Genomic DNA, 72089 nt, shown 5'->3' with positions numbered 1-72089 from the left:
GGGGGAGCTACTGGGGTCGGAGTACAAAGCCCTTTTCTTCTGAGCGCGCTGTCATTCTTGGCTTGCTAGCGCCTTGTTCCTGCCGGGTCGGTCTACAGATGCTCAGGCTTTGTGCGCGAGAGGCATCCCCAGAGGGGGCGAAAAAAAAAGAGAGGGAAACCTGCGAGCAGCAGTTCGGAATATGCGCATGTTGGGAAGGGCACGTTTTCAAGCGAATCCTACAGTTGGGTGTAAACTTGTTGGGCGAGGGTCGGTTTTTTCGTTATTTTACTTTTGTTCTTTTTTGTAGAGTCTTGCTCTTCAGTAAGCGCACAGTAGGCGTTCAGTTGGCTGCTACTTTCAATATCTAGAGTACTGTTCGAATTTTGTTTGTGATGGCTGGCGCCGGTCTCACCTTGCCCCAGGGCTTGCGCACGTGCTACTTGCATGATGTGCAGTGCGTGCTGGACGAGGTTGGTGCAATGGCTGTACTGCGTGGCTGAGAACGATTCCATCATATATATAACGTAGCCCCGACGGACTTTTCTTGAAGTTTGACGCTGGTCACCTTTCATGAGCTTCTGGTCTTGCGCGAGTCCGACACTGTCAGAGCTTGACTTCGGCTTTGCATATACAATTAGATTGTTTAGTTCTCGTTTTCGATCCACGCGGTTCTATTTTGAATAATCCTCTCATGTTATCAACATGTTGGCAGTGCTTTAAGGCCTGAGGTGCTGGTTACGTAGTGTTTTGTAAATGCTAGCACTAAGTCGAAATAAGTGCCAAGAGGGTGTGATTGAGAACGGGTAACAGGCTAGGCGGCAAGACTCATTGCTGCATCCATGTGCAGCGAGTGCAGCGACTGTCGTGCTATCTTTAATGACCGTCGCTGTGATTGCTAACTCGCAGATAAATTAAAACATGGAGCGTGCGGACATTGTCCGCTTGATTGAGAGCGTAAGTGCGTGGAGAATTCTTACTGTGTGTCTTGGGCAAGCTCCACCCCGAACCTGCGCTGCGTGAGTAAAAAGCACTTACACCTGCGAGGCGCTCATCATCAACATCAAGACGGTGTATTCTCAATATAATAGTATCTTGTTCTTGACCAGTGGGGTTCATGCAGTAAGGAAGTGTCCGATGGCCGTGCTACTTTTCTAGCAAGAAACGGCAAAAATAATGGCGAAAAAAGAAAGAAGCAAACTTTTCTAGTGCATTGTGGTTGGCAGTCGAGCCGCACAGAAGAGGCGAACTGAGGACTGCATGCCGACCTATCTTTGGTATCCAAGTGGATGTTGGCTGTCCACATGGATTTGTTGGCGCGGCGCCCAGAGATATCTTCAGCGGGAAGCTTTGTTTCATTTTTTTCGTCATTATTACTCACAGCCTACCCTGCGTGACTCGCTTAAACGGTGGTCCCAGCGCGTCATTTCTACAGTTGTCTTTCCTGACAATTACCACAATGAAAAACCACGCCATTTTCAAGCGTAAGCAACGTAAGCTGAAAACAAATGCCTTCATAATACAACTAATCAGAGTGCTATTGTTATTTACTGAGCTCTACCGATCTATACAATCTAGAAAGCATCACCAATGACGCATCACGGAGAAATGGACGCTTAATTGAAATGAATGCAAATATGTTCCACTGACTAAAAAACGTAATCCAAGAAGCTCGGCATACTGTTTAAATTCCAATGTTTTGGAAAAATTTTCCGAATTTAAATGCCCTAGAGTGTATATTAGAGAGTACATTTCATGGAGAACTCATATAGAATATGCAACTAGCAAAGCACACATGGTATTGAATACCTTAATGAAAATTTCACACCGCCTTACATGTAAAATATTGGCTGCACCTCACACATATATTACATCGATTGTTGAATATGTCAGCGCCGTGTGGGATTCATGTATGGCTACATTATCAGATATCTTAGAATGCGTAAACCGCGTAACCGGCTTTGTTCTACAATTTTCAGCAAAGCATTTCAGAAGTTTGGCTGGGAGTTTAATTCTTGGTAGATCTAGTAGCAGCCTACACAGCTTTATCAATCCCAGTTTTATCAAAACACAACAAATCCGCCTACTAATAGCAGTGCTATAAAATTCCCAGCCAAAAGATTTCATCACTGCTGAAACGTTGTGTTGAAAATTGTAGCCATTAAGAAAAAAAAAACGGCTACACGGTTCTGTGTGCGTTCTGAGAGTCTGATAATGTTACCGTACGCGGATGTTACACTGTGCTGACACTATTAAGAATTGGTGTAATAAGTGGGAGGTACAGCAGCTCTTTTACAGCTCAGGCTGTGTGAAATTTTTTGCCGAGAAATTCAATATCCTGTATGCTTTGCTAGTTAAATATTCGACATTAGTTCTTCATGAAATGTCATAATTCAGTATGCACGCCCATTATTTAGATTCGGAAGCTTTTTCCAAAGGATTGGAATTTAAACCGTATGTTGAGCTTCTTGATATACGTTTTCTAGTCAATTGAGTATATTTGCATTTATTTCAATTGGATGTCCATTTCCCCATAACGCGTCAATTGGTGGAAGCTGTCTAGATCGTTTACTGTATGCCGCAAATGTTTTATTCGTTGAGTGTCGGGCTGCACATGGTGCAGTCTTGTGCGTACAAGCGAATTTTCCGTGAAACTTTATGAACAATAGTGTTGCTATGTATTAATAAAAATAAAGATGCCAGAAAAGACCCCTGAGGTGGACTGTATGTAGCATCTTTTAAGGCGTAATGAGATCTACTAGACCGGTAGAGCTCACTAAGTAATAACAGCACTCTGACGAGCTGTATTATGGAGGTATTTGCGTTCAGATTACGGTGCTTACGCTTGAAAATGGCTGGTTTTTCGCCATGGTAATTGTCAGGAAAGACAGCCCTGAAAAATTACGCGTGATAACCATCGTATAAGGGAGTCTGTCAGGGCAGGCTGTAACGAATAATGAACAGAATGGAAGCTTCCCGCTGAAGCGGTCCCTGAGCGCCACACCGAAAAATCTACGTAGACGGCCAACATCCACTTGGCGGCCAAAAATAGGCCGGCAGTCCTCAGTTTGCCTTTCCTGTGCCTGCCGAGCTCACAGCACCGCACTAGAAAGCTTTACTTTTTCCTTTTTCACTATTATTTTTTCCGTTTGATTCTCGGAAAGCAGCATGGGCATCCGTCACTTTGCGACTACATGAATCTCGTTGGTCAGGAATAAGACCCCTTTAGATTGGGAATGCACCGGCCTGATGGCAATGAGCGCGCACGCAGGTGTAAGTGCTTTTTACCCACACCGCGAGAGTTGAGGGCGGGGAGCAAGCTCAAGGCACACGTTCAGAATTCACCACGCATTTACGCTCTCAATCAAGCAGAATATGATCTCATGCTCCACTTCGTAAATTCTTCGTGTGTTAATAAGCACAGCAACGGCCGTTAAAGACCAGCACATCACTCACTGCACTACATGCAGCAATGAGCCTTGCCGCCTTGCCTCCGTTCTCAATGACACTCGCATGACAGCTACTTCGACTAACATTCACAAAACTTTATGCAACCATCACTTCAAGCTGTACAACATTGTCAACATAACGATAACATGACAGGAATGACTCAAAATAGGACCATGTGCAACTAAACATTCCAACTCGTGCATGCAAAGCCGAATTCAAGCTTGTATACTGTTAGACTCGCGCAAAACCAGAAGCTCATGTAAGGTGACCAACGTCAAAGCTCAAGAAATGTTCGTCAGGGATACGTTATCTATCTGACGGAATCGTTCTCGGCCACGCAGTACAGCCATTGCACCAACCTCGCCCAGAACGCAATACATACCCCGGAGACCGTGCGCAAAGCCTGAGGCAAACAGGCACTGAGACCAGCGACAGCCATAACAAACAATATTCGAACAAGATTCTAAATATTGAAATTAGAAGTCAATTCGCCGCCCACTGTGAACCCGCTGAAAGGTGAGACTCCACTTTACAAAAAAAGGACAAAAATAAAACTACGAAAACACTAACCCTCCTCCCACCAGGCTTACGCCCAACAGTTAGGATCCGCGAGAAAACAAACTAGCATTTGCCAGCGAGCGTACATTCCGAAACACTGCACGCAGGTTTCCGTCTATGTGTGTTTTTTTTTTTTTTTCTGTTCGCCCCCTTTGTTGGATGCTTCTCGCGCTCAAGGACGGAACATCTGCAGACCGACTCGACAGGGATGAGGCGCTCATAAACACAGAGAAGGGGAAGAAAGACGGCGCGCGCGGAAGGAAAGACATTTGTACCCCGACGCCAGAAGTTTCCCCTCCTTTTCCCTCAACCGAGGGATCCGCGGACGGCACATGGCGACACAGTGCCAAAATTACTTCTAGCACCACGCAGCATTGCGGTTAACTTCAGGAAAACATTGTATTGTAAATTTAAGACTACACAGCACTGGAGTTATGAAAAGTGCAGCTTTTATTTTAAACAGACGACATGTTTTGTTTCAGCGGAACAGAGTAATGACGTAATGTCTGTCGTACGGGAATAGTGAATTAAGTTTACATGCTTATGTTGTCGTTGGAGCAATTAAATTAAAATTGATCAATCGAACTCAAGCAATGGTACATGTGTCTGCTTGACAACTAGTAAAAGAACCAAGAAATAATCCTACTCGTGCTGTGTGTAGCTTTTTGCGAGAGCAGTGGTGGTGGTGTCTATGGGGGGATTATCCTTACTCTGGTCTGTCGGCAATTCCGCAACCTGAGTTCTTAAACTTGAAGGTCGTGTTTCTACCACAGTCCGCTAAAGCCAATGTTCACGAAAAACTTCGAGAGTGTTTTTTGTCACTGCTGGCCGCTCATTTCACGAACGCTCAGCGTGCACAAAGCGAGAGACATCGTCTAACAAAAAGTTGTTTCTTCAGCTTGTACCGGAGTGTCTCACCCCCGTCACAAAATTCGTGAAGAGCGCAGCTATCCGTCATGGTTGGTTCATATCAGGTAAGTTCCAGACACGAAACCCGTGCTAGCATTACGTCGATAAAACAGCTAGTTCACTCAGCCACAGCAAAGGCAGGTGAAAGCAATTATAGAATATTGGCGGCAACCTGCAGCTCCCCTGAATGATTTTTGATTTTGGTCCGTTAGACGCCCTCATTTCCTTCACCCAAAGATGCTTCCCCAAACACTCGGTATCCCTGCTTTCAGCATCATTGACTGCATAATTCTTTTCATAAACTTTAATTTGGCTTCTGATCACGGGTGTTAATCTGAGTTTACTAAAGTGGAGCTTTTGGGCTAGTTGGTATTACGCAACGAAAATATACGGCCCTATACGTGGAGAGACATGGCACACTGTTTGTCACTGTGCCCTTCTTTCCCGGGGTGCATCACTTCTCAACCTCTTGGAGACTCATTTTGCAAATCTTACAACTACAGTTGAACCCTTTTATAAGATACGTGCACTGGGGAGCAGTATTTTTATCTCCAATATCAGAGGTCCCTTATAAGCTGGGTATACAATCCCATTTTCTAACCAGACCTTATTTCGACCTAGGCATCCTACGGGTAAAATGGCAAAAAGGAAATATATATCCTTTAGCATAAGCGTTATTATCGCTTTCATTTACATACTGCATTTCCCTGATGGACCACCACACACTGAATACACCTCGCAACTTTCTTGTATTATTTGCGAACGGCGTTTGCAGCGATTGCAAAGTGCCATCACGATGTGACGTGGCACCGCAGCTAGCGATTCCCAACTCTGGAAAAAGTTCTGTGTCTCGTAACACTACACGAACTCGAGTGAAAAAAAAAAAAAAAACGCGCCACGTTATTGTGAATGCAGCCAGCTTACCACCAAGGTGCTAGAAGTAGCCAGAACTATAAAACATCACCAGCAGAAATATCACTCGGAAAGTTTTGCTTGTTTGTCAACGGGTAACATCGGCTGTGAGTAACAAACTTATGAATGTCGCTACTGAGATGAAAAATAAATAAAAAGCTAACAGGACATTTCTGAGTGAAGTTGAAACCATGGTGGAATAGTAACCAGAGCAGTTTATTTTTCTTGTTTATTTATTTATTGTTTATTTGGCTTGGCTATGTCTTGCTTTCTAGTCACAATGGTGTGTCTACGTCAGCAGCACCAGCTGATCGCTTTCTTCGCATTTACCGGATAGATTGTTCATATTGGAAAGGTACATCGCAAAAAGACACAAGACGAACTGTCGCAGCTGTGTAAAAGATGAAAAGAGCAAGAAAACAAAAAACTGCCGCCCTTTAGTTGCGAACACTAAAATTTTATTTCGACACCGAGATAAAACAACAAGAGAGCTGATGGAAGCCTACTTGATCCGAAAAAGACAGTCGCAATGTTTAAGCCAGCCTTCGGTTATATTAGTAGATAAGGAGGAGTCGTTTCTGGATAATTCATAATCTTGGCTTCAGTTTTCACGGGAGATGGAAGGAAAACATCCCCCAGAAATCTATCATCCGGTGTTTATGACGTATGATATGTTTTGACCCCTTGCAATGGGCTTCGCGCAAGTGCTATAGGCTTCTTGTAATCGCTTGAAAGACGTATAAAATGTGTTTCTTTCCAATAAATTTAGTTGCGAGTCAGCGTACGTCTATCCGTCTTCTTTTCGCCTTGTGTCTTTTTGCGCTGCACATTTCCAATGTGAACCAATACCCAATTCGGATAGATTGTTGTTTATACTGAAAGTCAACGTAATTGACAATTCCCGCTGTATTCTTCTAACTAGCGGACACAACATCTACGGTATATCCCTGATAGGAAGCTCCAATAATTGGAGAACCCAACGGAACTCCCGGTAAGCTCGCGCAGAAGCTCGCATGTGCAATCGCGCTTGTGCTCCTCGCGGCAAGCTTGAGGAGCTCATCTACGTTGCATTCCCACTGCAGGTGCTCCTTTTAGTCATTTGATAGACGACTGACTTGCTTTTTTTTTTTTTTTTTTTTTACTGAAGTTGTAATTATTCGTCATGACGCAAGCGTGTCTCTCTTTTTTTGTTTTCACTATAGCTGTAACTGAACCTGGCGATCGATGGTGCCGCACCTAATGTAAAAATGTCTGTTACAAGCGAGACTGAGTATACCAAAATTCAAGGCTAACTTGTCCTTTATAGCCGACTGTCTTCTACATCGAATGTCTAATAAAGCAAAGATCAAATTAATAAATTTCATATGGGTGCCATTCATTTGGGTGAACGGTGTTTCTTATATCCGACTACCTGTTATATCCATGCCTTTTATGACGGGGTTCGACTTTGTAAAATCAACATTATGTGAACGATGACGTCAACAATTATCTGCCTCTCCCATAATCGACAGTAAATGTAGGCATGAAATGGTTAGGGGCTCCGGGATGGGCTCAGTGCCTTCTTGAGACTATCAGTTTGGGCTTGCTTTTAATATATGACATGGAATCATAAGCGCACATCCAGGTGATGACCAGGAAGGACAGGATACACACGAGCGCTAACTCGCAACAATTTGTTTCAGGTCACAGAGGCATATAGCATACCTATATATTGTGGAAAAAGTGTGTACAGCAAATTGAAAGGTGTCCTAATGATCGCCTCGATGAACACAGCAGGAATGTGTGTGCACACACATCCGCCGTGCGCCCTTCGTGTGTTGATGGCCGCCCAAACAGTTTCGTTTCTTCTGTACTTTTTCTCTTTTTTTTTTCCCACGCGCACTCCGCGTGCGAGGCGTCCGCTTCTCTTCCTTGCTTAATTGTTCGTTTTTCGTTTGTTTGCCTACGTTCTCTACCCCCCTCCCACCCCTTTTCGCCCTGCGGTTATCTTCGCGGGGCGTACTGACAAGGAGTTCTGCGTACGCGACTCAACTTGTTTCGTTTGTTTGCTGGTTCGCTAGGTTGTGCTCCAAACAGGCACGCTATGTGCTCGGCCTGGTCCGCAGCACTCTAGGCCTATGGCTCAAAGTTGGAAAAAAAAAAAAAAGTAGTGCGCAGCGCTCAGATACCAGCGGTTCACGATAAAGGGCAGCAAAATTAAACGAGAACCCACAGCTCATATAGTATCCCAACAAAAAGTGTCATGGCAGTTCGGTTCCAGGTGGAGTTCCAGACTGAGCCGGTTGGTTTGTATGCAATGATGCGCCGATGAAAATTAAAGCACAATGAGGGGCTCGCAATGAGATACATAAAAGAGGAGACAACAGCCACTACCCACACAAATGAAAACAAGTGGTGTGTGTGTGTGTGTGTGTGTGTGTGTGTGTGTGTGTGTGTGTGTGTGTGTGTGTGTGTGTGTCTGTGTCTCTGTGTGTGTGTGTGTGTGTGTGTGTGTGTGTGTGTGTGTGTGTGTGTGTGTGTGTGTGTGTGTGTGTGTGTGTGTGTGTGTGTGTGTGTGTGTGTGTGTGTGTGTGTGTGTGTGTGTGTGTGTGTGTGTGTGTGTGTGTGTGTGTGTGTGTGTGTGTGTGTGTGTGTGTGTGTGTGTGTGTGTGTGTGTGTGTGTTGGTGGGGGGTGAGTTCATCAAGGCGAAATAAATAATGCAGCGTCATTGGAAAACTTATTATAAATAAGACGAGAAAAAAAACGTATGGAAGGTGTGGAATTCGAAACAGTGAGCTCTAAATTTCAAGCTAGAAGTAGAAATTAGACGAATTCTTGGGACATCGAGCGGCATTATTGAATTGGCATTACATTTTTAATATTGCGGCGCAGTATGGATTCGGCGGCTCGTTGCCGTTACGGAAAATATCTTGCTGCAGTTTACACACCTCACGCACGTTTTAAAAGCCTCTACTGTGCTTTTCTTAAATAAAGTGGTAATAAATGCGATTTGGAGAGTGGTTGTAGTTTCGTTCACTTAGTTTTCGTTTTGGTTTTTTATGTATAACTGGAACGTAATCTTAGACTAAGTGAATTACATATCGGAAGTAATTGTAATTTAATGTGAATAATTTCGGAGTCGTAAGTGGTATTTTTTTTTATTCCTTTTTAAACGCAATTTTTCCGTGTATGCATCGGCGGCATGTACTAACATATGCAATTGTATACCTCCTAATACTCGCTAGGTTACGCGTGGCGAGAGTTTTTATCACCGAGGCATGCTCCATATTATTATGGCTGGGACTGTACATACAACGCGCCAGTGCAGCGCTGACGTGATTGTCGTTGTGCCAGCCTTCTTGCCGACTCGACTTCCTCGCGGCTCCGCTCGGACAGTGGAGACTGCTGCGACGAGCAAGCGCGCGACGATGCCAGTGGCGAGAAAGCGAGGGACTGGTGCCCGCGCGTGAGCTTCGTCTCCCCGTGCCACCACCCCCTGTGGTGTTGGTGGTCGGTGGTCGAGCGTCCAAAGAAAAAAAAAGGGGGGGGGGGCGAAAAAAAAATAAGTACGTGGTGCAGTCTCTTTTTATTCTCCACACCCTCCCGTCTGCGAAGCGACGTAAAAAAGCTCACCGCTGAGCCCGGCAGCTCTGGCCGCTACTCGTGTCCTTCCTTAGGCGAGAGAGGGAAGGGCAGAAGAAAATGGAAAGGAGGAGTTCACGGTGGTACACCGCGTGGTGCCAGTTTTCCGAACTAAAGACCCGTGTCCCGGAAAGCTGGGCATGATTGCTATGGTGAAATTTCCGAAGGGTCCAGATAAAATCAACGGCATATGGCACGCCCTATATGCCGACGATAGAGCAATTTGGATTCGAGGCGGCTGCCCAGGAAAGAAGCAAGGCGCACTCCAGGAAGCCACTGACTGAACAAACAGCCTAAAAGCCGTGTACTCATTTCCGCAATAAAGAAATCTATATTCCTGGTTCTTGAAGCCTAAACTCGAGGAACATCCTCAAAAAGTTAAAGTCCTGATCCAGAATTTTTCGTGAGGGAACCCCTATCCCTGAATTTTGATTTACCGCACTCTTGGTCTAAATATCCCGAAAAATATCTCCTAGATAAAACGTAAAATAATATAATACCCTAGAAACTGTACCTAAACTAAGTTGCGGCGTAATTGAAACATTCGGCAAGAGCCGTACGTTTTCATTTCTTTCTCAACGGAGGCGTCGTTATCGTTGTTGTGGTACTCCCCTTTGAGAATCTCTTTTTTCCCCGACTTTTTATCTTCTTTCCTATTTTCTCCCACCTTCTTCTTGAGAGAGAGAGAGAAAACTTTTAATGAGCATATAATCAGTAAATATTCGCAGGAGCTGGGCGGTCGGTGCCCCTAGTCCAGGCCTCCGCTGGCAGCAGCTGACTTGCGGGCTAGCTGGATAATCCAGGCTTGCTGGTCCAGGTTGTCGCTGGTCAGGGCCGCCTCCCACTGCTCGTGTGTCGGGCATGGCACTATTAACGTTGGGTCAGGTTTGTCCTGGCATTCCCAAGAGATGTGAAAGAGTGTGGGGCTTGCACCGCACCAAGGACAGTAACTCGTGTATTTTGTTGGGCTTATCTTATTTAAAATTTGAAGATTAGGGAATGTGTTTGTTTGTATTTTTCTCCAGTCTATAGCGTCCGAGGAAGGAAGGTGTTTGTGTGGTGGTGAGAAAGTTCTTCTTTCTAACCGTAGGTGTTCCAGCCTGTCGCCGTAGGGTCCTAGGAGAGGGGTGAGGTAGGGATGGGGATCCGCTCGGTTTGTGAGAGCTCGGGCTAGATCATTCGCTACCTCATTTCCTTCTAGGCCTTCGTGTCCAGGTGTCCATGTAATTGTGTGCGTCTGGGAGATGGAACGTAATATTGCACACGCTCTTTTGTGAGGTTTTCCGGCCAGGTAGTCCCTGCAGGCTGGTTGGGAGTCCGTCACTACGTGTGATGACTTATTTTGGTTGTCTTGTGTTTTTATGGTGATGGCTATTGCCAGTGATTCCGCTTCCGCAGGATCCTTGGCATAGATCGAAGCCTGAATAATTGGCCTCTTCTTGTGGTCAACTGCAGCTATTGTGAACTTGCCGGGTTCGCCGTAAGCCCCTATGTCCACGTAGACAACTTCCGCGTCTTTAGACAATTGTTTTTCCAATGATTTGACTCTGGCTTTCCTTCGACCCTTTTGTAACTCATGGTGCATGTGCTTGGGTATAGGGTTCACATAGATGTTGTTTCTTGTGGATGTCGGAATTTGTGATTTGATCTCAGAAGTTCTTAGTGCTTGCCATAGCCCTAGTTTTGACAGGATTTCCCTACCTGCCTGCGTTGTTGTTAGGCGTTGTTTCTGACTCTCTAGAACCGCCTCCTTGAGCTCCTCAAAGTTGTTGTGCACTCCGAGTGCCCAAAGACGTTCCGTTGATGTTGTTGGCGGGAGGTTTAGGGCCGTTTTATAGGCTCCTCTTATGATAGTGTCAATGGCCCTTTTATCAGTGAATGTAATTTCGTGATATGGGAGCCCGTAGGTAATCCTGCTAACGACTAGGGCCTGTACAAGGCGTAGGGTGTCCTCCTCCCTCATCCCTTTCCGGTGCCAGGTCACCCTTCTAATCATTCTGGAAATTTGGTTGACTGTGGTTTTGAGTGTTTTGATTGTATAATCCACTCTCAAATTGCTTTGCAACCAGAGCCCCAAAACTCTGATCTTGTCCTTCTCTTGAATTATCTGGTCTCCTAGAGAGAGCTGAATTTCTCCTCGGGACTTGTAATTTCTTCTGTGTAGCCTGATAAGTTCGGATTTTTCTGGGGAGCATTGAAGACCACTCTCCCCGGCAAATTCCTCGACTAGGTCTATAGCGGCTTGCAGAGCTTCTTCTTTTTGCGCCAAGGATCCCTGAGTAGCCCAGATGGTGATGTCGTCCGCGTATAAAGTGAAGCCAATATCAGTGCGGGTCAACAGTTTTTTTGCTAAATTTATCATTGCTATGTTAAATAGCATTGGAGAGATTATAGAACCCTGCGGTGTACCTTTGTTCGGCATGGGTACTTTTGGTGATCGGATCTCTCCAATTCCTATGGTGGCTGTGCGATCTGAGAGGAAAGCCTTCACATTCTTCTTGAATTATTCTACTTTTAGATAACCTTTCCTTACGGTTCTCTCTCTTCTGGCTTGACGTTCTGTTTGGCTTGCCATGGCTTGGCCTCAGAGCAGGTCATTGGGCCAATCCTTTACAAGGACACACTCAAGATAAGCTCCAAGTACACGACAACCATTCACGGTTGTCATCGTAAAATGGACAGGGTTTACCCGAGTAGTATTGTGAAGGTTCACCGCTAGCTTCTTAGCTAAAATAATGAGAATATGACGCAGTTCACATCGAGTTTGGTGATGATCTATGTGATGCTGATAGTTGTCTCATGGTTGGGGATTAAACAGTGACACTATATTCGATAGTGTTTTTCGCACCATTTTTGTTTCTGTGGCATATTCGTTCCTTATTGCATCTAAATTGCGCCTTTGTGATAATCGAAATGCATTATTATGGGCGTAATTCTTCCCCCCCCCCCCCGCTGAATTAGCCATTAGGGCTAATGTTCCGTAAATTACAAACTAAGTTAATGAGCAAATAGCAAGAAATAAATGTCCCCGTTCACGATAACAATGTCGCTAGCGCTTGAACTCAAGATCGCCTGGCAAAGTGCGATCGAAGACGGCGAGGGAGGACAGCAGGAGGTGGAGGAGGAGAAATAACTTTATTTGGTTCTGGCAGGGTTTAAGAACTGGCCTAGGTCTTCCACGTGGGAACGTTGAGATCTTGTCTCTTTGCCGCCACGAAGGCCTGCTGGACGGCCCAAAGTTGGTCATTGAAGCGGGAGCTGCGCATAGCGGCGGACCACATCGGCGAGAGGGTTTCGGGATTAACGCCCGTCAATAGTGCCGTGCACTCCCAGAGTATACACGTAAGTGTGGCTATGTTCGTCTTGTAGGCCTTGCATGCGTTGGGGTCATATTTCGAGGTAAATCCTGTTGTACTGCAGCGGGTTCGGGCATGCATTTGTTTGTAATTGCCTCCAGGCGGCTGCCTGAGTTAGCATAGTTTGCCGCTAAGAGGAGGGAAGGTCCGGTGGGCCAGGTAGAAGGCTTTGATTAAATCATTAAAGTCTCGTCAGACGGGCTATCTCCAGGCACGGTATACGAGACGTCGTGCTACGGAATGAGCGACTTAGTTGAGGTTGGTGAGATGCGGAGAGGCGAAAACGTTCCATAATGGCCATTTTGTAGGCTCTTGCAACATCTGGTAACTGCTTGCCCTACACGATGACGACGAAGATTGCGCGAGTTATGAGTAGTTACAATCTACAATGTACCCTGGCCAATCCCCCGCCGTGGGTATGTGCCATTTTGTTTGAGGTCATCATCGTCACAGGCTGAGTGCGCCGTGTGGTCACATTATCGCGGCGAGCCATGCCTGTGCTTGAGGCGCCAGCGAACACCTGAAACCGAGAGACCTCGTATGAGACACGTAGCCCTAACAAAGAACCAATATGTAGCGAATAGTTAACAAAATCAGGACAACCTTAGACTTCAATCAAGCAAAGGATCAAGCAGGGTTTCGGAAACGGTACTCTACTATCGATCATATCCATACCATCAATCAGGTGATAGAAAAAATGCTCGGAATATAACCAGCCCTTATACATAGCATTCATTGATTACGAAAAAGCATTTGACTCAGTTGAAACCTCGGCGGTGATGCAGGCATTGCGAAATCAGGGGGTAGACGAGCCGTACGTGAAAGTGCTGGAAGATATATATAGTGGCTGCACAGCAACCATAGTTCTGCATAAAGAAAGTAACAAAATTCCCATAAAGAAAGGTGTTAGGCAAGGAGACACAATCTCCCCAGTACTATTCACAGCTTGCTTAGAGGAAGTATTCAGAGACTTGGAATGGGAGCAGTTAGGGATAAGGGTAGGTGGAGAATACCTCAGTAATCTGCGATTTGCTGATGACATTGCCTTGCTAAGCAACTCGGGAGATGAACTACAAATAATGATTGATGACCTAGACAGAAAAAGTAGAAAGGTAGGCTTGAAAATCAATATGCAGAAGACTAAGGTAATGTTCAACAGCCTCGGGAAGGAACAGCAATTTACATTAGGTAGCGAAGTACTGGAAGTAGTAGGCGAATATGTCTACTTAGGACAGGTAGTAACCGCAGATCCGGACCATGAAAAGGAAATAACAAGAAGAATAAGATTGGGATGGAGCGCATTTGGCAAGCACTCGCAGATTATGTCTAGCAGCTTACCGGTATCGCTAAAGAGGAAAGTATATAACAATTGCATCTTACCTGTACTCACCTATGGCGATGAAACGTGGAGGCTAACCAAGAGAGTTCTACTTAAGTTGAGGACAACCCAGAGGGCTATGGAACGAAAAATGGCAGGGGTAACATTAAGAGATAGGAAGCGTGCAGAGTGGGTCAGAGAAATAACTCAAGTTACCGACATTCTGGTGGACATTAAGAAGAGGAAATGGACATGGGCAGGACATGTAGTGCGAAGAGAGGATAACCGATGGTCGCTGAGGGTAACAAACTGGATTCCAAGGGAAGGAAAGCGTAGCAGGGGGCGGCCGAAAGTTAGGTGGGCGGATGAGATTAAGAAGTTCGCAGGGGTCGAGTGGATGCAGCTAGCACAGAACCGGGTTAAGTGGAGAAATATGGGAGAGGCCTTCGCCCTACAGTGAGTATAGTCAGGCTGATGATGATGATGATGATGAGTTAACAAAACACGGCATCAATGTAGACCGCAGTCTGGGTCAAAGCATGCCGCGGGGGGTAATAAAAGCCGACACTTGCTACCATTAGAAAGCTGGAATTGTGCTCCCGTTTATTTGTTTCATTTGAGCCGAACTGAGTTGCAGCTATCAGACCAGGTTATGCTGCATGAATGTGCCAGATGCAAAGGGACTCCAGTCGATCTCCTGGACTTGCGCCCCGCCGTCAAGCGAACTGTCGTCGTCCGGCATTGGTTTTGCCGTCTACTGAGCGGCCAGCATCCACTCAGTAGATGTCGGGGCTGCGAGCTGGCAGCCATCATCCATTCTGCCTCCGGGGTCGTTGGCTGCTTCGAATGCCCCGATGTCTGCCGTGACCTCGGCGAAGCAAACGAGCGTTGCAGAGTCGCCGCGGAGGCCTCCTGCTCCAGCGCCGCTTGGGCATCGTGGAGTCCCGACAGTGGATAGCGGCGTCTACGGAGAGACCCAGGCACCTGCGGCTGGTCATCGGCGAACGATCGATGCTGCGATCTTGCTTTCTCAAGAGAATAAAAAAGCTTGAAACGCAAAGATGGTTTCGCAGGGTACTGCCACGGGAAAGGCATTCGTCATGTTGTTGTTGTTGTGCCCTCAGATAATGGCGCATACCCACGAGGGGGATAGGCCACACATGAATCAGGTGGAAAGATAGTTGTGCTGTTAGATGTGAGGTTAAAAAAAATCTAATACATATACATATGAAATACGACAGAAAAACGCCTTACAAATAAAAGTATAATTTCAGCTCAATAAGAACCTGAAGAGGAGAAACCGCGGAATCATGTCAGGAGGCAAGGCTTCTTGTTCGGCGGCGCCTGTACGTGGCGGCGCGTGCGGAGGGGTTCGTGATCGAACGCACCAGCGACACCGTAGTTGAGACAGAAGTGATGAAGTATTTCGGGTTAAAAAACTTATTGCTGAATGAAGATCTTAAATGCATGTTGTAAACTATCATAATGGTCTGTTTAAAAGGGAAGTTGGTAGTTGCGTCGGAGATGCGGTGTTCCTAGTGAAAACCATTTTGACTAAAGTGTGTGTAGACTTGGTAAGTGAATGAAGAAGAACAAGTGGGGACTGTAAATAAAGAAGAACCAAATCTACAGAGGCCAACGTTTTTAGATTTGAGATATGATAGAACGCTGGCAGAGGCGAGAACAGAAAAGCAGGGCAGAGGGCGCTCGGCCCCACACACGAAGGGCGGGAAATTTATACTACGTGGCGCCTGTTTTTCAACATTCCTACACAGGCTAATGTTCCTGTTTAGCGTCTTGAGCTGGTATTCAGACAAATTTAAGGAACCCCTGAACATTAGCATCACTGCTTACTGTTTCGCAACTTCGTTTCTTCTATTATAGGCCCAGAAGTCCAGCGTTTCATAACAATATATAATATTTAACCTTTTAAAATTTAATGATTACTCTACAACAAGGATATATAGCGAAGAACATGTCCATAGTAACCAAACTATTGTACAATAAAAAAAACTAAATTAACTCAAAGCTAATAAACGCAGAAACAGAAAAAATTAAAGTGGTGTGTGTCATTCATGGAGGTCCTAAGCCCTGGAGACAAAAAATACTAAAATTCTGAAAAACAAAATTCTCGTTTTTCTCTTCCACCGGTGTAAAAAAACTAAATTAACTCAAAGCTAATAAACGCAGAAACAGAAAAAATTAAAGTGGTGTGTGTCACTCATGGAGGTCCTAAGCCCTGGAGACAAAAAATACTAAAATTTTGAAAAACAAATTTCTCGTTTTTCTTTTCCATCGGTGGAAAAAGTGAAAATAAATGAACATTTCCAAATGGAATTTGAAGCCTTATGACAACTTGCTAACAGTTTAGGATACTTTTTGCTTTGCAGAACTCTACAGAATGTCCGGACGTAAGGGTAGATATAAATTGTAATCTCTTGTATTCAAGTTCTTATGAGCTGTATCGTCCCCGAGCTACATCAGCTGTGAGAGATGCCGCATAGGAAGACTTGGATAATTCCGATTACAGGATATCTTTTAACATGCACAATATCTGACGGCGCACCGGCGTCTTGCGCCTCCTCTGCATTTAAATTCTGCCGGCATGGAATCCGGATCAAGTTGAGCGCTATGTCATCTTCTGTTAAGACGCCTTCTTTCAGACCATTGTGGTGCGAGAAAGGGAGCAAAAGACTAGACCCACGGATGTGCCAGGCTGAACACAATTCAGGTATAATGCGCTAACTAACGCTTCTCGTCGAACGAATTGGCTGAACGTGGTACCGCGGAATGGGCGCGGCACAAAACCAAAAAGAATTTTGTTCACCTAAGCTACTTCAACCGGATGCAAGTCTTCTTGCGCGAGACATTTGTTGTCGCATTTTTTTTTTCCAGAAGGCTATACAGTAATTATACGCGAGATATAATCGCGCTGCGATGCGATGAATTTAAGGAAAACAGGCAAAATCTTGACTTACTCCAGTGCACAGTCTTTACATGTGTACTTTCACAAACAAAAAAGAGAGTATAAGTACACGAGTGTCGATTACAGTTATATATTGTTGTGACCATTGCGAAAGGTTCGCCTATGGCATAATGTCTGAAAGCACTTTATATGCGTTGAACGGGCACTGGTGAAAACAATCTGTAGTGGTTCTACGCTGTCGAGCCTTACTATCAAGCGTTATCTCTAAGACAACGCTAAGTTGAAAGGAACGACGTTTGCCATTCGTGAGGATTTTTCACTTGCAACACGGAAGGTCAGATCAAAGCGATTGAATTCGCAAAAATGCATGACAAGAAAAAATTCAAGATATCGGTAGACAAGCTGCGCATGGATTCACAAACGTACATCTACGACATCACTTCTAACGCTGTCATCCCTTTGGAACAATAGCCACTATCCAGATTTGATTTTCCCAACTATCACAAGCCTAAACCAGCTGTCGTCTCCTCATTTTTGTCTATTTCATTTGCAAACATGCGAAGTATTCTATCGAAGCGCACTCTTGTCACATCGTTTCTTGAAGATAGCGATTCTGACATTATCGTATTCACCGAAACATGGCTCCACCCCGATATCAGTTATCATGAAGCGCTATCGGGCTCCACTTCATTCAATATATGTAGGCGTGATCGACCTCAAAGGCGCGGGGGAGGCGTCCTCCTGGGAATAAGAAAAAATTTTACATCATTCGTCATTGACACTGGATCTGATTTAGAAATAATCTGGACAGCTTGCATGATTTCATCTTCCAAAATTTTGATAGGTAACTGCTACCGTGCACCAGATTCCAGCAGTTGCTTTCCAAATAAACTTCGTGAAAGCATGACGAGGGCGCTTGAACTCTTCCAGGCCGATATCACTTATCTGTTCGGGGATTTTAACTTTCCGCAGATTGACTGGATAAAGCTATCATCTCCTTGTAATGTCTCAACAAATTTCATAAACGTGACTTTAGATTTTAACCTATTTCAATAGTTACCAAGCCCACCCGTGGTTTCAGTATATTGGACCTCATCTTTACAACAGCACCTGAAACAATTAGTAACATAAATTTTTTGGATAGATTCAGTGACCACAATTTGCTTCAGGTGACTATTAACATTCCGCTACCATTCTGTGGCACTGCCAGAAAGCAAATTCGTGATTACAATAGAGCTGATTACATTGCTATCAACACAGAACTTCAGGAATTTTCTGACAAGTTACTGCTCCTTGGTTTCTCTGACCGGTCTGTCAATGACAACTGGGTGCTATTTAGAGAGAAGCTGGCAAGTTTGGTGCAAAATCATGTTCCCCTAGTCACTATAACAAATGATAAATCAAACCCTTGGTTTACAAAAAATCATAATCGAATGAGGAATAAGGAAGAACGGCTGTGCCAAGATGCAAAACGCGTGAATTCTTCGATTGCTTGGAGTAAGTATAAAAACTACTTGAAAACATACTTCTCCGTTCTTTGTGACGCTAAAGCTAAATATTTTTCACAAGACCTTCCTTCTCTGCTAAAGAATATTCCGAGAAAATTCTGGAAGAGAATAGGTCAGCGTAGCATGAATGATGTCATTTCCATACACGACATCAATAACATTCCTTACTCTGATGTTGACTGTCCAAAAGTATTTAACTCTTTTTTTTATATCAGTATTCACTACAGAAGACAGTTCTAATGTTCCCCACGTATCTGATTTTGGACTACCCGTATATGGCTCCGATTGAAATTACATTAGATGGCATAGTCTATTTGATCACTAGCCTAAAGGTATCCTCTTCAAGTGGCATTGATGAGCTCAATTCCAAAATATTAAAAAACACTAAACACTATTTCTGTGTCTAGTACTCTCTTACTTCATATATTTCGGCAATCATTATTAACGGGCATGCTCCCTGACGATTGGAAGATAGCAAAAGTGGTACCAGTTTACAAAAGTGGCAATAAACACTCCCGCGAAAACTACCGCCCTATTTCATTAACATGCATCTGCTGCAAGATGCTTGAGCACGTTATTGCGTCTAATATTTATGGTCACCTGGAATCTAATAATTTCTTCTTTCCCAATCAACATGGCTTTAGAAAAGGCTTTTCTTGCGAGTCACAGCTTTTCGAATTCACTACTGACCTTCATTCCAATATGAACAACAACTTACAAATTGACTGCGCCTTTCTTGACTTCTCAAAAGCGTTTGATCGCGTAGCAAGCACACTGTCGTCTAATATTGAAGATTTCTGCTCTTAGCTTAGACTCTCTAACTTTGTCATGGATTCGCAACTTCCTTTCTAATCGCCAGCAATTCACAGTTGTTAATCATTATTCCTCTCCTCTCTCAGATGTTACGTCGGGTGTACCGCAAGGAAGTGTCCTTGGTCCGTTACTCTTCTTAATTTATATCAACGACTTACCGAACAACATTTCATCCAAAATGCGAATATTTGCTGATTACTGCATAATATATAGCGTAATAGAAAGTACTGGTGACCATAGCGCACTTCAATGCGACTTGGATATCATTAACAATTGGTGTAACACATGGCTAATGACCTTGAATGTCTCCAAGTGTAACATAATCTCTTTTACTCGAAAGCCAGCAACTTCTCACTTTCCTTATACCATTAGTAACAACATATTGGCGCGGAAAAATGAATATAAATACTTAGGTGTTCACCTAACACCGAATCTCTCGTGGGTGAATCACATAATTACCATTTCAGCTAAAGCTTCCCAGTCTTTAGGCTTCCTGCGCCGTAACTTACATAGCGCTCCTTCCAATGTGCGTAAACAAGCCTATTTTACATTTGTTAGATCTCAACTAGAATACGCCTCTGTCATTTGGTCTCCCCATCAAAAATACTTAGTCGATATAATAGAATCAATTCAAAACAGGGCCAGTCGTTTCATTACACGGAATTATAGTTATCATTCAAGCGTAACACAAATAAAGCTGGAACTTTCGCTCCCTCCGTTAAGACTGCGTCGAGATATTGCCCTTCTATCTCTATTTCACAGATTAATCCATGCTACTCATTCACCGTTATCGCACCTGCAACGACCCTCTTATTCGTCAACCAGATCCCACTCTAACTACAGTTTTACACGCATTTATGACAGTACTCATGACTAACTTTTCGGCCATGCCACGTGTTATACGCCTGTGGAATGACCTTCCAAACCACATCGCCTCTCAGCGCAATCGTGAAATTTTCCAAGATCATCTAGTCAAACATTTCATCGACAACTGTACTTAGGACGTTCTCATCTGTATCAGGGAGCCATAACTTTGTTTTCACTTTATTTCTCTGTCTTATCACATGTGGTTGCTACGTTGTTACTATTTTTTATTTTCCCATCTGAAAGATATGCATCTGTTTTTCTGCCAGGTTACTTTATATGTATCCTTTCTTGTTTAATTATTTTGTTCATGTTGGGCTTTTTCTTTTGCGTGGTTGTTATATTTGCAATGATTGCTTAATATATTTTCGTATTTAACACTGTTCATTCCTGCTGATTTTGCTGCTTTTTTTTAGGCACTATTATATGTATCCATACTTCTTCTTGTACCCCCCTCGCACAATGCCTCCCTGGAGGCCTGTAAGGTATTGTAAATAAATAAATAAATAAATAAATAAATAAATAAATAAATAAATAAATAAATAAATAAATAAATAAATAGAGTTACCTAGCAATGCAGGAATACGCGTGGGTTGAATCCGTGCGTGATTGAAGGCGATTTTTAAACACCAAGCAGTACAATTTTATTTAATATCTACCGAGGTCAAATTTGGGTGTCGTCCGGGCCAAATTTGGAGGTCGCCATCGTGTTCACCATAGTGGAATCAGGCTGGATAATTATATTGGTCCAAATTGGCCGTGATCATTTATTAGAATTGGCCCGGTCTACACTTAGGAGTCATCATTGTGTTCGCCATAACCGTATTAGGCTGGTCATTGATATTTCGCTCACATGCCAACGAGCCCGAGGAGGCACCCTTGTTATGGCGGTGGCGTACGTGACTAGGGACTGCGTTCTGTCGTACGGTCAAATCAAGGGTGTCATTTCACCTTCAGGAATATAGCAGTCGAGCTAACGCTCTGATAAGCTGGCACTATGCTGGTATTGTAACTTTGAGCGTGAATTTCTCAATGCAATGCGTCTGACAAGGCATGTGTGGTCGTGTAGAAGACTTAGTCTGAATATCAACGAAAAGAAACAACTGCCAAGCATCAGGATTGTTTCAGCGTAGTCATGAACTCAAACAAGTGAGTCGGTTCTTTGCAGAGACGAAGAACAGCATGCGCATGCACCCAGTTGCGAAAACAATCAAGGGGGCTGTGTCATTTCGACTATGCTGGGCTACAAATCCAAATTGACGCTATCTCATCTCAAGTTTTGAAGCATCCTGTTGTACAGACCTTTAAAACTGGGTCTTGGAAACTTGAAAAGCAGATGGACTAGGTAATATCCACGAGGAGGTACTCACGAACTGGTTATGGCTTCGCCATAATCATTATTCTACTGATCAGTTGAACCAGGCAAGAATCGTAACACTGCGGTGCATGCTTCTGGCGCGATGCGCAAAGTGACCGAAACGCACGGCAGCCAGCGGTGAGGAATGGCGTTAGCTCCGGACTACACCAGCAACATACAAGCAGCCGGTGGTACTGTTGCTAATAATTTATGCATACCACATCCATTAGATAAAGACTCACGACCTTAGCTTTCTTATGAATGATCTCATAGATCCGGCCATTATTTGATGTCACTTCTTTTTAATTAACCATTCTACTGTATTCTGCATGAAGATGTCATATCTATTGAGGGTTAAAATTTCTTGCTTTCTTTCTTTTCTGCTTGCACTTGTATATATGCATAACTGTATCAAGATGTGCGTATATTTTACTCTTTTTCTTCTTTTCTGCTTAGCTTGGTACCGTTTTGTTGGTGTTCTTTCGATTAACTTAGTTTTCGATGCCCTTTTATTTTATCCAAATGAAATAGATGATAGTGTCGACTCCACAGTTACACTCTAAGAGTTTATTCTTTCGAAATGGTGCAAAAATGTAATCAATATGTAAGGCTGTATTACTTTCGATTCTCGCGTCGTCAATTTGCAGTAAGATTATACTACGTATATTATGTATTTTTTGTCGGGAGGTCCCCCTGACAGGCGACCTTCGGGACATCCTTTTGTGTATATTTAATAATGTTACTCGAAGCGCACTTCGATAAACGTTCAACCTTCAACTAGGTTCAAGGCATCCTAAAAGCCAAATCATGACCACGATGTCACTCTACATACTTCAATAAAGCTAGGAGCATGCCGTGGGTTGCATTTGATGTCTTCGTACCATAAGTTCATTCCTTATGACATCGCTATTGGCCGGGGAGAACCAATGTTTCTCGGAAACTGGAACATGCTGCATAGCGGCCCAGCGCACATGTTTCGAAAAATTATAGATTGCGTTGCAATGCAGTGATTGCGAAAAAGAAATTCTCCGATGTGACGGCTACAACGGATTGTTTCTTCTTGAAGTCGATGTGTAGTCGGCATAAAAGACGAAAGGCGAAGTGCGAACAAACTATGCCAAATAGGACAACTAAGTTCAGAATGTTTTCTTCAGTGCCATTTCGCGGGATCTGACTGCACCGTGCGGCCTTCTTATACTATGAAGCCAAAGGTAGCACGAGACGCAAGACACAAGCAGGGCACGCGGTATGGCCATGAGAAAGCGGGCGATCAGCTACCGTTCCTGTACACAGGACGCCTGCGAGCAAACGAAACCAAGAGACCTAGTGTCACACAAGCAGCCCGAAAAAAGAACCAATGTGTAGCGAATTAAAACCAAATCACGTCATCAATGCAGACCATAGTCTCGGACGAAGCATGTTGCGTGTAAAAGTAGACACCTTCCTTCTTCTAAGGGCTAGCACTGCGCTCCCGTTTATTTGTTACATTTTATCTCAAAGGAGTTGCAGCTATTAGGCTGGTTAGCCAGCTTGGATATTCCAGATGCAATGAAAGTTCTGTTGATCTCCTGACTTGCGCCTCGCCGTCAAGCAAACTGTCGTCGCCCGGTGTGATGGTTTTGCCGCGAGCAGGAGCGGTCGGTGGTGCAGGAGCAGCGGTGGCCATCGTCCGCTCGGTAGACATAAGGGCGCCGAGCTGATAGCCGTCGGCCATCTCGCCTCCGGGGCAGTTGGCTGCGTCGAAACTCCCAATGGCCGCAATGGCTTCAGCGAAGCGGACGAGCGCGGCAGATTCGCCGCAAATGTAGCCTGTTGAAGGACCACCATGGCATCGTGGCGCCGCGACAAGGGCCAGCAGCGACGACGGAAAGATCCAGGTGGCTCCGTGTAGTCCTCGACGAGCCATGGACGCACTGACCTTGCGTTCACAAGCGAAGGGGATTGAAACGCAAGGGTGGCTTCAGAGTAGAGTGCCACGGGAAAGACGTCCGTCCTGTTCCGTGGCAACGCTTCTTCTTTGGCGGAGCAAGTGTGCGGCATGGCGCTTGAAGACACTCGAGAGCGAACACAACGGCGCCACCTATAAAGTCGAGAAAGAAGTGAGGTGGCCTGCTTTTACGAAAAATATTTTATTCACCGACAAAGGCACCCCGTAAGTTTGAGTTTGTCGTCCCTCTTGGTTAATATCGCTATGCTGAAACTTCCGAAGAGTCTACGATAAAATCAACGGCATATGGCACACCTTATATGCCGATGATAGAGCAATTTGGATTCGAGGCGGATGCCTAGTACAGCAGCAAGGCACCCTCCATGGAAGTCATCGACTACACAAACAGCCTAAATTTGCGTAATCATCTGCGCACCAGAGAAATCTACATTCCTAGTTCTTGAAGCCCAAACTAGAAGAATATCCTCATAAGGTGAATCTCCTAATCCAGAATTTTTCTAGAGGGAACGCTTATCCCTCAAGTCCACTCTCGTCATTCTTGGCCTAAATATCCTAAAACATTTCCCCTGCCCACACTACTCTCGAAACTTCAGGCTACTGTTACTCAAGTGGCGCACCTGGCAAGCCGTGTTGCTAGCAGAAGCCACAGTACTAAAGATGATACCAACCGCATCATCCAGGCTCTCAACATACGGGGCAACATATATTTGAATCAAAGCAAAGCTAATGTCGAAAACCTCAAGATTCTCATCTGCAAAGCCACCAGAATCGCGTTGCGATGGAGTGACTGCGAAAATAAGCTACCCCGATCTGATGGCGACAACAGATTATTTGTCCTTGAGGTCGATGTGTTGTCGTCGCCATAGACGATTGGCGAAGTGAGAAAAAAAAAGGCGAAAGAGGGAGACGAAGGGCAGACTGTTTTCGTGGGTGTCATTTCATGAGAGCTGGCTGTACCTTATGACTACGCGTGCCCCATACGATGACGACAAATGTAGGACGAGAGGCTAGACAAAGCCAGGACACGCGGTATGGTCACCGAACATGCCTCTACGCCACTCCTCTTACACCTCGGCATTCAGTTGCGAAGCTGATGAAATCAACCATTTGGAATGCTTGAAGCTAACAGAAACGGGACATATGTGTAATCATCAATAACCCGGGGCACAGAAAAGGCGTAGATCCAAAATGAATGAACGAAATCCGCTCATAGATCATTCTGGCCCCCATCCCGTAGATTATGCATGCTATAGACAAGAACGGCGTCAAGCAAGATTTCTGGCCCTTAATGAAGTGCACGTATGAAGCAAGATACCCCTCAAGACCAGTCTGTACCTTTGACGGTGTCGAGTAACAGTCGTGACGCCCCGGCGCTACTAGCGCTCGTTTTATACCCGTTACTAGGAAGGACACACAAGTGGCGCTCGTGCGCAGAAGATGCGGCACTCAGGCATGCATAGAATTCTGCTTATCTACATAACACAAAGCCTACTCTATTAGTTTCATGAAATCCGCAGTAAAGGGGAACGTTTGCAACTGTGCCAACAAGTGACACTGAAGCTGCAGACGAAACTGCAATTGCTTTGGCCACCTCAACGTGCAAAGAACATGCCAATCATCCTCTCTGGTTCACAACCTGCATGCAGACATTTCCCAAATGAAAGAATCTCCAGCATAGCACTAGAAATATTTCGACGTACTACAGCAGGTCACCTCCCAGACGCCTATATGAATGAAATAGGGGAAACACCCAGTTGGGAGAAAACGAGGGTGCCTACGCCTCAAAGCACGACTGCCAAAGGGATTTCGGAGAATCTAGGACTTACCGGAGAAGTATATTGATATCCTTCTGCATTACGGACTTAACCGCAGAAAATATTTGCCACCCCACCCGAAACTAACCAGTGAAAAAGGAGGTGAAGGATTTCGTGTTTTTCTTCATATGCATAATGCATAATGTAAGTATCCAGGAGGGGTGCCCGTAATCAGTGACTGAATAGGGATCTCTCGTACACAAACGACATAAACGCGTTGCACAAGAGTTTTTTAAAAAAGATGCCGCTCAAGAGTTAAAAACAAACGCTGTAGCTTTAGAAGAAGTAAAATGAAATAATCCGTACAATTTCACAAATATGCCTCGAGGAAAGAAAAGAGCATAAAACCGCACTACAGACGAAGGACAATATCGCAGTCAAAATCACGTCATGTTATACCTTGATATTAAAAACAACTATTCAGGTCTGAATTAAGCCTGTACTGGTTCCAAAGCTTTAACGCAGGTGGTAGTAAATTCCAAAATGAAAACGATGAGAACTGTCTGCTTTCAGTAATTAGTAAGCGCTTTGGGCAAAATTATGTTACGTTTGAGGGCAAATCTTGTTTTGTTCGTATTCATGAAGAATTCCGTGAAAATAAGAGCCACAGAAATTAGATTGTTTATCAATTTTGACAGCAGGAAGGCCGATATATTTATTGTACAAACTCAGTTTTCATTTTTACTTTTTAGGGCAGCTGAACAAACACAGTTTATTTTCATTTCCTTTTACTTTTCAGTGCAGATGGATGAACACAGTGTTGAAATCTGTGCCGCGGCGTCCGCAACTGTGACACGCCTCCGCTCTCCCGTTGGGTGCATCTTTGGCCGCCCTCCTCAGCTGAAACGCGGGAGCGCGCTTAAAATCAAAGATTAGAAATTGGTTTATAGAAAAGGAAAGGCGAAGTATTTCTCACATTTATCTGTGGACACCTGAAACACAACGCAAGGGAAGGGAGGCAGGTAGGAGTAAAAGCGGAAATAGAGAAATAGGTGCCGTGGTGGAGGATTAAGGAGTAATTTTGACTACCTGAGGATCTTAACGTGCGCTCACATATCCCAAAGCACACGGACGCCTCTCTGTGTCACCTCGATCGAAACGCAGCCGCCGGTGGTCGGGCTCGACTGCAGCCCTCCACTACAGAACCTCATTATCTCTTTCCGCTTTCACTTCCACCTTCCTCCTTTCCTTTACGGCAAGATACAGGTGACGGCGGAGAAGTGTGACAGATATTTCATGTTTTTTTTCTATAAACCACTTCGCAATTTAAAATCTTACGCTCGCCTCACGTGTTTTAGCTAAGGCGGAGTCGGAGCGGCCACCTATGTAGCCAGTGAGTGAGCAGGCCGTGTGACGCGTGTCACAGTTGCCGACGCTCTGGCCGTCACTGGACAGTGTTGTACAAGCGCGTGCCTCGATCTGATAAGCCGCCTGTCATCACTTTCTCTTTCTTCATTTCAAGTTCACGCAGAGAGAGAGAGGCTAGAGATAGTAAGCGGCTTCGGACAGACATCGACGAAATCCGTGGTCGCCATAAAATATTTATTTTCGATCTAAAAAAGGACGGCTTGCGCAAGGATTAACTTCATTACACCTTCAAAACAACATAATGTGCACTGTAAACAAATGCGGCGCTTTACCAAACGTATTTATATTTATGGACAAAGCATACGCTACACTACCAAAAGCCTTGAACGCCCCCAGCACATCGACAACTACGGAAATGCAGTGCATCATAAAAAAATTAATAAAAGAAGCTATGGTACTTAGCAGTGATGCTCCAGAGGAGGTTTCCATCATTCGATTCAGGCGAGAAGTTCCTGCGCAGCAGCACCTTTACTGTTGTCTTGGGGTGCCTAGACAGATAAAAATCCAAACCCAAATATTACTGCAGTCGGATACAGGTCAAGAAAAAAGTGGTATCCACCTATCAAATGACCCAGTTTCGAAGATAGGAAAGGGACATTATCTGTCAAGGTAACTTGAAGGTCAAATTATCCGACACGCGAAGCGCGGCTCTCCCCATAGCGCTTTCGCTTCAATATTCCCCATAACCAAAATTTCACTGCCACTCTCTCCTATGTTATAAAGGAGACGCATTCATCACACTTGTCGGTTCCACCGCCATGTTTCGACGACCTCACTTCAAGTAGCATATGGTTGATGTGGGTGCGTATATATCAACTGCGCAACATATTGCACCATTTTTTTGTGCCCATCGCTTTTAAGGGCATAATGCGACCGCGTTAATGGCTCCCGTCTACTTTTCCCCCTTTCCGAGTAGGTGCACGTTCATGTACTTGGTTGCTTGCTATATCACTATAGTCTCTTAATTTGGAAGCCTGTTATATCACACACCTCAAACATGCATAACCTACAGTCTTCAGCTGTCATATTATGAAAAAAAAAAAACAAACAAACAAAAAAAAAAAACACGGCACATATATATATATATATAGAACCCCGCTTTAACCAAGCAGTAAGAGCGCCGCTGAGCTGCTTAGGGGTCTCAAGTCTGAGTCGGGATCCAAAGGTAACAGGTTTGATTACGATGTCCTCTTGCCACCTAGCAGCTGGATATTTGGGTAGCAATATATACCATCTCCATGTCTGGAATCCATTTTACCATTTTATTTGTCCTCTCATGTCAATAAAAAAACGTAAAGTAAACAAACAGGGAGCCCAGATCAGCTTAAACGAATCTAAGATAAATTAAAAGGAGCTAAACACTAAAAATAAAAGAATGTAATTTTGTCTGCAATAAATGTGCCCTGAAACTCCCACATGTCAGAGGCATGCTCCCAGTTTCACGCTTGAGCGTATGCAGCTCTGTGTCGAAAAGCAGTCGCCGCACCTCAGTTTCAACTCGGCTATTGTCGGAAGTGTTGGTAACGTCGTATAAAAATTGTCAGGAGGTGTCGGCATCAAGGCCTGTAGTTGAGAAGGCGTCCCTTCTATTATGGCGCGTCACAGGTGTCTACCGAGAAGTGCGAGTGATATCTGCACATTTTCTTCCATATGAACCGATCTACAAATTAAGTGAAGATGTCCACCGAGAAGAGACCGATACCGGGCTTTCCTCACCCAACAACCCAACTTAAGCAAACAAACCAAAACAAAAACAGCGCCAACGGGTTTCGCGCAGATTTATCCCGCATGTAAACAGGTATACACAGTGCTGTATAAATTTCAGGCAAGATTTTTCAATAGGGAAGCACTTGACGAGGAATGAAGTTCGTCCTAGAAGAACACAGACTTCCTCTGATGCTCAGAGCTTGTATGGTAAGGCACGTCAAAAACGAAGCCACGTGGGCATGCAAATTGCATTGCTGCGAAGCGCCGAAACCGAAACCTGCCCATTGCTGCCGCGATCCTGCAGGCTGGCTTGATCAGTCATCGCGGTTGTTGCTTGGAGACAGAGAGGGCAATTAGTTTGTAATAAGTGTTCAAGGTCGGGTTGAAGATGTGTGTGACGAATAGGCAGAGAAAACAGTTCTTTGCAGCTGTTGCCACAGGATGGCTTCGTCTCTACCGAAGTGCCGGTATGATGGTGATCCTTGCTGCCTCGCTTGTCGGCAGTGATCCAGAATGATTGTGCAGGTGAATACTTCTAGGAGTGCTTGTGTTGTTCACATCTTCCTCTGATGCCCGATTAGAGAGATCTCAAGCTAACGTATTCGCGGTCTCATTTCTCGGAAAATCGACGGGAACAGGGGTGCAGGCAATCCATATATATATATACCGTTTCTATATAATCTTGCCGTTTAACTGTTGCGATTGCCAGTATGCGGAGCAATGAGGCTTTGCGAGAAAGCACGACTTACGAGCCGTGATAACTACCTGCTCGTTGTCTTGGCGGTTGGGATATGCTGCGTGAAGGGCGGCCGGAGCTCCCCTGCTATCCTCCGCCTTGTTCCTGTCATTCGGATAGTGCCTGAATCGGATTTCCAACCTTGTCTACGACCAGTAGAACACTGCTGGTTGTTTAGGGTATTTGGCGACGCCGGTGTGCAACACATCGGAATTCGCCCCGCCTAAGTTCCAGCTATCGTTCGTGCTTGTATGCGTACTACATTGTGTTGTCCAGGGCACGTGCGCATTACATGGGAGCAGGGCTGCCGGCATTGATTCGGTAGCATACTTGGCGATGCCAGGTATTACCGTCCGCAAAGAAAATGCTTCGCAGGCGAAGTTTGGTGGGGACCGATAACAAGTCACGAATTCGCAGTGATTTCTGGTTTCATCCGCGCTGCTGTACACTGTACGGGTGCGGCTCATATGCGCGAAGACGAGAGCCCCGCTCCTGTCCTCGCCACGCCTTTGTCCCCCTTCCCCCTCAGTACGTCCCCGTCGCCGCCACATCGTGCGATTAGCTGCGGACATGGGATGATTATGCGAACAGACAGGATCTCTCCGCACGATTGCTTGCAGATGCCAGTTCGTATGCCGATATGCGTTTGGTCAAGCTCTCTTGCGGGCGCCGAGTGACAACGTTACTAACGCGACGCTGAAGAAACTCTGCCGTGTCTTTGGGCCTATAAACGGTTCGTTTTGCGAAAGATGTCTCAGCGCCGTGCCGAGAAAATCTTGATAGGTTGTGACGGGCTTGACGGGAAAGCCAAGCAATATCACCGAAAAGAAAAATTGGTTATTCAAGTGCTGGGATCCAACTTCGGTATATTTCACCACCTGGCATATTTCATTCCTTTTGTGCTTTGTTGAAATATTAATAAAAAAAAAGGTACATGCTGGACGGGCGACAGGAACGAATAAGTTACATAAACCGTTTGAAGCCATTTGCGGAGAGGAGAGCCGCACATTAGGTGGAGTAGAACAGCCGCTTGGCTAAAGAGTGCAGAAATGCCACACTTTTAATCACTTTCTAATGATTCCTCACATGTCCTTACAACGCAGATCGGGATATAGGCGAGTGTTGGAAATTGGGAGATGTGTACGTGGTGCTTCCAGTCCTCGTCTTTCGCACCGATTCAAGGTCGGTGGGAGCCAAGAAAGTAGCCAAAATTCATTGCATTCTGGAAAGCAAGGTATTCGACAAAACAAAAAAGAAATACAAAGTGGTGTGAGATAATAGCCCGAATCCCTAGTTAAGAAAACGAGCGAAAAAAGCAATATCTTGTTGATAAAGACAAATGACTTGGCAGCTAAATTTGTTGCAGCCCCGGCCGCAGCGCGAATAAACGTGAGTTCTAAAGCACTGCTACTGGCGCGCATATTTGGCGCTTCAGTAATTGCACTCGCTTCGATCAGGACACCGTTTTCATTGCTAGAAACAAATTGAGCGTGTGCGCGAGCCCATAGGACGTGGGCGAAACGGGTAGTCGAATTCGGGTTTATCGGCGGAATCCAATAATATGTAGGTCAGCATCTTCACTCATAACTCTGCGTATAAGTAGGCTGGATTCAGCGAGTATAAAACGCACCTTTGTGAGGACCATGAATGGTGTCACGTTCGCGATAAATACGAACGTATAGGGGCAACGGGTCGATACGCAGGTGCTCCTCGTTTTTCCCACCGCTGTGCTGCTCGCTTCCTACCAGCGAGTGGTAAATAGGGCACGAACCCGAGCTAGGCATCACGTTCGGTGAGATCAGCCCCAACTTACCCAGCGCACACGGACACGTGTGGAGGTAGCTCCGTTCTTCAGGTCCGCGGAGCTATCTTTCCAAGCAGCGTACGACCTGAGAGACACAGCGCTAAATATAAAATGGACAATGAGGAGAGCGCATGTTCTATTTTCAAACGTTATCAACCACAAGTTCATGTGGGGACGGCCGAGAAGTACTGGACGGGTAGGCAAATGTCATCCGCCTCGGGGGCAGCCTGGCGCTCCTGCGCGCGGCGGTGGCGGCCAGAGCGTGGTCCATTTCCCGTTTCCCATAAGCGTGCGTCGGGGGGACGATTGGTACTCGGAAGCGGCAGGGCTTTGGTTCCTGCCTCACCGAGGAACAACAAATTAATTCAGCCAGCCTCTCGTAACGAGCAGTTCTCTTCAACGAGTTGTGCATTTCACAAAACCCATACCCACAAGCGACAAATTGAGGTCAAGGTGGGCTGACCTGGCGGCGCGACACAGCGGGGCGCTGAATTGATGAAAAGAAAACTGACATGCGGGAGGCTACCCTCGGGACTTCTTTTTTCATCCTGCCGCGCCGCTGGTTTCCTCCTGCGCCAGCTGCTTTGGGTCACTGCTTTTTTTTTTTTTCATCTTTTGTTTGCTTTCTAAAGAAGAACAACACCTTTTGCATCACAGAGGACGAAACAACAAGCGATATCCCACAACAGCCGCAGCGAGAAATATAACGACGTAGATCCAATCGGACAGAGGCGATTGTAGTACGAATGCAGGCAGCGGCAAGATGTAAACAGTGCGACGCCGCCCAAGAGTCCGAAGGATTCGATTACTGGCCGCGCGAGGATCCGTCCAGGGGCATCCATTGACCCAGTTTGGCAGCCGCGAGCGACACGCCACGGGCTCTGTGCCCCAACGAGAGCAGGGAATGCGTCGTTGCGAGGCGGTGCCGCAATTAGCAGGCGCGCTGGCCGCGCGTTCACTGATGGCGAGCGACAGCACGAGGCGGCGCACGCGCACAGGGACGGTGGCCGGCAGAGCGCTTGTGTAACTACAGTAGTGGGCCAATCCGAGAACACGCCTTATTCAAGAAGGATGATATATCTGCTTCGCTTTCGTAGGGGCCTACGCCCTGGAGGAGAAATTACTGATGGTGGCGAGCAAAAATATGAAGAGAGTAGAGAGAGGGAAGGGCGAAAAACGGGCGCGCGCAGACCGGCTCACCAGGTGTGTGCGTGCGTGTGATGCGCCGTAAGGCATGTCCTGGTGCGCTCGTGCAAGGTGCTGAGGGGAGTGCTGCAGACGGGTCCGTATCTCGGCCTCGAATCTACCGAAAACTGAGAGTCCCCACACACGGCCGTACGTGCAGCCACGCTGCCAGCAGCTGCGCACGCGTTAGCCTTTCATTTATTTTTTTTATTTTTCTGTTCTCCTGCGCATTGTGTGCGTGCGTGCGTGCGTCCCACAGGTTTCATATTCTCTGGCGGGCCCGATGCGCGCTAAGTGGAAGGGTATCTGGAGCGTTCTGCGATTAGAGTCCTCGGCGGCGGCGGCCCGCTTGGCGCATTGTGCAGCCCCGATGAAGCGGAGAGTGGGGCTAGCCAACGCCGCACAAACAATAAAGCGCGATGAACGAGATCGAGGGCGAGGGGGCGCGCGCGGCCCGTTGCTGCCGCTGAGGCCGCGCGAGAGAAGCACCCAATGTGGGCAGGATTCTTTACACGTCTCGCGGCAGTTTCTTGGCCAAAGTACGACGAACTTGAATCGAAACAGATCGAGGTGCGTTGCCGCGTCGCCACTGGAGGTCGAGGTTAGTGGGAGAGAAGGAATAAAAATTGTGTAACAAAGTCGGACGCGGTGTCCCGTCTGGACGCGGAGAGGAGAGAGGAGCCGAGGTATAAAAGCAGCGCGGATCCGGCCTGTTGCGCATCATTTGAACTTGTGGGATTCTTGAATAGGGGATTGCCACCGATCGCTCCTGCTCAGAAATGCACGCCCTGGTGAGTCGCGGTTCATGGCGCCGAGCGGGCGCGCCCCACCGAAGGCGTGTGCTGTGACCGTTCGACCGGCGTCTTTTTTTTACCGCTGCATGCAGCTTTCGCGATATCAGCGTCAGGACCATCGTCTCTCGATCGACGCGGATTGACTGGCAGTTTCGACTGACCGCCTTCATTGGTCTCTCTCTACTAGTATTTCTCGCTAAACGAAGATAAACGTTCGCTAATGTTCATTTCGCTTGAGCAAGAAGAATTGTCTCAGTCATGACCTAGACGAGGACAACTCTTTTAGCTCGCATTGCGGCCGAAATCTGTTCCCAAGGTATTGATGCAGGGTTTGAGTAGTTGTAACGCGAGCTAGGGGCTCATTTTGTATTTGTCGGCAGGGCTGTGCTGTGTCCGTTTAGATGCGTTGGTGTGTGTGAGAATGATTATGTTCGACCAGAGTCCATGCCGTGCATCTTGTGGTCCATGTCACATTTTTCGATCGCTTTCGTGTTCAAATGTCCTGCCACTCACAGGGTAACTGTCTCCGTTCTGCAGACCTCCAAGCACGCGTTTCACTTTAACTGCAATCAGAAACATCACATGCATCCTTTGAATTTTCGTCAATACCATAGAAGCTAACTGCCAGCATGAAGTCACGTTTGGCAGACTAATTTCGTTACATGCCGCGCGTCAAGTTCTTCACTTACGGGTATGCATGTAAGCACGCTGGTCGTCAACTTCGCAAGTTCAGCGCACGCGTTTTAATTGGGGCTCTGAGTTTCCGTGCACTCAATTCATTGAAACTAAATAATGAACTGCGCTATCTGAGGCAGGCTATGGGAGAGCAGCGGGGCAGTTCTGAGACAGCCTGTGCGCTAGCTATGGTGCTCTTTTCATGGACCAGAATAAAAGCTGCTTAAGTAGACGAGTTAGACATGCGTTCGCCTCACCGTGGTTCAGATGTTCCCCAGGATAAGGCAAATGCGCCACGTGGCCGGCGCACGTTTCGCGCAAGTTCTCGCGTTTAGAAGCTGCCAGCAGGCGATGCCCAGCATAGCGTTATTTGTCCTTCTCCGGACCAGTGCTCACTACACAGTCAGTGGCAAGAAATGTTCTTTAAGGTGAAATTTTTCACCTCAGTTTATTCAGAATATTTTTTGAACGATAGCGTTTTTAGAGGTAGAAGACGATCTCAGAGTCGGTGCGATATTTGACCTTTACCGTGGTTTTCAAGCCAGCATAGCAGCGGCATCAATTTCCATCGCTCGACCTTTGGGTGTTTTGATATGGCTGGATTTTTGTCGTTCGCAGCGTACCTCTAAAACTGCTGACCGTTTATCTTAAGCTTGTCGTACACGAGCGATACTTTATTGATGTCTCGGTTAGCCTTGCAGCTCTTCGGCATGTTCACTTTCTATCCCTCGACCATTGGGTACAACCGTGGTTAATCACAGTGCCATTTTTGTTTTCATAAATGATGCGATTCTAATGCAGCCATAGAAAGTTCGTGTTTGTGTTTCATACTAACGACCAAGCGGAGTAGTGTAGGCCCATTCAAGCAACTGTTACCGACCCACTCCACCCATGTGCTGGAATCAGTATTAAGACAAATGTGAATCGGAAGCATTAGGTAACTTTACCGGGAATGCACTTTTTTTTTATTATGAGCTGTCTCTTGGCATATTATTCAGAATGCCATTAATTGTTTCGTGGCAGCTTTCACTTCATGCTTTTGTTGAAGCGGAACCCTATGGACACTACATTGTCGCCAGATAGGTTTGTGCACCTCAATTGAAACTTATGGGCCATTTAGAACGACATGTATATATATATATATATATATTATATATATACACATGTATCGCTTCTTATGAAACAATGTTGTTTTTGTAGACGGGTAATAGCGTGTCAGAAGGCTCAAGAACGAACGAAGCAATTACTTGCTGTAAGAAAACAAAAATGGCGGGAATAGTTGCTAGAGCTCACCATATGGTGTGCGTCTTTTTCCATTGCAGGCCAAAGCAGCTCTGCTGAGCGCGACACTCAGCTTTTGTCTAGCCGGCACACCTCGTCTCGGCAGCAGAGCCTTGGTTCTTTTCAAGAATCTTCCCAACCAGAAACAGACACATCAGAACCAGCAGCAGCAACAAGTTCCGGTCAATGGTTATGCGCAGCCAATGGTCCCTCCAGTATATCCGGTGAATCCTATGTTCCCTAGAGGTCCATTATTTCCTCATCCACCTCCCTACCTACAGCCTATGCATCCGTTCCTTCCGTACGGACCACACATGCAGCCCATCCAGCCAATCCAGATGTTCCCCATCCATGGGCCAGGTCTTCTGCAGGCGCCTGTTCCACTGCCCGGCCCCCTTCATCCCTTGGTGACCCCTATCCAGATACACAGTATAGCAGGGGGCGCGGGTGGAAATATGGCGGCGGGGCTAGCAGCGACGCTACCCGTGAACCTAGCTAGCGCCATAGCCGGCGGAGGAACAATTTCGGCGGGCCCCACGTACCTGATACAGGAGTTGAGGCATCACAATTCGCCGTCGACCACCACTAAGAGCCAGTCCAGCCACAATTCGCCAAACAACAACATGAACGCGCAGTCACCAGAAAAGATCCTGTTTCTCAAGGACATCAAGTCATTCAACTCTCCACTTCCGGCAGCAAAGAGCAACAAGAAGTTGATGCTCCCGTCACAGCAGGACTCGTTCAAGAATCTTGGCCCCGAGATCCTGCCGCCCATCGTGCTTAACGCAAACACGCTCGCCCAGCTGGGGCTGGGTGGCCTGTCCGGGCCTATCACAGGTGGCTTGCTGCACGACGGCGGGCCGGACACCCTGCCCCTTAAAGGCGGGAACGCAATCTGGTGACAAACTTAGGCTGAAGTAAGGGCATGGGGACGTCGTCGGGCAGCAAGTATGTGTGTCTAGTCTTGTCCCTGTCGCGTCCATGCAGTGTGCTCGTCGACTTGTCGATAGTTATTTATGCCATACCCTGAGGTGTCAGCTCACCGGGCCAAGCTAAATTTTGGGCTAAACTCACACAGGGAATTTACGTGTGTTGCTAGTGAGGAGCTGATGTACAATAGTTTAAGAATGTCTTATTGCCTGCAGTCATTATTTTCTGCGAAAGTAGAAACGTGGTACAACGTGCGCAACGATGTGTCTCATCAGTGTTAAGAGTAACAAACGATATTGCGTATTGCTTTTTGTGTAGGCGTGTTTCCGTGTTTCTGTGTGTCGTACCTCTATTCCGTTCTCACCGTTGAAGCGTGTAGCGCAGGTCCTTGTCCTTTCCCAAAAATCTTCCTGAGATTAGTAGGAAAAAAAAAAATATATTGTTAGCAACTAGCGTAACACGTCTGCAAGACCAAAACGCTTAATGTACATAAACAAAATCTACTCATTTTCATTAAGCCATTGCTAAAGAGCTGGTCTCTAAGAAGTTTTCTACATTTAATGGTGAAGTACTCGGACGCTTATTAAGAGCTACTTTATAACAGGGTGTATATATTACTATGTTGTAAATAAAGGCTGGTTTTTAAGCGAGAACCCTTGTTGCTATTCGCGCGCGGCAGTCACAGTGCGGCCATTCCATGCAAGGTAAGTATTTTATTTTTATTACTTGCTTCTTTTAATATCAGCGTTTCCAGAAAGCTTTCGGTAGAAACAAAGAAACGTGATAACAATAGAAGGGAACGCGAGTGCCAAAATGTTATGAAACTGGTATAATTGATATCATCTGAAATATTATGGTACCATAAAACTGTAGAAACCTCTAAGCTTGAGGTAGTTGACAACTGGCAGTATGCAATATACTCGCAAGATTAAATGAAAGCCATTAACTAACAGAGTTTCAGGGCTGCATAAGTTCGCTAAGAACTGAGGACATCCTTGCGAGTGTAGGGATACATCTCAAACCAAAGTCACGTACAGACAGAAAAAAGAAGAAATATCTACATCTGTAGGAAGCTAGAATAGCAGCTTGGGCATGTTGGTTACGCATCTTGCGAGTGTTGAAAGTCAGCGCTCGTTGTGTCGTCCTCTAATCTTGTCCACGTTCCGCGCTGTCACCTCAAGATCTGTAGGAAGTTGGAGAAAAGCACTATTGCAAACAAGCGTCGTGAAGAGCAGTTCATTTCGCATCTGCCTGATATGCGGGGGTCCCATCGTGTCAATTAAGGGCAAAACGATAACAAAAAAAGTGGTAATGCCTGCGAAAACAGAACTGAAGGTAAGAAGTCATTACTAAGAAAATTCTATCTCTTTCTATTTCATATGAATCTAAAGACTGAGCTAGGCGTAACTGTTAAAAGGGAATGTGCTACAAAAACTTAAATTTGAATATTTCAAGCCGTCGCAAGAAAAGTTTTTATAAGTGTAGCAATAAATTGGACATTCTTTCCGCGGTCTCAAGGAAACCCTTTAGGATGCCCAAAGCAGCGGCCCGGTGCTCCTTTTTAGACGAAGCGAGGCCGGGTGAGCATGAGCTCGCGTAGAGTCGCTGGCAAAGTTACTTAGTGCTTGACAACATATCCGTGACTTTCAGCATGAGCTCGCGTAGAGTTGCTGACAAAGTTGTTTAGTGCTTGAGAACATATCCGTGACTTTTAGTTTGTCCTGTCCACAGGAAATAAAGTCCGTGGGCGCTTCACACACACTGGTTGCTAAGGAGAAAAGCACTACGGCTGTGGTCATTTCAGATTTTCCAGGTCGAGTCAAAAATAATTTCAGCCAACGACAAATTAATGCAAATAAAAGCTTCTACCTTTGACTGGCGACGGAACAATGCTACATGCTTATTAAATTTTATTCCAGCAATCTCATAACTTTTTCTCGAAGCCTTCGCTCGCATATAGTTGGTATACGTGGGATACCCTGTCAATTAAATCATAGTTTACGGCTGCCGGGGGCTGTGTTTTACACGACGTGATGATGACAATCAATGCTGCTGATTTGTTAGAAGTTGATATAAATGAGCCATATGCGGTCGCATAGGTTCATGTGTTAATGAGCTGACGCAGGCGTAGTCTTCACCAGAGATGAAACCGCTTGCTGGTGAAAACTGAAGCGTCGTAATGGCGCAATTAGCGATCACTAAAATTCACAGCGTCTTTGAACAGTCTTTCCTTGACTGAGCGTGATAAGTAGTACGCGTGGGCCTTGAACTTACGCGCTAACCCATTTGGCACCATCGCGGTTGACCTGACTTTTATGTTTAGCTGAAATGAATTCAACTGAACTGTTCTGAACTGAACGACGAGACAGGCCCGGGGAGAGGATATACAGGTTTCGATAACAACTCAGTTTCACTAAAGTAGCACGGAAAGCCAAACAAATAAAACCAAATGAGCTATTGTTCAACTGACGCTAGAACGTTCGAGTAGTGCCACGATTACCTACTCACCATAGGAGCTTTCCAGCTGCGCTCTCACATGCATCGTTTACGCTGGCACCGTTAGCTGTTTTGTGGTTCCATGGCATCACATTTTGGTATCATTTCGCCGGCGATGTTCAATTCTGATCGGCTTCAAGGGCGTATATGCCCATCCGGTTCATTAAAGTATCACCAGAGTGTCAAACAAAAGCAACTGCCCAGCGTTCTGTGACAAAGCACAGCGGAAATATAGGCTGAAAAATTCGCGGGCTGTGAGCATAGTTTTAACCTGTAGCGATATGAGTGAAATATTTGTTAAGCATGGTTTGCATAGTTCAGTAAGGCTGTGAAAATCCGATCACGCTTGTCTAAAGCGCTCGAGCAGTGCGCTGCGAAGAAAATTATGGGAAATCTTAACGCAATATCTTTGTTCAAGGCAGTGCGCTTATGCCTCTGCGGTTCACATGGCTTCACTGTTGTGCTAGAGCGCAAGTATTACCACTAAAAATCCGGGCCTGCCTTTTAAGTCAAGTTCACTTCCTCTGCACAGAATCGTTCACGCGATCTTGACAAGTGTAATCGACCCAGTTTGACGGCTTGAATTAGGAGGACGCTCAAGCTTTGAGTCAAGAGCGGACGCGATATCATTTTCATCATCACCTTTTCATTTCGCGGGTTTTTAATGTTTTTTTTTCTTCTTTAAGTTGGTTTCGACAGAACGGAAGACGCAATATCTATGTCACTTTTGGGTGGACACCTACACTTATGTCAAGGTCAGATCGCCTTTTCATTCCAGTGTTGTGTTTTTTTAAATTTGGTTTTGAGGAAAATGAAAGGCTTAGTATCTGTCTCAATTTTCGGCGGACACCTGTACCTAATAAGGACACGGTTCGAAGTTACACCGCGAGTAACAGAAGCTACTCTCTAAAACTATGCGAAGTTTGCCCGCACCTGCGTATGCATGCAGTTTCATCGCTTCACTTCGCCACTGGCCACACTCTCTCGTGTGATACTGTTAAATAATTGTTCGGTGTAACTAGACCCTATCTTTAGTATTTTTTATAGCTCACCCTAACGGACAACGCCGCACGCTCCAACGAGTACGTTCACGGAAGCGTTCTCGAACTTCTCCATCCGAATGGAGTTTAGGGTTTCGTTTGGTTTATGGGGTTTAACGCCCCAATGTGACCCAGGCTATAAGGTAAGCCATAGTGGTTTGCTGCGTTAATTTCGATCACCTGGGGTTATTTAACGTACACTTAAGAGATCACACAGTACATTGGCGCCTTACTCTTCGCCTCCATCAAAAATCGGCCCCCGCGCGGTCGGGATTTGGTCGCGCGTCCTTGCGTTCAGCGGTTTATCGCCGTAACCACTGTACCACGAAGGTGGCGGAGTTTAAAGAGGGCTACTAAATGTCCTTCTAGCTTAAACCTTGAAGAAGAAATGATCTTCGACAGGGCATGAGATGGTACCCTTGTAAGCGGAGCAGATTTGTAGCAGGAGTTCGCAGAGAGTGAAGGTGACAGAAGGTCGCAGAGAGAGTGAAGCGGGTAGATAAAAAAGTACGCGGCCAGTTGGCCACATCTGTCATATTGTAGCATTGATTGCAGGTATAAGAAATAGGTTTTTTTTCTTGGAGTGGACTTAGTTTGGCTACCGCAGAAGATGATAAAATGCAACCTACGCTGCTCGTTGGCGAAACCATTGCAAAGGCGGTGACTGTCGTTGCGGTTCCGTGGTGATCAAGGCACCAGCCAACGTCGTCTTCCTCGCCCAGCTACCCGTATACACCTTCGTCATCACCTGCGCTCGCTTGGAACCTGCCTGTGAAGAGCAAGAACAAAAGGAGAGGAGAACGACAAGAGAGGTTATCCCGTGGCCAATTGCTAGCGACCGCTCCTCTTGCACCCCTGCATGTGTTTTAGGCTACCACGGGAGCCAGCTGTCAATATCAGTCAGGTATAGATGAAAAATGTGCTCTGACAAAGTACACTGTCCGCGCTATTCTTCCGATTACGGTTCGGATTTAAGGAATGCATTAAGACATCTACCCAGTTCGTGTTTCAATGCACTAGCATTACTGTGCGCGATGAGCAGTTTCTGCGAGCTGCCTCTGGTCCTCATGCGCCAAAGAAGTTTTAGAGCCCAGGAGTTCCTAGTGAGAAGCGAGTATGGAGCCTCATGGGTCGGACTTTTCGATTTAAACCGAAAAACACCGATTAAGGTACGCCGGAGACATTTTAAAAGGTTCGATTAAAACCGTAAAAAGTTCGTACCTCTTCATGCACATCGTGAACTCTCGATGACGGGTAGACAATTACAAGTGTTCAATTCAGGGACATAATGTGAGACAGTGGGATCGTTGGTTTATGTACAGCGGTCCAGAATTTTGAGGCATTGTTCATGGACTCACGAATGGGATTGAGGGATTTGGTTGATGCTAACATTTGATCGTAATAAATTCAGTTGCTCCTTTGTTTTTGTGTTTTGGTTTTGTTTTTAATCGAAACGTTTGCCACAAGTTACGACAAAACGCATATGTAAAACAAATTCACACGTTAGACAAAGGGACACAAGGCATAAGTTTGCTCCTTTGTCTAACGTGTGAGTTTCTTTTACATATGCGTTTTGTCATAACGCTATTTTCATCATGGCAATAGCATTTGCTTCCAGTAGCCTAGCTGTATATATGACCAACTGTACATTAAATAAAAGTGCATAAAACAACATGCAAGAAAGAAAAGCCACAATTAACACTACGCCACTTTTAACAGTACGAGTATGCCTCAACTTATCTCACCGGAAAAAAAAGATATTTCTTCAGAAGAAAATAATATTAACCGAAAAAAACGGGATGTTGTGTTTCCAAATAAACACCGAAAAAAGTTGGCCGAATTCTCAGAAGATAAAAACCGAAAACTCCAACCATAGCCAAGGCTACTCGAAGCTACTCGAAGGACAGACGTAACAGAGTAACGAAGGACAGACATCAAGCTAGTTTGTGTGTGTTAATGAGCGATAGAAACGCGACATCAGATGATATTTTAGAAAGTGATAACATGGGTGTTCAGATGGTGATAGAAAGTGATAAGGTGATAAAGAGATGATGATACGGAGGAAATAGAGGCATTACAACCAATTGAACGGACCAAAAGACGCCCGCCGTGGTGGTGCAGTGGTTACGGCGCTCGACTACTGTTCCCAAGGATGCAAGGATCGAATCCCGGCCTCGGCAGCCGCTTTTATGTGGGGCAAAAAGCAAGGCGCCCGTGTGCTGTGCGATGTCAGTGAACGTTAAAGAACCCCAGGTGGTCGAGATTTCCGCAGTCCTCCACTACGGCGTCGCTCATAGCCTGAGTCGCTTTGGGACGTTAAACCCCACAAGCAAACGGACCAAAAGACGGTGCTTGTTGGGGTGAATGCAAATTAAAGACGCAAAAGGATATTAACAACAATATAGTGAAGAAGACGGTGATCGTACTTGTAGTTCAATAGTAGTTGAGAGCGAATAAAATAGGGTCTTTGCAATTTGACCAACAAAATGTGTTTGCAGTGGGTTGAAAAATATCCAATCGGTTATAGGTGTTGTGAACTATTTGCTAACACATTCAAACCTTGCTCTTGCGATCACGACTTGCAATTTTGTTTTAATTTGAAGATCATTTAAAACTTTTTACGAGCCAACCTGCCCAACAAGCACTTAAACGCTTTACCAAGAAGCATAAGAAGCGTTCGCTAGACCTCTTTATAGCTCTCAGCCTCAGGCTCCAGAATAGCCCTGAAAGCCGTATATAGCGCGAACCAACGACCGAATGAAGTTGATTCTCTGCAGTTCAAGACCTTGTCCGGGCATACTACCGAGTTATATTTATCACACTCGGGTCAGAAATCAACCCCCGAAGTATATTTTTCTGCCACATTATACTTCTGAGCTTGTCGAACATGAATTCAAAGGACGAGATTTCAGATGCGACAAATAACTTCAGTAAATCGTCTTTTCTTTCTGAAGAATTAGCGCGATTGAAAGGGCCTCTCATCGCCGGCAGTTAACATTGTAGATAACGAAATGGTTTCAGGCTTTCAGCAGTTTTGTAATGTTATTTCTATTTCGGGCATTTATTAATTAGCAATTTACCTGTGTAGTACATTTTCGTTGCACTTTGTTACCCCTTGCTGTAATATTGGAATTGGTCTGGTGGGTAAAAAAATGTAGACTTCTTAAACAGTACTTTAAGAAATAGACTGCAGTTAGTGTAGACATTTAAACACATTTATAATCCCTTAAAACCTGGCTACGAGCCGTAGCTGTTAAAACAAATGAAGACAAATCAGATGAAATGAAGTGTTTTTTTTTTCTTTCTTTTTGCGAGCGTCTCTGTAACTATCATGCTGCACATTAGCTTGCTTCAGAAATAACTTGTTACAGTATAAACGTTTGTTCAAATCAGAAGCTGTCAAATGCCTTAGGCCCCCACATAAGGCAACATTTTTTTCCCCTATACAAGCTCATTTCAGTTTGGCCACCAGCCGTGCTTTGTTCTTGATCGGGGAAAAAACAAGGGCGTGGTGACAAAGGCCGAAAGGAATCTGAATGAAAAAGAATGTTGCTTCAAAAATTCGGGTAGGGCAGAGTACCTTTACACTCTGATAAGAGGCATCCCCTGCACTGGAGGTATCAGCATGTGAGGCTATGCATCACTAAGCCATTCATATGAGAGACGCCACAGTGACAGGCTCCTGGTTAATTTGAACCACTGGACGATCTCTAATGTGTACTTGCATTGTACAGCATTCGAGCACCTCCATCGAAATTGGGATTCCGTGTCTGAGTTCGAACCTGGGAACTGTTGCTATAGCTGAAGTGGCTGTCGGCGCGCTGTCTGACTAGCCGGAGATCGAACAAAACCAAGGTCTCGCGCCAAGAAGTTAAGGGCATACGAGCTCTTCCCACGCTTTGCTCGAGTCGATGTATAAATCCTTCCAGGAGAGGGGCACCCAATGACGGCGACAAGCTTTCCGAATGAGGAGGGGGCGACCGTTAGTGAGAAGAAAGGGGTCAGACGATATAAACCGTCATACGCATTCATTAGGAGCCGTGTTGTACAGTAGAAAACACGCCATTGTTGCTAGCCGGCGCCCGTGGCACAGCACGCATCGCATGTGCTTCTGAGCGGAATCCGTCTGCATCGGGGTGGCCGCTGTACAGGAGCAAGTAGCGGAGCTCCTTCCCTCCTGGCCGTTCCCACAGTGTGACACACGGCAATGCGTGCAACACTACTGCTATAGCCCTTGCATTATACTTTCTGTGCAGTGATGTGTTTGATTGGCTGCTCGCTTGGAGGAATGTACCCTGTGTTTGATTGGCTAGCGTCTTCAGTGAGGAGCTGGACCTGAGTGGTTCATGGACAATGCTTAGTGAGAAAGCAGGCCTTAGGAAATGTTCATCCGGACACTCCTCGCAATGAACTCTTAGCTCTGGACATTTTGCTCTTCAAATCTTTTAGTTACGTAAATAAATTTTATTGCGTGTGCCAACAAACCTGCTTGTTTTCCCTTTACTTTGTTCAATCCGAAAATCACTGTACCAAGTGGAGCCCGAGTTCGAACTAGCCTGAGCGTCAGGACCATATCTACCTCTGAGCTATTTCACAAAGCCGATAGGAGCAGGCTTACGAGGATGTCGCGCGCTACATGATTTTGTTCGAATAAGCCCCTGTCGATCGCGGTGTAAGAATGGGGCGGGAACACAATCATGTTGTGGGTGCCATTCTAATTGGCCCAGGTCGCCTTTACATTTCGTCTTGTTACTGTCAGCTTGTCACACTTTGTTCAGATGGCCGGTTCAAGCTTCAAAAGCTTGTGTCAACTGTTTTGTTTCGCTTTTTTTTTGTTTTAATCAATGCACTACAATATAGTTACCTATTTAATTCAAGTTAATTACCTATTTATGCGAAGCATATTTGACAAGCCCTTTGGACTGACTATACGAAGTAATTATAAAAAGTCATTGCTGGTTGCGATCACTCTGAGCAGTTGTCTCGTAGCGGCCTACAGCAGGTCCATGTGACAAGCAGCGGTGTTGTGTGCTGTGTTGTGCAGCCTGTTTAGAATCCGTGAAGTTGAACTCAGCTATGGACGGTCTCTTCGTCTCCCGAAGGAGCCTGCCTAAGCAGACATTCTGCCTACCGAAACTGCATTTCCACAGCGTAAGAAGAGCATCGAGTTTTCCTAAAGTGCACGTTGCTGTGTTTGTTTCCGAGATTCCTCGTGCGGGGGTTTCCTTTGCAGGTTTGTTTATTGCGATATGCTAAATCATTTCGGAGAAGAAGCTAGGAGAACCCGGCATATATGCGGTTAGTCAAATGAGCTGCAGAGTGTTTTACCACGACAAAACAAGGTCACCGACCGATTTTACCGCGCAGCCTCTTTTTTGGGGACAAACAACTTCACGAGCTTTCCTCCTTCATGACACAGGCCCCGAAACTTGCCGCTGTAAGACTTTAGGCGGGCTAGTTTTTATGTATATAGATACAAAAGGAATTTGCCGTAAGTGAGGCGTACAGTATAAGAAAGCCGGAAGGCGTAATCTGAAAGAAATGAAGCACCCTCGTAGCAATTATCGAAAATCAATAGATTCAATGAGTGACGTAAATACAGCAAAGCGGACCGCGTGTCAAAGATGACAGCATACTATGATTTGATGAGGTTTTGAGCAGTCTTCGGTAGCGCCTTTCGTTCGCTAACGCTTTGAGCCCTTATTTTTTTTGGCAGTCCAGGAATCTCTTTTTTTTTGCTTCATTCAGCTTTTAATTCCGCCACGTGACCGAAACAATCTAAAGATATCGCGTGCATCTGCGGACCTCGAATGATGGGAACGGGACCTATAATGAGGGCGCCAGTGCCGAGCAGTTGCAGTGGCCATGCCGTGTGGCACATAGTCTTATTCACCGCCCCTAGGCGCACAAATATTTCAGTGTGATAGAAATGATCATCCCGACAACAACTGGCTATCCTAGTCATAACCTGATCGTCCTCATCATAACTCAAGCTTTAGACAGCAATTAGCAATCAGACAAACATACTACTAGACGTATGTCCGCGTGGTCTTTGCAGGGGAAGCGGACATCATGTACACAACTAAGCTTGATAAATATACGATTATATACTTTTTATTCAACTTTATTTTTGATTTCTAATGTTATTAGCAAAATTGAAGGACATCAACAAACATGGTGTATACCCAGTTCTTGAAATTTCCTAATCAGCAGTGTATACGAAATATGAGGCGTCAAAAATACGCATTTGAAAGCTAATTCAGGTGCCTTTCCTGCACTGCATAATATTATAATAACCTGGTTACGTGTGGTACTAAATACACAAACGACGTCTGTATTTAATGCACAAGAAACATGCGTTAGACGACTTTTTCTGAATGCGCATTGCCGGAAAGCCAGCCCAACAAGCTTTCTAATCACCATTTTTGACATTCGAAATTTTGTATCATATTGTCGGTAAAGAAGATTTTAAAACGGGGTTCGTCTGTCATGCTGAAGGCCTTCATTTTGGCGGATTAATATCCCCCTCACAACTAAACCAAACAAACAAACAGAGAGAGAGAGAGAGAGAGATAGAGAGAGAGAGATAGAGAGAGAGAGAGAGAGAGAGAGAGAGAGAGAGAGAGAGAGAGAGAGAGAGAGAGACAGACAGACAGACAGACAGACAGACAGACAGACAGACAGACAGACAGACAGACAGACAGACAGACAGACAGACAGACAGACAGACAGACAGACAGACAGACAGACAGACAGACAGACAGACAGACAGACAGACAGACAGACAGACAGACAGACAGACAGACAGACAGACAGACAGACAGACAGACAGACAGACAGACAGACAGACAGACAGACAGACAGACAGACAGACAGACAGACAGACAGACAGACAGACAGACAGACAGACAGACAGACAGACAGACAGACAGACAGACAGACAGACAGACAGACAGACAGACAGACAGACAGACAGACAGACAGACAGACAGACAGACAGACAGACAGACAGACAGACAGACAGACAGACAGACAGACAGACAGACAGACAGACAGACAGACAGACAGACAGACAGACAGACAGACAGACAGACAGACAGACAGACAGACAGACAGACAGACAGACAGACAGACAGACAGACAGACAGACAGACAGACAGACAGACAGACAGACAGACAGACAGACAGACAGACAGACAGACAGACAGACAGACAGACAGACAGACAGACAGACAGACAGACAGACAGACAGACAGACAGACAGACAGACAGACAGACAGACAGACAGACAGACAGACAGACAGACAGACAGACAGACAGACAGACAGACAGACAGACAGACAGACAGACAGACAGACAGACAGACAGACAGACAGACAGACAGACAGACAGACAGACAGACAGACAGACAGACAGACAGACAGACAGACAGACAGACAGACAGACAGACAGACAGACAGACAGACAGACAGACAGACAGACAGACAGACAGACAGACAGACAGACAGACAGACAGACAGACAGACAGACAGACAGACAGACAGACAGACAGACAGACAGACAGACAGACAGACAGACAGACAGACAGACAGACAGACAGACAGACAAAAATAAAAGCGAATTGATTATCACTGCTAAGGGACTGTCTAATCGTCAAGCTCCATCACGTACGTCATATCCGCCTTGTTCTAAAGGCCGTATGCACAGACCGCACGGGAGCATCTCTCGTATACAGTTCTTAAAAATTGTGTGGGGGGAGGGGTCAGTTTAGCTGCATATTTAAGGTTATGATGCGGCAGCGTTAATAGCTCCCGTTTTCTGGCTCCTCTTGAGATCCTAGTTTATGTGCACTCATTTTCCTGCTAGCTTAATTAGTACTCATTTTATTGCGCTTCTATAATTCAATACACGCACAGTAGTGCAGAGACATACGGCACCCCATTGGGTGAAAGCGCTCTCGCGACGTAGATATAAAGAGCCTCTATAACGAAGCCATACGAATGTGCCTGCGTGACCTAAGGGCATGAGCCTAACTGGGGATTCAAGGCTCCTGGAATGCTGCACTCCGGTTTCACCCTATAATCTCGAAGGCCAGATGGCAATGCCTGGCATTTCAATTACGTAATGCAGTTTCGTGACGTCACGCAACTCGACGACCAGTCAGTGCGGGGCCTGGTCACTGGCAATCATCACCTGCAATAGGCTTACCCGTGATTTTTCGCTTTTCGCTTCCCATGCCCCCGGCTTTTAAGGATATGGCGTTACAATACAAATTTGTAAACGGGTAAAAAAGACGCTATATGTCACCTTTTTCAGCCGCTCAGGTGTGCCCTGGAGCAAGCTACTGGCTTAAAGCGTTGCTGCTTCAGGGTCAAAAGTAGACAATGGCCGATTTGATCGTGCTAAGAATACTCGATCATTGACTATTCCGGAAGGCTTTGAAGAGGGAAGCGAACAAAAAAAAAAAAAAAAGAGGGAGACGGTTAGGCGAGACCATATAACATGCCGCACCTGGTTTTGGCATGCTATGTATGGTCTCACCGCCACTCTGTAGTAGGCCACGTGGGCAGGGTCACACCTCCTCGTCGTTCTTCAAGCCGATGATAACGAAACTTCATTATTGTAAAAAGCTACCCTGTCGAAGGAAGGAATACCATCATCAAAACTGCCGGCGAAATAAACTTTGAAAAGGCACAGTTGCGCTTGTCGTAACATTCTAATATATATATATATATATATATATATATATATATATATATATATATATATATATATATATATATATATATACGGCCCGGCATTGACTCATAACCTCCGGTAATAATCGACACGGACATATCAAAGCTAAAATTGGGCGCCGGCGACATCACTTGAGCCACGATGACGCAGGAGAGTACACTAGCAATCGGGCGGCGAGACCTTCGAGCTCAGGTCGTTGCGCAATGCGCCCAGCTTGCAGTACCCACGTTCCAAGTCAACGAAAGCGAACGCAGACGTCTGTGGAGATGACTTACAACACATATGTAAGCAAAAACTGGAGCAGCTGTTTCCGAAAAGGGAGGCTTCTAATACCCTGTTTTTCTCATTTTTCACAGATGTTTCTCGTTTGGTCCGAAACCACTCTCAGCCATTAGCTTGCGCCGAGTGCGAAGGAAGAAAGCGACGAGCACGCGCCATCCTCGAGTTTTCGCGCTCCGCCCTGGAAGTGGCGGTGCATCACAACTGTCCGGCTCAGTTTGCCTCTGCTATATTATGCATTCGAGGTGACACCGTAACAAAAAAAAAAAAAAAAGGCGCAAAAAAAAAAAAAACATGCGCAAAGCGCGGGGCGGCGTAGCATCAGGAAGAGCGGCGCGTTGAACAAGCGCGGCACATGCGTGAGGAATGAAGGAAGTGTGCACGTTTGACTGAATCCCTTCAATACCTCGCTTGGAGGCACGCCGGGTAAGGGAGACGTCACGTTGATGGGGAGCGCCTCAGATTTCCACGAGACACTGCGGCGGGCCAGAGGCCTTCACGAGAGGCCCGCGCGCAACAGCTGTGGGCGCGAAGATGAGGCCTCTGTGGGTAAGTGACGACCGAGTTTGTTCTGCATGTCGCATACCGCACTACTTTGACTAACTAACCTTGTTTTCAGGTGGCCGGTCTGAACCGGCATGCTGTTGATGTCGCGCTTGAGTAATGCCAAATTTCAGCTGCAGTTTGTTAGAATATATGCAACTGTGCAGGCCAGAAACGCAGCCGTGGATGTGCCCTAAGGAACTGAACATGAAATATTCAGACCATTGCACTTGCTGGACGTAGCAACGCTACCCGAACTAAACATTTCACTCGTGTGCGCAACAAAGCTTTCTTCTTCTTCTGTGTTAGGTTTCTGGCACTTTTCTTCTTTTAATTTTTCGATTCATGGGATAAAAATAAATGCAGAGACGGTGGAGGAAAGTGGCCGTCGTCTAGAGCTCACTATTATTTCGCGTTCTTGGGGAAAACGAAACTTGCCAATAATAATTATTTTCCGCCATGCATACGTTCACATTCGGTCTACTCTCGCTATGTCATAGAGCTCTTGTACGCACAGAAATAGTAGGAAATTGCGTTTTTACATAAAGTTTTGCGATGCTGTTAGGTATGCCATGCCTAAGCACAGATTGTACATTACCGCCACTTCTTACGCAACGAAGGGCAGTTGATGACAGCGATAGTTAAAATTTTGTGTTCTCTTTAATAGTTTTGTAATTTATGAAACTAGTGAAAGTTTGCGACAAGATTGGTAGTGAAAGTGCTGACAAAAAAAAAAAAATCTGATGGCTTCAGAAACATCACTCAGACGTGCAGTCATTTTTTTTTCATCTGTGTTTTTTTGTTATTGCATCCAGATGCGAACTTTCGTATACTGACTGCAAACCTCCTTTTCCTTCGAGCATTGCGGTACTTACAGGCTATTACCTAAATTCTATGAATGGTCATTTTGTTTTACCTGCACAACAATGAGCACTCCTTGCACTACCCTTAAAATACCCTTATCAGGCTACCGACTTCTGTCTGCGTATAAGCATAAGGTATGTACGATCGAACTCATGAATGACTTTGTGTTAAAGGTACGAATTGTGCGTGTGAAATAGCGGTACTTATCCACGCTCAGATACGGGGGTGTTTGATCCGCCACAGCAAAACTACCGGCACGCATAGGACCGACAGCACAAGGATGGAGTATTCATTTGTGTGCTCTTCCTTTGTCGTCTGTAAATTTTAGCTGTGCTAGAAACTATTGGAAAGCTTTAACCTCCCCCCCCCCCCCCCCGTAAAATAAAAATCAACAATACCAAAAAAACCTTAAATTTTTCATTCAATTTCGCTTAACGTACAGACTGAAGAGCATGGCGTTATCAGATGTACTTGGACAATGTGGAATATTAAAACGAAAAACTGCGTTCGTGCAGAGATGCAGCCATTAAGGCGGCGGATCTTGCGCACTCAAAATAGTGCTCATGCCCCACATTCGGTGAACCATGGCGGCAAGGGCAACTACAGAGGCCACGTTTGTCACGACAGCGCCGACAGACACCCTCACCCATTCTTGCGGTGGCGGCTTGCAATACCAGCATTGACGTCGTCCCTGCTGACACAAAATGGGGCGCGAAAGTAAGCGTAGCTGTACATTTTTAAGATATTCTTCAGGTGCTCTATAATTATGTTTCTACAGACACTTCTTCAGCTAGAAGTGTTTTGTTTTCATTTTATTAAACCCTGACGCATAATCTATCCCCTGAGCAATAACGCAAGTTACTTTTCATTCATAGGTGAGCGTAGTCGCACTTATTCCCATGAGCTCGACAATCACGTCGTATTTTGATGAATCAGAACTGACGTTCCTGTGCAGTTCCAATATGTCAGTTTCTCCAAAGTGTTGCTTCATGGCACGCTGTGATGCAGTGCAAATACTGTGTGCCATTTGCATCCTTCTTAGCGGCGGTAGTTTTTCAGAGAAAATAAGAGAAATGTTGCGTTCCTTGATGCCGCCTAATTCGAAATGTTTTGACGATGCACTCACCTTGAATTGTGCTGTAGAAGACGAAGACTGGAGGCATGTGTACGGTCTACCTAATACAGGCGACGTGCAGGTGCCTCAGTTTTCTGCTTCACTATGCTAAAGGATATGCAATGTGTCTTCTAATTTAAGAATCATGGTGATTTAACAAAAGCGTGGAGTTCAAGCAGACCGCACTTAGATCGCGAAGTGTACGCTGGTTTTAACGGGGCTGGCGTATAAGTTCATGTCATACAAAAAAACCCATCAGGCTGTGTCGCAAAGCACGAAGAAACGTTTTTTTCTTTTTTTTTTTTCTACTATATGCGTTACCACGTGAGGTGGACACTGACCGGCAGCTCTGAGTGAGCAATGTGCCCATGAATTGCAAATGTGGTGTCTTTAGTCACTGAGTTTTAACTTTTTTCAGCATTTTGGATCTTGCAGTATGACAGTAAAATAAGAAAGTTTGGCCATGACATCCGGCTCGATGAACGACCTCAATGTTACTGTCGTTGATTTCAGTTTGCAGCGGGCGCGAAACTTCATGCAATATGGAAACAAGGTATTCATCTTAGACCATAAGAATTCCCTTGATTTGCCGGTTACTACTTCTGCTGTACTGTTTAATGTCAATCACTTTCACTTATATTTTGATCTCCTCTGGTTATTTCTTAATGCAACGCTCCTCTTCCTTTATTTCTTTTTCAATTTTTTACACTCATAAGTCTCTTTTTCATTTCAACTATATCGGCCTTAAGTTCCTAAATATTACAATGCATTTCATAGCTTTCTGCACTGGCTCGAGTTCGCCTGCAATTTCCCTCGTGAGGGCCTCTTCGCTTTCTTACTGGCTTCAATGAGTGCGGACATACCAGCGAGAGCTTCAAGAACTTTTATAGTCGAACGTGCCTTGTGCCACATCACGTCAACCACGTACGAAGCAGTACAAGAGTCTAGCTATATCTAGATATATCTAAATAAAATAAGGCTGCTACGTGTGTGAACAACGCGTTTATGAAGGGTGTCTCAGACTATGTATTGTCAATAATCATCTGACTATTGCGAGGACCAAATAAACCGGTATAGCAGGTGCGCCGAGCGCAATTGTCAAAGTTTTCTTTATTTCATCAAATCAATGTAATCGCATGAGGCCCACGACGCTCACTTAAGCAAGGCTTAAACCGTTGGAGGTGCATGAAAGGAGGTATGGTTGAGTCACCGAACTTCAACGAAAATCTAAATGCAGAGATTATCAGAGAGCAACGTTGAGTACGGATGCCTTTTTTTTCTGACACTGTCGCTTCAGGCTTGTTTGCGTATCTTTTGTGCTTGACAACTTCGTTATGCATACCGAACTTACTGCTTCATGTCTTTAGCATAATGCTTTGCATCTGATCGCAAACAAAGGAAGAATTATTTGATGACTTTCCTTTATACCTTGCCACTAAATCTTAGCTAGCATAAATGAGTTCACTATACCGGTTTAATGGTACTTGGCTAAAGAGTACTGCTAAAGGAACGGATCAATTTGTGGGTTATGGGAGAGCATTTTCCCTGCCCCTGCAGGCTGATGACAATGACAAATGTGAAGATGGCGACACAATCTAGTATAAATATTTGCGTAATAAGCTCACGGTAGGAATAATATGGATGTAATTGAAATCTAACACTGTATACCTTTATTTTGTGCGCCTTTAGATTTTCAAAACCTTATATTGCATCTCATGTAGTACCCCTCTTCAGATGAAATTCGCTCAAATTTTATGGTTGCTGAATACGCTATAGCTTATCAGAACGGTGGAATTAATTGAATAGGAAATAGGAATTGAATAGGAATAGGCGCTTGCAACCACGCCAAACGCTTCCGGCAAGCTGCGTAATATAAGGTATGTAACCATATACCATGTTTATGAATAGAGGAGAAAATACAGGCTTATGGGACACTTTAAATAATGCTTGCAGTACCCTTCACACTCGCCTCTAGTATGATAGCTGCTTGCTTCTCCGTACGGGGACTGCGGCAAAAGTATTGTTGATTCTGGATTCGTAGCCACTTGATGGAATATGAAGAACAAAACCGCTTGAACAGTCCAGTGCACACGCTCAGTGCAGAGGATAGCTTCACAGTACAACTAGCCCCTACGTTGCTGAAAGAAGCCTGCAAACTCAGTCTGCATCTGGGTGACAGTGGTTTCACTATCGGAAGGAGGCGAGCTGGGCATGTGGTCGCATGACAAAAGTGCACTGGCGCTCGAGCCGCCATCGCACGCTCACTGATGAACGTCACGCATGTTTGTTTGTTTGTTTTTCGTTCAAATATTGAAGACGCGCTCTCAGTGTCCTCACTGCGAAGTTCTTTTTGGCCAGCAGCAGCGTCGCGCCGCTGGAATCGAGGCTCGAGACGATTAACGATGCTCTCTGCGTTGCCGGTGCGCTTAGCCCTACGTTTGTCACGGCGCGGCTGGTGTAGCTTTCTTGTTCTATCAGTATACAGTTTAGTTCATTTGTTCCGGGGGACACGTCTTCTCCTAAAATGAATGTATAGCGTTAGGAAAAACAGGTGATTGGGCAGACTCCGTCGCTTGTATTATATGTTAGATAGAGCTCCCATGCTTAGTATTTAAGTAGGGTGTAGTGTTAAAGATGATGATGTTCATCTCATGTGCATGTTTCCGCCCACGAGATGGATAAGGTATCTTACTTCGCTTTTCGTAATCCTTATGCACTTACGGAGCTGCAAAAATAATCTAGAGAAACCACAGGTGTCACCGGTGAAGGTTTCAAAGGTTTCAATATTTTTCGCGAGAGCACAGACACTGAGAGTGAGTACTTAGGGACTCAGTTTTGCTCTCGAAAAGTTTATAAAATTATTTGAGCAATCATAAAATTTAGGCTTTTCGGAACAGATTGATTTTAGAGAGTGATGTCCTGGGCCACATTGTTAGCATCTTGAGGTAACAGTGCAAAACGTGGACGGGAGCACAGGACTAGAAGACGACACAACGAGCGTTTTGCGCTGTTACCTCAAGATGCCTAACCAGCAAGCTCAAGCTGCTATTCGGGCTTGCTAACATGTTTGAGGTACGGATGAATTAAAGGGGAAGACCGGCAACTCTGGTGACACATCTTCCACAGTTTTACGGCATTTAGATGCCTTCTGTTTCCTGGCGACAAAATTCCTCTTCACTGACTCATTGACAGGTGCTCCACCAAAGTAAAATTGGCAAAGGTTTTGCGTGAAGGCAAGATTTTTCTCACGACGACTGATATGGCACAGTGATCCAAATGGGAAAAGTGGTCGGAATACCGAATATCAGTTGGATAAGTGAAGTGCTCCAAGTCTCACTATAAGATACGGAATGAAGAGAAGCCTTGCCGACTGAAATAGAGAAACAGCAAATTGTTCTTCTGGTGTTAACTGATTTAGCACTGAGCCAAAGGGTGGCTAGCGTGGTCAAGGGACGAAATGTAGGGGGGAAACTGAATTTGTGTATTCTGGTGTTGCACACAGATAAAATGAGCACATGGGTGCAGGTGACCAGACCGATCACTAGGTTGAGAGATGCCTTTTCAAAAAACATCGAAAAATTTGAGGCAAATATAAAGTAATGTGTCCATAAAAGCAGAGGTAACTATTAGAAGGAGATATCAAGAAGACACAGATTGCGACTGAGGTGACTCTAACCAAAAGCGCCGCGGTGAGTTGCTACCTCCTGATGAGGGGCGGCATGAGGTGGCTTCACGATGACACGTTACCGAGATTATTAAGTTCAAGTTAAAGTGCCGAATCTTTTATTGTAGAAGGAAATCGTAACTGAGCTCCACAAAATGCGACATAATCATTTCTCTTCTTCGCAGGCGCTGATTTATGCCTACCACACGCATTAAGCCCCAAAGCACCAAATAGGATGCCAGATGCTTGCGACTTTGCCTTTGTGTTTTTAAGTTGCTATATTCATTCAATATATTTACATCATTTTCCCACAGAAAGGAAGTTCCTCAAAAATCTTTTAAAGATGTCGTTTGTAGGACTGAGGAAGAAGACAAATGAAGCCGCCCACATTATTGGTATTCTGAATATGCTGGTCCCACTGCAACCAATGAACTTGTGAAAGCAACTGTATTCAGCGATCGTCCAGTCACGTGTTCAATACCGTTTACTGGAAGTGCGACATCTATGAAACACATAAAAAGCATTTCTCTGTTAAAAAAGGGAAGAGTTTGGTTTATATTTAAGTTACATCTACATAATTTACTGTCGGCGTGTTCTAATCGACACGAAATGCTAAGCTTCTGCTCTATGTAACGAGTGATCCTCAAAATTTTTACATAAATACATAGCATCATTTGCAAATATTTAATGAATTAAATAATACAAAGGCGCCTCTTCTCCGTAGCGCTTCCAGGGACATATAGGTAAAATAAAATTAGTTCTGGTTTAACTCAGGTTAACCTAGTTGAATTGCGATAGCAACGGCGGAAGCTACTTTTGCCTGCTCCATTATTTCTCTATCAAACCCTATCAGTGTAAGGTGCTACATTAGTGGGGACATTTAAGCTCATCCTTGAAAAGTATGACGCGAGAGCGTAAGTTACCAGTCTCCTCCTCCTCCTCCTCCTCCTCCTCCTCCTCCTCCTCCTCCTCCTCCTCCTCCTCCTCCTCCTCCTCCTCCTCGGCTGCTCAAGGTCAAGCTGGACCTTCGCCGGAGATACGCGACGGTTCGAAACCTGGCGCAGTATTGCTATCGCAATAAAAACGCCCAAAACGAGGAATAACTTGCTGTAGAACGCAGATAATTCAATTTCTAGTTGCAAATATTTTAAGCATTCACGGCGATTAATTTATGTAATGAATTAATCTTCCTCAGTAGTCACTTTCTTTCGCGAAAAAGATCAGAATTGTGTTTCATGACATTTCTGCACATTTTCTCCTCATCGTATTGTCTTTGCATGTATCTTGAGTTTGAAACTTAATGCATGTTTAATTAAATAGTCGTATTTATGTGCTGCTGCTAAAAGCCATTACCTGTACTTTCGCTATGTAGCTTCAGCTTGATGCTTCTGCATGCCTGCTGACTTGGGCTCACGTTTTACCTATCGCACCGTGCACCTGATGGGAAAACTGAAATCTCACCTTTCACGTCGCTTTAGTAAAATATGTCGAAAATTTTAGTAAAGGACGTAAATAACACGAAACTAAAGCTCGCTGTAGGCTCATGTTAACAGCAAGTGCGAGGTGTACAAACTGATGAGGTTACGATGGAGAGGTTCTGCACTAGAGGCATGCACTTCAAATGGGCATGGCTTATGTAGTAAGGCGTAATTGTTTACGTAAACGATTTCTTGTTGTTACACGAAGGAGTAAGATAAAGTTCGCCTTTTCGTGTGACATCAAGCTATGTTTTTTTTTCTTCTTCAAACAGTGAACGCTCATGTATCATCGACCAATTTATAATATAGTGAGCAAAAGTTACAGCGCTGATGAACCTTGCGTAATGTTTTGAAAATCGAAGCTCACTCATCAAACTAACGGCATACCAGGAAATGCAGATCACAAAACAAGTCATGAACACTTTGGACATGCACACTTTAGGCGCGGTCGGTCGACAGGACGAGGTCTTGTAGGCACTCAGACAGTACTTAAATTCGTGGCTCACGGAGAAAATTCCCAAGCAACAAAGTAAGAATAACTAAACTAGTGCTTCGTTTCAATCTAGTTTGGAAACAATTAAGTGCATGCAAATTGAGGGCAAGCATAATTTTCAACAATGGTGTGTTTACGGACACAATTCTTTTGTGTATAGTAAGTGTCCACCATAACAACCATTTTATCTACAGATATTTCTCGGTATACTTGCACGTTTCGACTATCTACTGACGAAAATTTACCTGAATGGTATTCTATGGCAACATTAACTGCTCGGTGCGCGTGCAAAAAAGAAATTTTAAACCGAAATTTTGCTCGGTAGCTTAAACTATTCCGCCAATATTTTCCTAACTGAATCTTAAAAAAAAAATTCCATATTCACCTCGCAAATAAAAGCGATGTCAAATAAAGTAAGAATTCAGTGCTTGTAATAAGTGTTTCCGCTTTCATATTTTGGATGGTTTAGTGCTCATTATTTTGATCATCATCGAACGAAGCCAGTCATAATTCTTGTTTGTGTCCTGAATTTCAAGAGTGTGAGCTATGCTCTTATTTAACAAAATATTGACTAATTTGGTTTAGGAAAAGTACGGCCGAAGGTATGAGGGGGAAAAGACGAGTGATAAAGCTTGAGTTTACATCTCACAGCCAACTGATAGATACGCATCGACTTGCAGGGTGTCGTAGTGACCTGGAGTTTGCTGGCACTCTGTCCAGGCAGTGAGTCACGCTCAGCTGCGGCGCACCTGTGGGATCGCATCCGGCAGATGGCCTTCTCGGGAAGACAACAGTACGGCAGGCCGAGGCCTGCAACGAGCATGTTCGCGCTGGAACCTAACTTCGGCGGGCCCTTCTTGTACGCGCCCCAGGGCGGTCCTCCCAGGATGCCCTTCCAAAAACTGTACGTCTACAACCGACCCATGGGCTTCCGTCATTGGCGCCGCGAGAACCGGCCCTCCATGCAAGGTCGAAAGCTCAGCAAGGTGAAGGTAGTCAAAAAGTTTATCAGGGACCAGCCGGTCGAGAACAATGGTGTGGTGTGGCTTCTGGCGCCTCCGCAAGCGATCCGACCACTGCCTCCGCCAATGCCACCGCCTCGGCCAATATTTCCACGGCCCGGGGCGCAGGGCTGGAGGCTGGCGGCGGGATTCCCGCCAAGCAACAGGCTTCAGCCAGCTCGCACGACGCACATTCCGAAAAGCAAAACCCGTCCGCGCCCCGTGGTGTACTTGACAGGGGCGCACACCTCGGACCCTCGCACTCATACGGCGGCTGGTACCTCCATGAAAGACGTCACTATCATTCACAACAGCCGGAAGTACACCATCAGCGCGAGCAGCAAAGCGCGCCTCAAGGGGCACCCGGGTCTCGTCGTCCACGTGAGAGGCATGGGAGTCCACAAAAGGCAGCTGCCATGAGCGGCCTAGTACAGTCGTGCTGTGCACGTGATGACAAGAACATTATTTCTTATTTCTCGCCCCCCCCCCCCCCCCCTTCCTTTTTCATTTTCATCAACATCTCTCTTTATACTCGTGCTATGTACCGTGTGGTTTACGTACGAAAGAGTCTCTATCTTCTTTGAGATCGTCACGGACCGCTAACATGATATGAAACCTTAGTGGTTTTTTTTTTGTGCTCTAGTGTAAACACAAAAGTAATTCTACTTGAAGAAAAAGTCGAACATTTCATACGACCTCTTCATCTGTTCGCGCGTGGTTTGCCAGCATTAAAGCATTTTTTTTTTTTTTACCAAATCGAGCTATTTATAGCGGATTCAGAAAGTCAGCTCCCAAAGCTTACATTGCTCATAGCCACCGAAGTGCGGGTATAGCTTAATAGCGCCAAAAAAAGAAAAAAAAAAAGAGAGAGATATAAAAAAAAACGAAAAATTAGTTTTCAATGCAAAAGAAGCGCTTGCAGTGCGCTAAGCAAAGTTTTATTGTAAGAGAAGCGTAACTGAAAAATATTTGGCGTCGAAAGAAAATCATCTATGTTCAAACGCATGCTGGTCATGTACGCAACGAATTAATGCCGTGCACTTAACCTACCTGTCGCGGTAAGGAAATTTCTAAATAATAAGCTTAACGTATGTCTCATTTTATAGTTTATATGTTACCTTTACAAAATCTGTGATGGTTATTGCTGCCTTCGAGAAAAAGTGAGAAAGCTTAAGTTGGTAATATTCTCACATTTTTAGCGACACAGGTGAAACAGAGGAGGGCCCTGTTCTTTCACTCACTTTAGGAGAAAATAAAGCACAGTCAGATAATGCCGTGGGTCGGACTATCTTTAAAACAAAAAAGCTGTCTGAGGCCAGAGGTGCCTAGAGGTCACGTGGCTTTGGAGAACAGTGACGTCACACATGGTGGACCAGGTGGTGGACTCCACAGTATGGGTGGTAGCGTGGTAGCTAAGAAATATTTTGAATGCTGTAGCTATGATCCCGTGACTTGGGCACCATCTTGAATCTGAGAGCGACGGAGAAACGGACGAGAAATCGGCAAATGCAAAGTAGTGAGAGCTTACGCTCTTAAGAGAGTAAACTTTCATTAACTGACTTCATTTCGTCCTATGAGGTCTAGCAGCGCTGATAGCTCTCGTTTGAGTAAAAGTGTGGTCTCTCTTCAGTGTTTGTCACTCTGTTTTCTCTGCTTGGCCGATTGAAGGTAGCCTGAGTTGTTTTTATCGGCGCATCGTCTCGAAATACGTTGCGCGTCGTCAGACTGAGAGCACATCATTCTTTTGACTCGTTAGACTTTTGAAATGCCATGTAGGAACGAAATAATAAAGGTATACAGAAAGAACACCGACTCCTTGAATCCAACTGTCAAATTGAGGGGCATTCACTGTTTACTGACTCGATGATATGCCTTAAATGCAAATTAAAACAAAATCACATAATGTCACTAGGTTTCGTGCCAAATGTACTTTTTATCCAAATTCGTCAAAATGTTTTTTTTTTTTTTTTTGCTGTTCTGCTCGGACAACGTTCAATTTGCAATGTTCTCATTTAACTGGAGTGCAGTAGCTTACCCGAGTCAGAGGCACTTGAAGGCTTGACGAATGAGGTAAGAGCTTATACGTATAAACGTGCCTAAGGCCGGGCTGTCTAAAGTGTCGTTACAATACTCCAGCAGCATTCTGCGGTCTGTGATATTTCTTCCATTTTTCAGCTCCTCGGAAGACTTTGCACCTGGGTTACCCGTCTCATTGCTCAGTGTATGACAGCTGCCTATGGATATATCCTAAATAGGAGACATAATTTTATTTGGCTTACTTTTTCTCATTGCTAGACCACTGCATCTAAAACAACGCATTTATGTACATCGCTATTAAATGTGGTCATATTCACAGCACACCGCGGACATGGTAAATACTTGTTTAATGTGCGAGGAACATTATCCTGGACGCCGTAATGGTCACAAATGACATTACGCCCCCCCCCCCCCCCCTCCGTCCTCTTCAGTGCTGTGCCAAGAAGGCTGCTAGAAGTAAAGCTTTCAATGTTACTGGAATTAAAGGTGCGCGAGCAGCGCAGTGTGAAGAAACATGCTAAATCTGCTCAACATGTACGGACCACTTACCCTTCCTCTACATTACATCTAACCTAACAAGTGGAAAACATTTTACACCCTCAACACTGACATTCAACAATGTTGCGCGCAAATTCCAGATGTGTGTTGAACAGTGTTTGCACGTGCAAATCTATTTTCTAGCAAAGATTTCTAGCAATCTAACAAATCTATTTTCGATCAGCGGAAAACAATTCAAATATATTTCATTTTTTGCTGTAGAAGCGAAGTTCCGGATAACAGTAACCAACGTCTTAATATTTGGTGAAACGCATCATGGGTGGACAGATTTACTTCCTGACTTTGCAGCTCTGGGCCATAAGCTGCAGAGCAATATCCTCAGCAATAGATTTGCTTGAAGCATTAGTGACGCCACTCAATGACTCAGCGGCCAAACGCATGCCTCGAATAAAATAAGAAAATGATTATCAGCACTGATAATCATTTTAGTAACGATAATCAGCTATCACAGCTTGAAAATGACAGGGTCACGACGCAAGTGTATGTATAGCGTGCGCAAGACGGTGGCGCCGCGTTGGGATACCAAAGGAAGCCTGTGGCATACTGCCTAGCGGCGGCGAGGAGCAAAGCGCTTGCAGTTGTAAGGATTTCGTGATGTCTCGCATGAATTATTGCTTCTTAGGTGCTCAGGTACTTGGGTGAAGCGTCCACCAAGGATAAAATTTTATTGTTTCTCAATACGGATGTGCTTCTAATACTGGTGGGAGCATTGTTATTTTCTGCCTGCGCCGCGCAAAGTGACGTGCGTGCTCGGGCCTAACAAGTGTGCATGTGCGCGCAAAGAAAACGCAATCGGGATTGTGTTATTTTATGCAGCATTGACAGAACAACGTAGAAACCAGGCGAGCGAGGCGGTCTTGGCAAAGTGTCAAAAGCGTTTACCACGTCTGCGTTACGAGAGTAGTGTTAAACAGCAAGTCAATTTTTAGAAAGTTTATTACTACCTAAACTGCCGCGTATTTTATTGACGCATTTTGTATAGTCCCTTTTCTTCACATACTTTTGCCTTGTGTGAAGTGAAAAAATTGTTCGTAACCTTTCCCATGAGTATCGAAGTTATGAACGTTGCTAGTCCTGCGCGACACACCAACCAAAAAGATGTATAATTAAAAAATGACTAGCAATTTTCCTCATGCCGTCTATCCCTCTCCCCTGCAAAATTTTGAACACAGTCCTAATTTCAATTCCTGCTGAAATCCCTGGCAACACGTTAAACCGCTGTGGTATTTTGGGCTGCAAGCATTCCTTTTGAAGTATAGTCAGCAATGCCAGTGTTGGCGAAATAAGCTGAGTTACTAACGTATTTAGCTCTTTCCAGCTCTTTTCTCTTTCTTTTGGTAATTGTTTTTAGCTTGTAATACACACAGGCGCTTAGGTGCTGTTAGCGATTTGTGGCTCGCCATTAGTATAATACCCGTATAAGTCCTTACAACGTTCAAAATATGATTACCCTCCGCGTTGCTGCTCAAATCCTTTTGCTCACCGGCTACTACCAAACGGCCCGCGCTCAAAGTATAACGACTACCATGTCACGGCATTCCGTGCCGCATCTCTCACGCAACAGTCGCTGCCCTTACCGTGCTGCAGAGCTGGCCGCTGCTCGCTGCCAACTTGCTGACCCTGCTCACACGCAAGAGAGAGAACTTCACATGACACGTAAGCACGATATGAAAGTGTATGGGAGTCGTTTGGCACCATTACCCAAAGACGCAAGCTCTTCGTAGCGGCATGTGTTTGTGGCAAGACGACCAAAATATATGGCACAGAGCTGAGGGTAATCGCGTTTTCGAAATTCTGAAACTCTGCTGCGGCTAATAGAAACGCCCGGCTGCAAACTCCTAATCAATCTGGCGCCTATCGGCGATAGTTAGAAAGTTAAGTACTAAACATCAGTAATCGAACTTGCTAGTTGGTAATAGCTAGTCTCCTTTCTGATGTTCACTGTTACTAACATTACTATAAAGCCGATATATTTAAAAAACCCTATATATAACAATTAGAGGCAGGTTTCCCTGAAACCCATGTTAGGGACCTTGAATTAGAGCCATTCATTCAAAAATAGAGATATGAATATCCAAATGGGAAAATAATGAGAGGAATTGGTGGCAATAAAGAAGTAATGCGATCAGCATGTAAGGGAAATAATATATAATATCGTAGATGAAGAAGTACTATTAGCATACTATGCTTGGGAACGGACAGCTGGGAAAGAGAAGCGAAACAAAAGCAGTTTGACTCGTAATAGAGTAGGTTAAGCATAAAGCGTATTACAGGAGAGACGTAGGGCATTCAGGGGTGGCTCGTATATATTGAAAAGCCACGCACGGTTATCGGTTAAGTCCTTTAGTTCCTGGCCTCGTTGCCCCCTTCACAGGCCTTTGTTCTTAGAAGTGGGCGGCGCACCTTGCCTTCCAGCCTTGTTTCGCGGCTTGAGGCATCGCTTAAATTACCAGCTTTTTTTGCATCAGGAGAGCGGCACGGCATGGGAATATGTAAGAAAGAGAATGGTGGTTTTGGAAAGAAAAGAAAGTTGCCTGAGACAGTGCCCATTTTCACTGCGGCGTGGAGAGGATGGGTATTTCAGTCGAAAACAAAAGAAGGTGAAGAATGAAGGGAATGTTTTATAGCGTACGCATGGTATGGGCTGTGAACAATTTGGTACAAAACCTTGAAGGCAGTTTCAATAGGGGCTTCGCATGCAAAAAGCTTACCCTGCGATATCGCGAAGACAATGGCTGGATGCGCTAGCTTAACCAGTTCAGTTCAGTCGTTCAGTCGTGTCCGACTCTTCGTGACCCTATGGACCATGTCACGCCACGCTTTCCGGTCTCTCACTATCTTCCTAACATCACATAACTTCATCTGCAGTGCCTCGAGCATGCCATCTAACCATCGCGTTCGCTGCCTACCCCTTCTCCGGCGACCCTCAACCTTTCCCAACATCAAATCTTTCTCCAGCGACTCCTCTCTTCTCATCAGATGACCAAAGTAGCTGAGCTTTAACTTTAGAATTTGACCCTCCAATGAGCAGTCAGGGTTTATGGTCGACAATATCGACTGATTTGATCTTCTAGCAGTCCAAGGAACTCTCAAGAGTCTTCGCCAGCACCACAATTCAAACGCGTCAATTCTTCGGCGGTCAGCCTTTTTCACAGTCCAACTCTCGCATCCATACATCACAACTGAAAAGACCATAGTACGAGTTAAACGGATCTTGCTTGGCAGACTAATATCTCTGCTCTTTACTAGGCGGTCAAGGCTAACCATTGCTCTCTTTCCCAGAAGCAGGCGTCTCCTAATTTCATGGCTGCAGTCTCCTTCCGAGGTAATCTTGGAGCCCAAGAACAGAAAATCTGTCACAGCTTCCACTTCTTGTCCGTTGATGCACCAGGACTTGATAGGGCAAGACGCCATGATCTTTGTCTCTTTAATGTTCAGTTTAAGCCCAAACTTCTCACTCTCTTCTTGTACGCGCATCAGAAGTCTCTTGAGTTCCACTTCACTTTCTGCCATGAAAGTGGTATCATTCGCATATCTAAGGTGGTTGATACGTTTTCCAGCAATCTTCACTCCAGCTGAAGACTCGTCCAGGCCGGCCTTCCTCGTGATGCACTCTGCATATAGGTTAAATAGGCAGGGCGACAGTATGCAGCCTTGCCTCACTCCTTTCTCAATCGGAAACTAATCAGTAAGACCATGCCCAGGTCTGACAGTGGCCTCTTGCCCTTCATACAGGTTCCTGAGGAGACAGATGAGGTGAATTGGAACTCCCATCTCTTGGAGAGCTTGCCACAATCTGCTGTGATCTACGCAGTCAAACGCTTTCGCATAATCAATAAAGCAGAAGTAGATGTGTTTCTGGAACTCTCCGGAACGTCCGGAAGCTCCCGATCCATATACTGCCGCAGCCTATCTTGGAGGATTTTCAACATCACCTTGCTAGCATGCGAAATAAGCGCGATCGTGCGGTAGTTGGAACAATCTTTCGCACTGCCTTTCTTTGGAATGGGGATGTAAACTGACCTCCTCCAATCCTGTGGCCACTGCAGGGTTGTCCAAATCTCCTGACATAATGTATGCAGAATGTTAACAGCGTCATGGTTGAGGTTTTGAAGCAACTCAGCTGGAATGCCATCAATTCCGCTAGCTTTGTTCTTAGCAAGGCTGGCTAAGGCCCATTCAACTTCACTCTTCAGTATGCCCGGCTCGGGATCAGTAATCACAACCGTCTTATGTTGGGTTTGCACATTCGGGCCCTTCTTGTACAGTTCTTCTGTGTATTCCTGCCACCTCTTCTTTATCTCTGAGGCTTCAGTGAGGTCCTTGCCTCGTTTGTCCTTTATCACGCCCAGCTTAGCACAGAAGCTTCCTTTGATATCTTTGATTGTCTTATACAGAGCTCTTGTGTTCCTTAATTGGCTGTTGTCCTCAACTGCTTGGCACTGTATGTTCAGGAAGGCATTCTTATCTCTCCTTGCTATTTTCTGAAAATCCGCATTGAGAACCTTGTATCTTTCTCTTTCTCCCATAACTCTTGCCATCCTCCTTTCCTCAGCTATTTGCAAAGCCTCTTCAGATAACCAGTTTGCTTTCTTGCATTTCTTTTGCTTTGGAACTACCTTAGTAGCAACTTCTTGTATTATATCACGAACATCAGTCCACATCTCTTCGGGCTCTCTGTCTTCAAGATCTAATTCTCGAAATCGATTCCTCACTTCCACAGCATATTCTAATGGAATTTGATCCAGATCATACCTGAAACGCCTTCTAGTGTTCTGCGTTTTCCTCAATCGAAGCTTAATTTTGGCAACAAGAAGCTGATGATCGGTGCCACAGTCGGCCCCAGGCCTTGTTTTTACTGCTTGTATAGCGCTTCTCCATCTCTGCCGGCAAAGAATATAATCGATCTGATTTCTGTATAGACCGTCCGGTGAAGTCCATGTGTACAGGCGCTTCTTGTGCTGTTGAAAATGAGTATTCGCTATGGTCAGGTTGTTTTCTTGGCAAAACTCTACTAGCCTCTGCCCAGCTTCATTTGGCTCGCCAAGAGCGAACTTGCCTATAATTCCGGATATTTCTTCACTCCCGACCTTAGCATTCCAGTCTCCTATGAGAAATACGACGTCTGATGATGGGGTGCGGTCTAAAAGGCATTGTAGGTCCCCATAAAATCTCTCAACGTCAGCTTCTTCACCACCACATCTTAACCACCACATCTTTAACCGCTGAATGCTCTAAAGCGTGCGATATAAGAAACGAGCCTGGCGGTGGCTTTGACAACTGTAGCCCCAAATATTCGATATGATAGTGTGTACCTTTGGTGCTCCCTATTCAGGTGTAATTGGAAAATCTTTACGCCGTGTTGCGAATTGTGTCATGTGAGCGATGGTTTCTGGTGGGTGGTATTGGTAAAACAAATCTAATCACGCGCCTACCACAAAGTCACACTTTAACTAATTTCTTGCATTATGCTGCGCGGTGTAATCGCTGATAAACTGGCTTTAATGCTGCAGTGCGAGGTCATCGTCTCTCGATAATTACGATGATTGGCGCTATGTAGCGCTCATGCACACCTCTCCAGTTCCATCGACACGATTGTTTAAGGAATTGGAGCTAATCGAATCATGATCATTTGAGAAAATCCCGAAGCTGCCACGATTCCTCCCACAATTTCATAACCCTTTCCCGATATCCAATTTCCCTCAACCTTTTCCCATCCCTTCCCTCTACTTCCCAGGGGAGATCACGGGGGATCTCCCCGGGCCCACTCTCCGGCTTTGGGTCGCTGCGTAGAGATTCCCACATTTTTTTGGAACCTTCGGGTTCTTTCGCCTACGGGTGCTAACACAGACCAAGCTTGTCCTTCGGGAACAATTCTTTTATATTCGATTGGATTGAGCCTGTTATACCTAGTGGCACGGGTAGAGGCATATTATTTTATTCTCTTTTATGGCTGCCTCACCATATTATATGTCCGTGTTGGTCGCTTTCTCACATTCGTGCACTGCTACATAAAGCTGCCACTAGCGACACAGACGACATTCTGTTTATTGCTGACTCCACGAATTTTCAACGAATAGAGGGATAGAATTTGCCTTATTCGGAGTACTTATATCACTCAAATCTCCAGCTCTTTTCACGTTCACCGTAGTGAAGTTGCTCGGAGGAAAGGAAGGTATACGCACTTCAAAAGGTCCGTCATGTGAAGTTGCTGTCAAAGAAGGACGAAATTTTGGTCAAAGCTTGTTCATCTGGCGCCCATCTATGCACAAAAGATTGGGCATCCATGGTGCATAAGACCTTAAACTGAGGCCTTATCCTAGCTTCCGGGCATACCTTGTGTTGTCATTTTTTCTTAAGTGAAGCAGTAGACCATCACATCCATGCCTCACTGTGTGCGCATGTTATTTAAGCCGATGGGTGCATCCTATGGTAAATCCGTCTGGCGATAATTTTGAAAACTTTCAAAGCAAACCAGAACTTTCCATAGGCATAAAACAGTAATGCTTAAAGTGAGGCAAACACAGTTTGAATGCTTTGAAAAATTCTTAGGCTCGAGTTGATTTCCAGAAGAGCGTTGCATGGCGCATAAGTGAGCAGGTGCCGTTTTGCCTATCACCCTGCATTGCTTGCGACTGGCGACACCATCATCTTTACAGGCATGTCGCTTGTCTATAAGAGAATTGCCAGTCAATGTCCTCTTGACACTTCCTTGCTGACTGAACTGAAGGCTTGGCTAGCTTCTGGAGGAGAAAACTATGATGGTAATAAAGAAATGCGCTTCTGCTGAAGAAAAATCCCGTTGGGGATCAGATATTTCCTCACTATTGACCTTCCAAACATGTGAACCGTAGGGAACACATGTGTAGTCATCTGTAAAACAGACATTGATAAACTGTTCGTTTGCTATAATGTTAATGCATCATTCTCAATGGTGCGCAAAGAGGATAGTTATGTCTTTTTTTTAGGCATGAAAATATTTTCTCAAAGGTAAGAGAGCAAAAACCCCAGTAGGCCGAAAAGCGAGGTGCTTGTCAACAGAAGTTGTAAAACGTTGGCCGACAGTATATTTGGTTTCAAGGCGAAAACCGTTCTTGGCTCATGGGCTGAGGAAGTGTCCGCAGGACATGTTTGCACGAAATGGCACAAAAGAAAAAAATATGCCTTCCCCGGAAATCGAACCACTCAGATTTCCGACTGAGCCCGCAAATCACTACTCAACTTTTTTATTGCCCCCAAAAATACAGTACTTACCCAAGAACCCTCAGCCTTATTTGAATGAGGTAACATGAGTAAAATCCTTTCAACGGCTTCAATGCTTCGATGTGCGGGAGCCATGAAGTCAGATGCTGGATCCACAAGTTTCACTTCACATTACCTTCACTCAATGTCTTCCTTAAAGTATTCTCTCATTGACTATCCGTCAAAATCTGCGTTGCACACTGCCATCCTACTTCTCCATATACTATGCAGGTCCAAGGCCTTTACAATATCATATGGTTAACCGTCCTCGTTTTGAATCTGGAGATACCTGCTTCCTTGAAAGATAAGTGAAAAAAATCTTTCTGAAAAATCATTTGAGGGTGTCCCAGCAGAAAATTGCGTTCCAGCACTGCAAGAAAACATGGCCATTGGTTTCATCCTTTTTGCATAGTAGACAGTGGACTTCCTAAGACACAAAAATTCATTTCTCTCGCAACCCCACTTTAACCGGCAAAGTCCCTCTATGAAGTCTGAAAATGAATGTTTTGGCTGCCGGAATAATGCCCATTTTTTAAACTGATTTTAGAATATCTTGTCTATGGCCTACACTGTGCATGGCCCTATACAATGGTGGGAGGAACAGTGAGCCACACGTGTCGCTGCTATGTTTTTTTCGCGTCACATCACTGAGATAATTCGATTAATATAGTGCATGAAGAACAAGTGACGCTTCTACAACTTCTTTCAAATGCCCAGAAAAAGTTCCTTCAATAAAATGGGATGTAACAACAAATTCAGGCAAAATTCTGCCAGTTTCGACAAAATAACAGCACGCAAAAAGGGGTCCTTAGCATCTCTTAAAAAATATACGGCGGTTAGCTAACTGCCATAAAAGTAAGGGGCATAAACAAAAGACCTTCGGTGCGTGTTGGTTCGACTTGACATCTCCCAGGAGAAACCCCACACAAGCACTGCAAACACCCTATGCAACGGTTGCACATTCAGATGGGAAGAGTGTAGCACTTGAATCCCTTACCATATTCGCAAAATAAAGCTGCGGTATCGAGAAAAAAAAAACAGCCGCATTTGGTGGATGGAACTTCGCAATGTTTGGACGTGCCAGAGCTTGTAATATTTTCTAGGTCAGCACTCCGTTCAGAACCCGTATTCAAGACAAACAACATTGCAGAAATTTTGTGATTGACTATCGCAAGTAGGCTGGAGCCGATACCGCTTGTACAAGTGCATTGGCTGGAATGCATGCTCTCTGCAACAGATATGAAGTTATTAAATGCATCAGTAATATTTTCAATACCGCAGCCTTAATTTGCGAATATGGTAAGTGATGCCACTACTACACTATGTATGAGGCAACTGATGTAGACGAAGCTTGTGGTTTATATTTATTTCCCCTTATAAGAAGATACATTTTCGTTTTTTTTTTTTTAGTAGAAAACTATTGTACAGGCTCTGAAGACACGTAAGCCTTGAATAACCAAGGAATGCTTGCAGGCGATATAAATTAAAAACGAGATTTACAAGTGATTCCTGAAACTAAAAGTCTTTACCGATCATATGAAGTTAAATCTGCAAGGAATAGAGCACATTGTATAGAGCGACAAGCCTAAAGAAATTATATGTCTAAATTAATCGACGAAGAAATAATGAACCACTCTGATTTCGCCTGGAAGCGACCCAATAACATACTCAACATTATACAAAAGCATGCAGTGGATGAAATCACTATAGAAGGTCACTCTTATCCGGTTCGCAGTTAGCTCATGCATTTAACGACTTCTTCGCATCTGTTGCAGAGAGCACGCATTCCAGCCAATGTATGTACTTGTGCAAGTGGTGTCGGGAAAAAGGCTTGTGAAACCGCATTTCTAGCTTCTGTTACGACTGCAGAAGTCATGTCCCTTTTACAGTCCTTGAAAAACCGCAAAACCACAGACATTGATGATCTCCAGATTATTGCGGCCAAGTACTTATCCCACATACTTGTGCCCATTTCAGAATACACAATAAACTTGTTATCCTGTGGAACCGTCGCGAAAGTGTTACCACAGCCAAAGTCACAGTAATTTTGTAGCGAACTACTGTAGGTTTACAAGCCGTCGGCGTGGCAGCGTGGCAGAAGCTGCCAACTTGGGTCTCTCGTTTCATATAGGGCGGTTTTGTCAGACAGCCTGTCAGGACCTTGATATTCCCGTTACCCCTATATAGGCCACTAAGGCACGTTCATACGGCTTGGTTAAAGCGGGGCTTTATACGCTATCGCGTCATACCTTTAAAGGCGGGCCTTAAGTGTCCCCCATATTTAGATGCCATAAACGCCTTTACCACCACCACCTAAAACGACGGTGAACTTTGATGCGTTAAACGGAATGCTGGTTGTGTTCGGTGCAACGCTCGGTCGCCCGTCGCTAAAGCATACGCTCCACACTCGGTTCAGTAGCGTTGAACCCGTGTAATTTTCTCACCTATGAGGCTCACCTACGGGGCTGAAGCGTGGAGGCTAACGAAAAGGGTTCTACTCAAGTTAAGGACAACGCAGATGGCTATGGAACAAAAAATGGTAGGGATAACGTTAAGAGATAGTAAGCGTACAGAGTGGGTCAGACCGAAATTCTACTGGAAATCAAGAAGAAATGGGCATGGAGAGGGAATGTATTGCGAAGAGAGGATAATCGATAGTCGCTTAGAGTAAGGAACTCAATTGCAATGGAAGGAAAGCGTAGCAGGGGGCGGCAGAAAGTTGGCTGGGCGGATGAGGTTAAGAAGTTCGCAGGGGTCAAGTGGATGCAGCTAGCACAGGATCTGGTTAATTGGACGAATATGGGAGAGGCCTTCGCCCTGCAGTGGGTATAGTCTGGCTGATGATGATGATGATGATGATGATGATGACGACAATGCATACTAAATAAACACTATAGAAGATGTCGAAGATATCGCTATTTCGTTTTTATGATCCGTTGGCAAACCTGCCACCAAGAAATAAATAGTATTCAACACGAAGCAACGACATCTGGTATGTGCCATATTTTAGGAGAAATTAAGGTTGCCAAATGCTTCGTTTTGAAATTCCTAACCTACTTAATTCTTACACTGATGCTAGAAATCTGCCATCGAATTTCAAGGGGCATTTATTTATTATTTATTTATAGATACTGCAGCCCCGGCGGGGGCTATTGACGGAGAGGGGTTAAGAAAAATACATATAAAATGGCAAGTTACAAACAAACTTAGCATGTTTACACAAATAGTGGACATAATATGGCTAACACACTGAAAAAATAAAAAAGGGAATGAACCCTTACACAATAAGCCCAACACGAAAAAAAAAATAATCATGTCGCATCAATAGCTGATAAAAATGTACACAATGGAAGGACAGCATTGTGGCAGGAATTGTGTTCCAATGTTCAGTTATCCGCGGGAAAAAGCTGTGTTTGAAAATATTAGTACGGGCGAAGTATGGCTTTAGGTTAAGGCTATGATGACTCCATGTTGAGAGGGAAATATCGAGAGTGAGGTAAACATTAGGTGTTACATGGTAAACTGACTTCACGATGCAATGCAATAACTTCCATGAATCCATGTGACGGCTCTGTTGTGTTGAATACCTTTTCGAATAATTATTTTTCTTTCTTTTTCTTCAAGCTATGTGTTCATGTGATGTTATTTTGTGCGTCATTTCCGCGCTTGTAACTTTGTTCTTGAAAGAAAATTCGGCGCTAACATACAGCTAAGCTGGAACGTTTTAAGGGGAAAGCCTTACTTTGCCCATGGGGAAAATATCGCGCTGGCGAGAACTGTTCGCAAGATGTGTACGCGAGATATCGGCGGGGTTCTATCTAACCTTGAAAAATGAAAAGTAATTCTCTACCGGGAACCGAACTCGTACACCTCCGATCGCCAGCCGAAAGCGTTAATCGACTACGCCAAGTCGGGAACGTGAGAAACATTAATCCTCCTTGTTAACGTTCATGCCATCTCCATGGCAATGTATATGGGTGCGACGACGACACCTTCGCCCTGCAGGAGAAAGCGTGGCGCACGCCATCTGCCGCTAGCTATGAACACCAAGCGCCGCAACGAGCGCACGCATTTGCCGCCAAGTGGAGCTACTCACCTCGAACCCGGCACAGAAGAAGCGGCTGTCCTGGTGGTGGTGGTGAAAAACTTTATATTTGGGAGCCTTATGTGATTGAATTCTAATGACAGGTCGGCTCTTGGCTGCGTGTTGTGGCCGGAAGCTGGTGCTTCCCAGGAACACCCAAAGCCCAGTCCGTCAACCGCTTTTGAACGGCCGGGTCAGAGCTGGACACCGTAGCCTCCCATCGCTCGGGGTCGGAGAGTTGCCAAGTGGCTGGAGGGTGGAATTCCGAGCATTTGATCATGATGTGTTCAAAATCACCTTTAGGTGCCCCACACAGGGTGCACTGTGGCGAGAACAGTCCTGGATGGATCAAAGCTAAGAAAGCAGGGGATGGGAATGTACGGGACTGAAGCTGGCACCACGTCACCTGTTGTAGCTTAGTCATAGATTTATGAGGAGGAGGGTAGATGGTTTGTTGATCACGGTAATGGAGAGGATACCATGCGCTCGCGAGCAACTCCCCAGGCAGTGGCAGTCCCTGCTCGGCTGACGTATCCTCGAGCAAAAGAGTGAACTGCTTCGTTGCCTGGGTGACCCGTGTGAGTGGGCACTCATATGTTCGGGTGGGGGGAGGGAGGCGAGGAACCGGAAGGCTGGGCTAGAG

The 72089-nt window shown here is 45.1% G+C and overlaps 2 protein-coding genes across 2 annotated transcripts; both read left to right on the top strand.

Annotated features, from left to right (window-relative positions):
* The first annotated feature begins 32863 nt into the window (after positions 1-32863).
* LOC146201975 (uncharacterized) lies at positions 32864-36459 on the top strand. The gene is made up of 2 exons (XM_084583816.1): positions 32864-32925; positions 34926-36459. The coding sequence occupies exons 1-2, from the start codon at positions 32914-32916 to the stop codon at positions 35784-35786; spliced, it is 873 nt and encodes a 290-aa protein (XP_084439942.1). The 5' UTR covers positions 32864-32913; the 3' UTR covers positions 35787-36459.
* Positions 36460-48902: 12443 nt separating this feature from the next.
* LOC146201974 (uncharacterized) lies at positions 48903-57945 on the top strand. The gene is made up of 2 exons (XM_084599873.1): positions 48903-48917; positions 57205-57945. Exons 1-2 carry the CDS (start codon positions 48903-48905, stop codon positions 57943-57945), a joined length of 756 nt encoding a protein of 251 aa, XP_084455999.1.
* The last annotated feature ends 14144 nt before the right edge of the window (positions 57946-72089 follow it).

Source organism: Amblyomma maculatum, chromosome 1 (assembly GCF_055883805.1).
Source record: "Amblyomma maculatum isolate TAMU_Amacu chromosome 1, ASM5588380v1, whole genome shotgun sequence".
NCBI classification, from domain to species: Eukaryota; Metazoa; Arthropoda; class Arachnida; order Ixodida; family Ixodidae; genus Amblyomma; species Amblyomma maculatum.
The sequence above is the reverse complement of the archived record's forward strand: the minus strand, read 5'-3'. Positions and strand labels throughout refer to the sequence as shown.